Genomic DNA, 66948 nt, shown 5'->3' on the forward strand with positions numbered 1-66948 from the left:
GGGACCTTGCAGAGCTGGACGTGGGGACAGGAAACAGATAAAATTCGTCTTGGAAAAATGCAAGCTCTTACATCTGGGATGGGGAGGCGCAGCTGGAAGGGCCGCGCCAGAAGCTCGGTGGGGCAGCCTCTCTGACTTTTGGGTGGTCTCGGGGGGCAGGGAGGACAGGTGGCTGGGGGCTTAGGCATCTGGGCCTCCCAAGCCAGGGGTTTTGGACGTAGAGGGCCAAGGTCTCTGCTTCCCAGCTGGCTGGACAGTGACCTGGTGGCGCAGGCAGGAGAGGGGAGGAGAGGAGCATGCGCCCGTGGCCGTGCCTGCTGGGGCCGGGCAGTGGGGGCCACCACGTCCCTTCATGGAACCTCCCTGTGCCTGTGGAAGGCACCGTGTTCCACCTTTTTGCAAGTTGCCCATTGTTTTCAGTGCTCGGGTGTGACGGGCCATTAAAAGCTGCCTCTGCCACCGCAGGACCGAACGCAGGAGCCCCGGCCAGAGACAGAGGGCGTTAGAAGAAAATGCCCGCAGGGCATGGGGGCTGCTCCCCATGGAGAAGTGGGACCCACCTGTGGGGAGGAAGGCCCTTGCCCATTACAGAGGCCCTGGGAATCCCCCGTCCCTGCAGGCAGGAGACATGGGGGGCACTGAGGGAGAGGTCACAAGGCTGGCATCCTGGGACCCCAGAGGGCAAGCTGGGAGCTGGTGTGGGGGGCTGAGCCTGGGCCCACCGCACGTGGAGTGAGGGAGGAGAGGCTACGACCGGGGCCACACCTCGCCTGTCCCACCGGTTGGTCTGGGCACGGCTACACTGCTGTAATAAATCCCAAAATGTAGCGCCTCAGAATGAGAGACACAGGAACAGGCAATAGTCCCTACACGTCAGCTTTCCCGACCTGGTCCGTGGGTTCAGCGCAATCCCAACCTTGGAAAAGGAATTGCTGGGTGTGATTTTGGGTTTCGCTGGGTATGGCTGCCAAACTGGTTTCCAAAAAGTCCTTCCTACAAATTGACAATTCCCTCACGCCTTCAACAAGTGTGATCGATTTTTAAAAACATTTGACAATGCAACAGGTGGAAAAGTCTCACTTGTATTTGCACTTCTGTAATGATCGGACAGGTCAGGCAACACGGCGTAAGTTCATGAGTCTTGTCTCTCGGTGAATTGCCCACTGGTGCGGCTGCCCATTTCCCCCCTAGATTGTTGCCTTTTCTTTATTTATCTGTGGAGAATTTAATAATTGCATGAATTAGACTTAATTTCAAAGTGTATACATCACAGCCACTTTTCCCTCTGGTTTGCTTCTTAATTGTAATATTTGAATACATTTGATTTTTTAAAGGATTTTATTTATTTATTTTTAGAGAGAGGGGAAGGGAGGGAGAACGAGAGAGAAACATCCACATGTGGTTGCCTCTCGTGCGCCCTCTACAGGGGCCCCGGCTTACAACTCCGGCCTGTGCCCTGACTGGGACTCGAACCGGCGACCCTTTGGGTCACAGTCCAGCGCTCAATCCACTGAGCCACCCCACCCAGGGCTACTTGAATACTCTTTAAATTTGCGTGTAGTCGTTTATCTATCTTTCTTCTCCTTCAGTGTTTTTGGCTTATTGTAATATTTAGACTGCAAAAACTCATCGCCTGCCCAGTACGTTCTCTGTTTCTTTTTCAGATGTGAAGGTTTGACTCATCTGGATTGTATTTTGGGGTCAAGGAGTGAGGGACGGGGCCGAGGGAACCAGCTTCTCCTTTTCCAGCTGGCGAGCCAGCTGTCCCAACGCCATTCAACTGAAAACCTTCCCCGGTGGGAAGCGGCCGCGGCACCAGACGCTCCAGGCTCCGGCGCCTGCCCCGCTGCGCGGTCCCGGGATCCCCGCTGCCAGGTCTCCGCGGCCCGCGGCCCGGCCCCGGGCCCTCCCGCCCAGCCGTTACGCCCGCCCAGCCCTGCTGAGGACCCGCCCCTGACCGCCCAGCTGGGACCCCTCGCGCGTTTTCTCGTGCCGGGGGGGGGGGGGGTTTGGGAGCCCACGCGGTTCACGTGAGAGTAATTTAAATAGAAGGCGCGTCCTCCTGTATATTTGCATAGAGGCGGGGCCTTGGCACCGAGAAACCTGGACGCCCAATCCCTTGGGACCTCCGATGGAGCCTTTATTTGCATGGGGCGGGCCTGCCTCCGGGCGTGAAGCCTCGGGCCACTTCCCCGTCCAGCGGCTTCCGCACACCTTCTTCCGCCTCCCTTCCGGCCCCTCCGCCTTCCTTCCTGGAGCACCGCCCGAGGCTTAGGCTCGATGCTTCCCAGACGGCGGCGGGGGCGGGTGGAGGACCCGGGGAGCAGCTCCTCCGCCGTGCGCTTCCCCGGCGTCGCCATCTACTTGGTGGAGCCGCGAATGGGCCGCAGCCGCCGGGCCTTCCTCACTCGCCTGGCGCGGTCCAAGGGCTTCCGCGTGCTGGACGCCTACAGGTGCGTTGTCGGGCGGCAGCTCGCGGCCGGGCGCAGCTGCGTGCCCGAGGCCGGGGCCGCCCGCCTCGCGCCTCGGTGGGACCGCGCCGCCGCGCCCGGCGGACCGGAGGACCCGGCTGCGTGGTGCGGTGGCCCGAACCCCGCGTGTCGACCCCCGGCCGCCGCCACCTCCGGCCTTTCGTTAACAGCTGGGGTGCTGCGCTCTGAAAACTCGCACGCAGCCACCCGGGTGGGTGCGGCGCCCGAGGCCCCTGCATCCCAAGTTAGCCCAGGGTCGTCATGGCCTCGTCCCCCGTCTCTCCTGTAAGGGGCGCTAGCAGTGAGGGCCAGGGAGCCTGTGGGACCCGGGACAGTGCAGGCAGAGGCCATGTCAGCGGCTCAGCGCTTCTGCCTTGGCGAGTCCATCTTGCCGTCCCTCTCCTGGGGACTGAGAGAGCGACTTGAGCGAGGCTCCAGGAGGACCCACAATTAGCAGAGACAATGCCAAGCGGAAGGCAGTTGGGTTCCCACAGGTTTGAAGTTGGGAATGCAAACCAGGGGTCAGCCCTCCTGCGGCTTTTCCTTCAGCCAGTCGCAGGGTGTGGGAGAGCCGCTCAGCAGAGGCCGGTGAGGCCGGTGGTGTGTGCTGGGCACTGTCCAGCCCTGTCGCTTTGGAGCCCACTTAATCTTTGCAGCCGCCCTGCAAGGGAGATGCGCCACCTCTGCCTCACAGGGGAGGAAGCCAGAGCATGGGGGCGGCTGCTGAGTGAGGTGCCCAGGGGAACGTGGCAAGCTGTGCTTCCAGCCCCAGCCGTCGGGCCGCCGCGCGAGAGGAAGACCCCTGGCCCTGGCCCTGAGGGCGCCCTGTCTCTGGGGAGGGAGACGGGCAGCACAGCCTCCGGCTGGGCTGTGCCAGGCGCTGGAGCCGAGGACCGCAGCTCTGCGGGTGCAGGAGGGCCGCCGCCAGAAGGGGCTGGCGGGTCTCCCCGAGACGGCGACGGCTGAGCAGCGCTCACCGGGCAGGGCGAAGCTTTGCAGGAGCGGCATGCGCCGGGAGGAGGGCAGGCCCGGGCCGGGGCTCTGGGCCTCACCCTCCCTCCTCCTGCCCAGCTCCGCAGTGACTCACGTGGTGATGGAGCAGACGTCCGCCGAGGAGGCCACCTGCTGGCAGGAGAGCCGGGCGACCCCTGTGCCAGGCTGCCCCCGCCCGGCGCTGCTGGACATCGTCTGGTTCACGGAGAGCATGGCAGCAGGGCAGCCGGTCCCCGTGGAGGGCCGGCACCGCCTGGAGGTGAGCTGGGCAGAGGAGCAGTGTGGGGCCACCGAGAAAGGCCCGGGGCAGGCGGCAGTCAGCTGGGACAGGTGGCAGGTGGCAGTGACCGACGAGGGGGGCAGCAAGGGCTCCGCCCCGACGGCCGGCCGGGCCGGCCCCCCCGGCTGCTGTCGCAGTCGCTGCAGACGTGGGGCCCGCGTGTTCTTAGCACCTCTAGGCCTGTCTCGGTCCCCAGGCGGACAACAGCGGCCCCTGGGTGAGGGCCCGAGGGCCCACAGGAGGCCTCCGCCTGCCTGGAGGGGGCCGGGCAGCTGAGCGGGGCCGGGCGTGCGCTCCCGGCTCCGCCTGTGGGCCGGGAGGCCTCAGTGCCCCTGTCTGACGTGGGAGAGCAGCAGGGCACGTGCAGCTCGTGCGCCGGCAGGAAAGGTGCCCCGTGAGGGTGGTGGCGTCACGACCGCCCCTCTGGCCTGAAGGGTCATCGTCAGCTTGCTCTGCAGGGCAGCGCCGCCTTTGGCCTGGGCCTCTGGTGGTGCTGTCCCCTCAGAGTCGGCTCCTACTGTTCTGTGTGCCCGAGAGCCCAGGAGACGCGAGGCTTCGGGGGCAGCCAGGTCCGCACCTCAAAGCGGCCTCTTCATTGCCCGCCCCCAGGAAGCTGTGCCCAGGGAGGGCCCGCCCAGCCCAGTGAGGATGCCACCCTACGCCTGCCAGCGCCCCACGCCCCTCACACACCACAACGCCAGCCTCTCGGTGAGCCACGGGCCAGGCCTGCTCCTGCGAGCACTCCCCACCTGCCCTGACCCCGCCTTGGGCACAGGTGGGCCGGAGCAAGAGGGGCAGGCGAGGCTCCCCGCCGCCCTGCCCTCACGACGGGCGTTTCCCTGCAGGAGGCTCTGGAGGTGCTGGCGGAGGCAGCGGGGTTCGAAGGGAGGGAGGGCCGCCTCCTCGCCTTCCGCAGGGCGGCCGCAGTGCTCAAGGCGTTGCCCTGCCGGGTCTCAGCCCTGCGCCAGCTGCAGGGCCTGCCCCACTTTGGAGAACATTCCCGCAGGGTTGTCCAGGTAGGCGCCCCCGCCCCGAGCGAAGCAGGCTGGTTGACCCGCGTCGGTGTCCAGGAGCCGGGGCCTGGTGGCCGCAGGTGGCTCTGTGGGTCAGCCCAGCTGAGGAGGGGCCGCAGGCTCCCAGGCGGGGGCAAGCCACCCTGCCCCAGACCCCGCACCTAAATCAGAGCCACACCACCTGCCCGAGGGTGGCCGAGAGGACCCTGGCTGCAGGCGGGGAGCTGGCACGGCCGGCCTCTGCCCGGCTGCCCGGCTCGTGGCGGACGGGCCGAGTATGGGCGCCCGTGTTGTGTGGGGAGGGCCTGGGGAAAGCTGGGCTTTTTGTGCACATCACTGGGACAGGACATTGTGACAAAAGACTTTCGAACTCAGTTATGTGTTTAAAGGAAGTTGCGTTGAATTCCTCACCTGTTCTGAAAAGGAATTGTTTACATATACTGGGACTTCTCTGAGAGACTCCGTGGGGCACAGTCTCCGTCTGCAAGTCCCTCGGAGCGCCCTGCCGAGGGCAGGGTGCCGGTCCTGGGCCCCCTCCCTGCTCCGCTCTGTGGTCAGGCTGGGCTTGGCTTTGTCTCGGCCACAGGAGCTGCTGGAGCATGGAGCGTGTGAGGAGGTGGAGAAAGTCCGGCTCTCAGAGCGGTACCGGAGCATGAAGGTACGCACAGGGCGGACCCCAGCGGGGCTCACAGCCCCTCGCTGCTGCCTGGAAGGAACCGCTGGGGTCAGGCGGTCTCTGAGGAAGTGGCAGCTGACATCTGATGTGTATGAGGCAGCCTAGCAGACCACAAGGAAAACTTGCGTTGGGCGCAGGAATGTTCTGGGTTTCTCAGCACTGCCCGCCCTCGTTGGGCTGATGATGGGCCGTCTGCAGTGAGTCTGCCACCGCCTCCGCCAGCCTAAGCAGAGCACCTGACGAAACGTGCCCGGCCCCTGCCCTCTTGACCTCGTGCTCTGGTTTCCCTGGGTCGTGCCCCCTGCGTCCACGGCGCACCTTTCCTTGGCCCTGCACCTCGGTCCGATGCAGGGTTGCCGGTGCCCCAGCGCCCTGTCCTGCCGCTCTGACGCCCCACTTCTGGGGCTGGGGGTCGTCAGACGGGCGGCCCGTGGAGCAGTGGGGCTTCCCTGGCGGCTCTGCCAGACGCTGGGGACGGGGTTAGTTCAAGGAGGGGAGGAGCCATGTGGGAAGAATGGAGGGGCTCAGGCAGGCGGAGAATGGGGTGTAGGGGCGACCCAGGAGCTGGAGAGTGGGGCAGCGCGGACAGCGGGCAGAGCCGTCTGCCGCCTCCTCGTGGGCACCCCCGGGCCTGCAGGGAACCGCGTTAACAATTAGTTATTTCTGTAAAGAATGTGACTGGGTTATTCTTGGCATTTTTCTGGGAGGATTCGGTTGGTGCCAGTGACCCAGCTCGTGCTGGTGGCTAAGGGGGTGGAGGAGGGGGGGGGCTGCGGGGAGCTTGGCTCGGGCACCCCCTCTGCTGCCCGCTGCCTCCACCGGTCCTGCGTGGCCCCCAAATGTGCTCCTGCCGCACGTTACCGCCTCTGCTGCTGCGTGGGCCCAACCTCGCGTTTCAGTTCCGGAGACTCCGGGAAGGGGCTGGCCTGACGGAAGAGACGGGCCGGGGCCGGGGCCGGGGAGACCCGTGGGGGACGGGCAGCCGCCCCGTGAGAGGTCGGCGGCAGGAGGGCCAGCCCCGGCCTGGGTGTTTGCGGACGGCGACGGGGCAGGCACGCGTGCCATGGGGGCCGCGCAGGCCTGCGTGCCCTGCAGCCCGTCGAGGTTGCGTTTGTGAAGGAAAGGGAATGCGGTAACGAGCGCCTGCTGGCGGTGACAGTGACGCCGCGCGTGTGCTTGGGGAGCCCTCGTCCGGGGGCCAGGGCCGGGGCCGGGGCCTGACCAGGCTGTGCCCACCCTCCCAGCAGCTCTTCACCCAGGTCTTTGGGGTCGGAGTAAGGACTGCTGACCGCTGGTACCAGGAAGGGCTGCGGACACTGGACGACGTCCGGGAGCAGGTGCAGAGACTGACCGAGCAGCAGAAAGCAGGTGACCCTCCGAGGGGGCCGCACCCCGGGCCTCCCTGAAGCCCTCGTGCCCACGCGCTGCCCACACCTCGCGCTGAGGCTGCCTGGGGGCCCGGAGCAGAGTGCCGGTGGAAGGCTGGCGTCTTCCGAGGGCTCCGCCGGGGTCCTCACCAGCCGCAGTCAGGGTCCGCTGCAGCCCTGTCTCCGTGGACGGTGGTGGTCGCAGTCGCTCATGTGACATTCAGGGCTTCCTGGCTAGACTCGGACTGGACCAGGCCTGGCCTCTTCCTCCTGAGCAGCCTGGGCCCTGGGCGACATTCCCGGTGACGGGCGCGAGGGCGCGAGTGCCTCCGGGGCCAGCAGGTCACAGGCCTTGAGCAGAGTTCACGTGAGGGGTCGCGGAGCCCTGCTGGGTGAGCCCCGAGGCCCAGCCCCCACCACCTCTTCGAGCAGCTTCTCGGGCTGGAGGAGGGGCAGCCTTCTGCAGGGCCCGGGAGACTCGCCTGGTTGGTTGACAGGAAGTGAGACCTGCAGAGCTCTGTCCAGTGGAGCGTCACGGGGTGACGCCGGCTGGTCCCATGACAAGGCACAGCGGAAATGGCCAGCAGTGCTCCCTGCGGCTGCCATGTGCTATGACCCCGCCCTGGGCCCCTCCTGCCGTGGGTGGAGGGGGCAGCGATTCCTGTCGGGAGGTCACGCGCTTGGGCCGAAGGGGTGCTTGTTCCCGAGCGGTGGAGCCGCTGTCAGCTCCCGGCCCCACGTTGCCACTGGGGAGACGGGGCACTAGAAGGGTTTGCACCTCTGTGTCAACGTCAGCACCCAGTAGTCTAAGGGCTTATGGGGGGCGGGGGGAGCCAGCTGGAGGGCCCAGGGGACCTCTGTTTCTGCTTTGAGCTGCACATGAATCTACAGTTGTCTCTGAATGAGAGATTGATGTTTAAAAGGGAGGAGGGGAGAGTGGAGAGCAAGAAGGGGCGGGCAGGCGGTCAGGAGGTCCGTGCTGCCTGCAGGACTCCAGCACCACCGGGACCTGGGCACGCCGGTCCAGCGGCCCGAGGCGGAGGCCCTGCAGCAGGCGGTGGAGGCGGCCGTGGGGCTGGCCCTTCCTGGGGCCACCGTCACACTGGCTGGTGGCTTCCGGAGGTAAGGGGCCTGCAGTGCGCTCTGGCTCGGCTCTGGGGTGGGCCGCTGGGGTGGGCCGTCCCACACGGGGGTCTGGGCCGGCCTGAAGGTCAGACCCGCCCCTCAGGGGGAAGTTGCAGGGCCACGACGTGGACTTGCTCATCACCCACCCCCAGGAGGGCCAGGAGGCGGGGCTGCTGCCCAGAGTGATGCGCTGCCTGAAGGAGCAGGTGAGGGCTTCCCGCTGCCCCTCCGGACGGTGCCGCCAGGCCCGCTTTCCCAGGGCTCGGACAGCGCCGGTCACCGCCCCCGCCCCTGTCCGCCAGGGCCTTGTCCTGTACCACCAGCACCAGCGCCCCCACAGCGGAGACCCTGCCCGCTGGACCCGACGGAGTCACACCATGGACACCTACGAGCGGAGCTTCTGCATTTTCCGCCTGCCCAGACCCCCAGGGGCTGCCGGGAAGGCTGTGCGCGTGGACCTGGTGGTCGTGCCCATCAGCCAGTTCCCCTTTGCTCTGCTCGGCTGGACCGGCTCCAAGGTGGGCAGCGAGCTGCTGGGGCTGCCCCGGGGCCAGGCTGCAGCCCTGCTGACGTCTCGCTTCCCCCCAGCACTTTGAGCGGGAGCTTCGCCAGTTCAGCCGGAAGGAGAGGGGGCTGTGGCTGAACAGCCATGGGCTGTTTGACCCCGAGCAGGTGTGTGGCCAGGGCAGGCGGTGGGGGTGCCTGGAACCCGGACTGGCCCTGAGGTGCACCCACCCTGGGCAGGCTCTCCCCGCCTTTCTCAGGGGAGCCTCCCTGGTGGGCGGTCCCGGACGCCAAGGCCTACCCTCCCATTACAGAAGACGTTTTTCTGTGTGGACGCAGAGGAAGACATCTTCAGGCACCTGGGCCTTGCATACCTTCCCCCGGAGCAGAGAAACGCGTGACCCCTGTTGGCCGTGTGTCAGCCAGCCAGACCCACAGATGCCCTTGGCCGCCGACCATCCGCGGGCCAAAGGAGCTGCCGCAGCCCTCGCCCCCCCGGGCGCAGCCCCCCGTGCACCCCCACTCCCTCATGCACACCCACCACAACACACTGAAGCGAGGACACGGAGCAAACCAGGCCGCTTCTGGAAACGCTGCTCTGCAGGGCTGGGGTGCCGGCCCCGCCCGCTGCTCGTGAGCTGGGGCGCCATGGCCGTGGGGCCCAGGCCACAGGCTCCTCCCCTGGGTGGTGGGGACACGCAGGGGCCTTCCCCGTGGGGGCGCAGATGGTGAGTGCTTTGCAGAGCTGGGGGGTGGAGACTGAGTTCACGCCCCGGGTGTGCAGGGTGGGTGCCGCAGGGTGAGCTGGGCACGTGGGCGGGGGAGGGGCGGAGGACTTCGGGTGCAGACCCCCTACCTCCTGCCTGGCTCAGCCACCCCCAGCCAGGCTTCCTGGCTCTACCTTCGCTCCTGTAAGGTCTGTTCAAAGCAGGCCCAGGTCCCTTGGCGGCGGCCTTGCTCACAGCCCTCCAGCGGTCCCCCTGGCTTGAGTGAACCTGAGCCCGCCAGGGCCGGCCGGGGCAGGGGCTGCTCTGAGTCTGCAGAGCGGCTGGGGGTGCGGCCCGTGGGGTGCATCGCGGGTGCCTTTCCGCTCAGATCGCCTGCAGTTTCAGTGATGGCTTACAGCTCTCCGAATGTAAGGGTTGCATCTTTGTTAAATTTATTCCTAATTATTTTATTCTTTTGATGTTATTTAAGGGGGATTTTGTTAATTTTATCTTCTGATTGCTCACTGATAGTGTGTAGGCATAAAGCTGGTTTTTGTATAGTAGAACCTCGCTGTACTTTTTATTAAACTGAACCATCTCTTGGTGGGTCCCCTGTGGTTTTCTGTGTATAAGGCTGTGCCCGGATGGGCAGCAGTGTGGGGGGGCGGCATGTCAGAGCTTCCTGCGCTCAGGCCCAAGTCCTGAGGTGGTGGCTGACCCCTTGCTGGCCTCCTGGCCGGGGGAGGGGCGGTCACAGGGGCAGTGGGATGGGAGGGCGCAGCTGCCGGCCACTGGCTCCCGAAGGGCTCATCCTGTGGGTGGAGCTGGGGCTCGGGCCTGCCGCACAGGGGACCCAGGGAGGGGTCAGCCTCCTGAGGAAGCACCCCTAGTATGTAGCCCTCGCTCTCAGGCGAGCAGAGCCACAGGGGGAACCACACAGGCACACGCACATGCAGGCGTGCAGTGCTCACACGCATCCCTTGGCTCCAGGTGCTTCCTTGCTGACATGCAGGCTTGTCCCAGCTGTGCTGGGTGCCTGGGCGGATGCCAGAGGGACCTCCTGCCTGTGCCAGTGTGGCAGGCGCCCTGGGCGGGGGGGACAGGGCTGGAGCCCCCCTGCCCCCGCCAGCACCCACCTCGGGCTCGGCGGGGCCAGGACCTCCGCCCCTCGTGCCCAGCCTTGCCTGGCCACCCCCAGCCGGGGCTCTGGACTGGGGACTGGTGGCTATGAGGCTATTTTAAGCCTGGTTCGCAGCACCCCTTCCCCCAAAGTTCTGCTACTGGCCACCTGCCGCCGCCTGTCGGGCCTGGAATGCCACTGGCAGTTGGCCAGGGTGGGGGCAGGGGGGCAGACTGTTATAAAACGGGTGGCACGGGGCAGGCAGCTGCCCTCGTCCGGAGCCCGCCACGGCCCCCTGCCGCAGCCATGTCCACCCACCGCCTCGTGATGGTCCGGCACGGCGAGAGCACCTGGAACCAGGAGAACCGCTTCTGCGGCTGGTTCGATGCCGAGCTGAGTGAGAAGGGGGCCCAGGAGGCCCAGAGGGGGGCCCAGGCCATCAAGGAGGCCAAGATGGAGTTCGACATCTGCTACACGTCAGTGCTGAAGAGGGCCATCCGCACCCTCTGGACCATCCTGGACGGCACGGACCAGATGTGGCTGCCCGTGGTGCGCACCTGGCGGCTCAACGAGCGGCACTACGGGGGCCTGACGGGCCTCAACAAGGCGGAGACGGCCGCCAAGCACGGCGAGGAGCAGGTGAAGATCTGGAGGCGCTCCTTCGACATCCCGCCGCCCCCCATGGACGAGAAGCACCCCTACTACAGTGTCATCAGCAAGGTGGGCTGCTGGGGGCCAGAGGGAAGGCTGGGGGCAGGGGCCTCGGGGAGCTGCCTGGGGTGTGACCTGAGGCCGGGCGCCCACAGGAGCGTCGGTACGCGGGCCTGAAGCCCGGGGAGCTGCCCACCTGCGAGAGCCTCAAGGACACCATCGCCCGGGCCCTGCCCTTCTGGAATGAGCAGATCGCGCCCCAGATCAAGGCTGGCAAGAGAGTGCTCATTGCAGCCCACGGCAACAGCCTGCGGGGCATCGTCAAGCACCTGGAAGGTGAGGCCCCCCGCCCCCAGGACTGGGGGTGGAGGTGGGTGGGGCACCGGGAGCCACGGGCCTGTCCAGCCCCTCCTTCCAGCAAGTGCCCACGGCCTGGCGCAGGCGGCAGCGCCTAGGGTGGATTTTCACACAGTTGAACTGGGAGGGCTGGACAAGCCGTCTGAGACGGAGCTTTGCAGAACTGGGGTTCCACCTCTGCACACGTGCTGGGACACTCTGCAGCTTCCTCCGGGAGCCTGGGGTGGAACGCCTGCCCCTCCGACCCTGGGCCCCAGCTCTGCACAGGGCCTACAGCGCCGCTGGGAGGGGCCCTTGCCCAAGCTCACCCACCCCGAAAGCGGGGCGCCTGGCTCCCAGTCCTACTGTGCTGTGTCCCCGGGTGTCCCATCACTTGCTGGGCCTCAACCACCCTGTGCCAACTCCTGGTACCAGTTGGCTGCTGGACACAGGGCCCAGGGCAGAGCCCTGCCGCCAGCCCAGCCCCACCACCTCCAGGCGGAGGAGGACCACTCAGGACGCGGGGCACGGGGCGGCCTGGAGAGCCGGGTCCAGGGCTGGGCTCCTGCAGGGGCTCCCCATGAAGCACCCGGAGGCAGGACCTGGGCCCTCAGGGTTTTCAGGTGCCAGGGGAGCCCGTCCGCCCAAGCGGCCTTCATGCTTGTTGGGGTCGGGGAGAGCAAAGGCAGGGGTAGCTTCCCAGATGCAGGCAGGCAGGCGCCCAAGGCCCTGCCCGCCCACCCCGGGTGCCAAGTCCACGTGGGCACCTCCCAGCAGGCGCTGAGCCCAGCGGGCGGGTAGACCGCGTCCCGCACCCTCTTCCTGGGGTTCCTGCAGCCCACACGCCTCTCGGCACACGGGAAACATGACCGGGGCCTCCCAGTGCCCAGGGAACTCACCTCCTTGCTTGGTGGGGGGTGGGGTTGGGGGAAAATACCAAAGGGTAAGCTATTCCAGGCCGGCAGGAGGCCGGTGGGTCGTTTCCTCAGAAACCACGGTGCTTTCCACCCTGGCCTGGGGCCCTGCTGCTGTCCTCCACTCACCCGTTGAAGAGCACCCCCCGCCCCTCTGCCCAGGGCGCCCCAGCTCAGCACTCTGGAGACCGAGCCCAACACCCTTGGTCAGGCCAGAGTGCACGTTGGGCACAGACCCACGGCGCCGCCCCAGGTCACAGCAGCCCTGGGCTCGGCGCGGCTATTTCTGTAGCCCGCCGCCTCAGCTCTGCCCTGACCTTCTCCAGGCACATTCTCGGCCTGGCTGCTGGGTGGGGGGCTGTGCCTGGCCAAGCAGCCGCGGCTCGTAAAGGTCACGGAGCCTGCTAAATGCAAGAGCAGCTGCTGCCTGGTGGAGGCCTGGGAGGGGCTCAGGCCCTGTGGTCCCTCCGGTCCAGGGCTGTCCGACCAGGCCATCATGGAGCTGAACCTGCCCACGGGGATCCCCATTGTGTACGAGCTGGACCAGGCACTGAAGCCCACCAAGCCCATGCGGTTCCTGGGCGACGAGGAGACTGTGCGCAAGGCCATGGAGGCTGTGGCCGCCCAGGGCAAGGCCAAGTGACACGTGGGCTCTGGCAATAAAGGCACCTACTCCCTCGGAGTCCAGTGTGGCCTGCATGCCCGGCGCTCAGAGGCCCAGAGCCTGGCCGTCGGGTGACTCCTAACACATCCCTCTGGTGACCCCCAAAGCTGAAGACCCACTTGGTAACGTTGCTCTAGAATCAGGTGCCAGGGGTTGCCTGGGTTGGGTCCGTGACCCAGCTGTCCCCACAGCAACCAAGCACAGCCCGGGGCTGTCCCTACAGGGGAGGTGGCACCCTGAGCTCTGCCTCCACACACAGCCAAGACCACAGCTGGCCCCAAAGCCAGGGGCACCGGGCTCACGGGGGTCTCCAAGGCTGGTGTCGGGGGGCAGCCATCATCTTCATGGAAGAGAAACCAGGGACGTGAGGCCTGCCTTAGCTTGGCCTGACCAAGGGTCACAGTGGATGGGCCACCTGCCACCAGGCAGGGAGGGGCGCTGGGCTTGACCCCCTCTTGGGCCTCCATCCCAGGCTGCTTCTACCCAGCAGTTCCCCCTGATGTCCACTGGGTGCCAGGCACTGCTGTGCTGTCGCCTGCGGCACAGGCCCCCGAGGGAGCAAGGCGGGCCCCTGGCCCCTCCCAGAGAACCAGGCGCAGGAGGCTCATCTCACACACACCTGAATCTTTATGCCTCTCCCAGGTGACTGCAGACTCGCATTCGCGCAGGCACGCGCACCCTGCCCCGGGAGGGGCGTCTCCCACGGGGTCTGCCAGGGCATGCCAGGGCGGGCTAGGGCGGGCCAGAGCCAGGGCCTGCGCGGGGCAATTCCGGCCCCAAGCGCGGCGGTAGGCTGGGACCCAGGGAAGACAGCGGGTGAGGGCTCCCACACACCCAGCGGGGGTCTCGGGCGACCACGTCCCGCCGCCCACAGCACATAGCCCACGCAGGGTGACAGAGAAGCCGGAGCACCGAGCAGGACCTAGAAAGACCAGCTCCTGCAGCCCAAGCGGCCGTGACCAGCCTCTGCTCATGAACTGCCGAGCCCACGGTCCCCAGGTCCCAGTGGCAGCTGCGAGGAACAGGAAAAAGGCAGACGCCCTTGCCTGCGGGGGCTGCTGGAAGCGTGTGGGGACCCCGGTGACTGCTGCCCGAGGCCCATTCCTGGAAGAGTGCTGGGTGCAGCTGCCACACCGCCTCCTCCAGCCACGAGGCCCCGGGGGTGGAGGGGAACGCAGGCCTTCACTCAATGAGTTCCACGTAGTTGGCAGGAAACATGCCAAAGTGGCCATCCGGCCCGTAACCGCGCCACCAGCCTTCATCGATCACCTCGATGCCCGTGATGAGGTTCTCGGGGTCAAAGGAGATCTCGGTCTCATCAGCTGCAAGGAGGGTGAGCCCAGACGCTGCATTGGGGGCCCAGGCACCAGCCCAGCCTGTCCCCCAGCACACCTTCCCGCAGGGCCTGGCTCTGGGCTCGTGTTCCAGCAAAGGCCAGAGGCAGCACGTCCCTCAGCGCATCGGCCTGCTCCCTGAGGCCACCGCCTAGAGCCGCCTCTGTGGCCACACCTTCAGGGTCTACCCTAGGCTGGCAACTGGGAGTCACACTGTGGACAGCATGCAGCTGCCTGGGGCCGCGGAGAGGCCCGGCTGCGTGGAGCGCCCACCCTGCTCCTCCCGTCTCCTGACACCCCCTGGGGCTGTCTGTCCCCACTCCCGGAGTCCAAGGACCGGCTGCCATCTTGGGCCCTGCGGCTGGGGGCACATTACCTGCCTGGTAGTCATACAGGGCCCGGGCACAGAGCCCCTTCCCGCTCAGCCCCGGGTAGTGGTCCACGTGCACGGGGCCAGCATCTTGCTGCTGCGCCTGCCACGACAGGAAAGAAGTCAGGGTTCCCTTGGCCCTGCCCACGACCAGGGCGCACGCCAGGCTCGTGAGGAGGGCCCAGCATGTGTGAGTGGGGGAGCCCATGGCGCCCCCACCCAGCCCCTCCCACACGGCGGTGCTCGCCACACGTTTTAGCGCACAGCAGCCCCAGACGCCCTGAGAGCCTCAGCCAGGGAGCCCCACGGGTGCAGCCCCAGAGGCTGCCTCAGGGCACAGGCCGCTGCAGCCCTGCGTCCGCTGCAGGGAACCCACCGGTGGGGGCTCCTCGTAGAGGGCCTCCTGCTCCGGGGGCTCCTCGTAGAGGGTCTCCTGCTCCGGGGGCTCCTCGTACACGGCTTCCTCTTCTTCCTGTGCTGGTACGGCAGGGGCGCTGGGTGCCGGCTCCTCACAGAGACCTGCACAGGAGCACGCGGTTGGCCCTGGCCCTGGGGAGCGGGGAGGACACCCCCTCTCCCCACCCCGGCCCCCATGGGGCAGCCGAGAGCCTTGCCTGCCCGGGGCCTCACGGCGGCCTGGGTGGACTCCCTGCCGAGGGGGCTCTCAGGCTGGGCGAGCTGCTTCTGCAGGAAGGGGCTCCTCAGTTTGCCTGCAAACCGACAGTGAACAGGACGTCACACAGCGGGAGGCTAAGGCGTAAGACCATGCAGCCCCTGCCCGGAGGGCGGGCTTGTCCCAGGATGGTGGCCGGTGGCCGTACACAGGGAGTGATGGGGATACTGCACACGCCATCGTGCGCCAGGCAGCCCCTGGGGTGGGGGTGTGTGCAGCGTCGGGGAGCTGGCCTGCAGGACTAGTCCTGTGTCCTTTTGGTGCTCGAGGTGACTGATGCAGGCCCCTGGGACCCAGCTGACGGCCCACAGTGTGAGTTGGACCAGGGGTTTGCGAGGCTGGGGCTGGACGGTCTCTGGCCCCTCGTGCCCGGTCTCTGCGGGCAGGGGCAAGGACGGGACATCAGGGTCTCCTCCTGAAAGCTGGCCTCGGGAGCACAGGTTCTCCTTGCTTACTTGTCCCTGTCACCTTCTGGCACATCTATCACTCGCCCGCGGCCTAGCCCCGCCTCGTGGCTCCTGGCGGGGCCCAGAGGGAGTCTCACCTGGCTGGGGGCTGGAGACAGCTGTGGTGGACAGGGCTCTCTCCTTCTGCTTGAAAATCTCCCGTGGGTGAGCTGATTGCTGACCAGGCTCCTGGGGGTCACGCAGGGGGTCACGCAGGGGGGAGCGGGAACCCAGGAGCCTGCGGCCTGCCTGTCCCCCAGCGGCAGGGGCTCACAGGCCCCCCTAGACCTGGCTGAAGGCCACGCCAGGAGCTTCTACCCTCCGTGCCCCTCTGCACGGCCACCTGGGATGCACCCACGTGAGCCTCAGGTTCCCACCCACCCCCGCCAGCTGCAGGACCCTAGGCACCCCCTCAGCCCACAGCAGCTCGCCTGGGCGCCTCCACACCACGCAAGACAAGCCCTCTGGGCTGGAGCACCCCAGTCTCACCTGCTCCTCTCTGCCCCTTGAAACCACTTCCGGCTGCTCACACTTCCTGCTGGGAGGGCAGAGGGCAGAGCTGAGCCTCTGCCTGGGACCCTGACTCCCAAGGGCGGCCTCCCCTCCCCTCCGGGCTGTACCTCTGGCCTTGCTCCCGGTAGCGCTGCTCCCGGAGGGCGGCCTCCCGCAGCTCCCGCTCCCGCAGCTCCCGCTCCAGCCGCTGCCGCTCCTGCTCCGCCCGGCGCTTCTCCGCGGCCCTGCGCTCCTCCTCCTCCTCCTGTGGGGAGTGTGCCCAGCCCCCGCTCAGTGCGGCCTCCTCTCTTCACCCCCCAACCCGGGCGCCCATCTGTGCACCGGCATGAGAACACGACCGAGGAAACATGCACACCAGGAAACATGAGGAAAGAGAGCGACCGAGACATGCACGCCACGCCCGGTGCACGCCGCACGCTCCCCAAACGCCCACGGCCATGGTCACGCCGGCAGCACTCACCTCGGCTTTGGCCCAGAAGCTGTCTTTGCCAACCCGTTTGATCTCAGACACGGCATTGGTCTTCTGGTACACAGAGCCCTGCGGGGACAGGGGATGCAGCACAGGGCTGTCGGCAGAAGCACGAGGCCAGGCAGAAACTGCTCGGACAGTGCCTGGCAGATGCAGCATCCCTCAGCCCCAGGCGCTGCTGAGCAGGGACATGCAACCACACAACACAGGTTGCACCAGGCCCTGTGGGTGAAGCCAGGGGAGGCCTGAGGCCGACCTCTGGCCAGGGGCCACGCCTACAAGAGAGGTCTACCAGCTGCACAGCAGACTACCAGGCAGCGCCCGCCACATCCCCGCAGACCCCTGCTTTGTGTCGGGGGACCCGGCTCTCCAGCTGGCACCAGGCATCTGCCCACGCCATGGAGAGGTCTGCCCTGTCTGCCACCTGAAGTTCCTCCACGGTGGCCGCCATCCAGGGCCACGCGGGACACGCTGGTGCCGGGGCCTCGAGGGTGACTGTGCTGTCCTCGCAGGGACCACACACAGCTGGCACCGCAGGCTCCAGAGGTCAGGGCTGGCGCCACTCCTCGTGCCCGCGGCACCTGCCTCACTGGGGCGACTGGTCAGAAGCAGATCGCGGCCTGCACCTCGACCCGGCTCAGGGGCTTGAGCCAGGCTGGGGAGCCAGCCCATGAAGGCGGGCGGGCACAGCCAGTCTGGGCCCTGGGAAGTGCCCCTGGCCTCCGGGCCAGCAGCACTCACCACAGGGGCCTGGGGGCCCGTGTCCTGGAAGCGGCCGCTCTCTCTGTGGAATGTGTAGTTTGCACCCGAGGCCCTGGCCACCTTCTCCATGATGCACTCCGGTTCCACATCCTCCTCGGCCCTCGCGTTGATGGTCACGTGGGCGCCCTGCAGCAAGGGCAGAGCGTCACGGGGCGCTGCAACGCCAGAGGGACAGGCCACACACCTGTCTCCAGAGGCTCAGGAGGCCCCGCGGGGAAGTGGGCAAACGCTCCTGCCTGTGCCAGCTCGTGCCTGGGGCCCTCGCGGCCCATGGCGTGTTCTGTGGCTCTGCGTTTCACCGACAGCTCAGGCACTAGACAGTGTCCTTCTAATCAGTGACAACTAAGCCCGACAGACGCCTGGAATGAGCACGTTTTCTACAGTGAGCTGGTTTGCCGAGCCAGGCCTGTGACTGCATGCGCCGTCCCTCAACACCCAGCCGGCACCCGACATGTGAAGACAACCTTGGAAATCACACGAAGTCCCCTTTATGACTGACATGCAGAAGCAGATAGAAAGGGACGCATCAGAGGGGACCTGCTGGGTGGGGCACAGCAATCTCCCGCCTTCTGCAAACCCCGACGCTGCTGAGCATGGGCAGCGCTTCCAGGAGCAGCCCCCACACGGGGCCCCTCGCGGCCCTTCGTTCTGCCTCCCCCGAGGCCACGCCCAGGCCCTTCTGCACACAAGCTGAGCAAGGGTGGCGCAGCCTCAGCCACACCCGGGGCCCAGACAGAGCACGAGGCGCGGGGCACACTCCCGACTCCACTCGTGCGCCCCAGGCACCGGCCCAGGAGCTGCAGCCGCAGCCTCACCTTCAGGAAGCTGGCCATGGTGCTGACGTGGTTGGCGCACACGCCCTTCCTCGCGTCATTCACGCCCTCGCCCGTCTGCAACACAGCACGCCCAGTGTGACCCGCCGCCCATTCCTCCAAGCCACAGCCCTCCCAGGGATGCAGAGTTTCCCTGGATCCCCAAAAGGAGAAAACAGCCACCGCAAAACCCACGACCAGGTGGCCCCACCGCTAAGTCGGGGAGGTTGTGGGGGTGCCTGAGAATCCCCTCGTCCCCAGTCCTGCCCGGTCCTCGCTGCCAAGCCTCCCAGACTTCTCCCGACCCAACGCTCCCTCAGGATGGCCTCCCTGAAGGGGATAAGGACATGCAGGTCCAGTGGCTATTGGTCCTTCATTCTGCGGGAGCAATTCTGGCCTCGGAGGGTGACCTCAGAGCTGCCAAGACCCCAGGTGCCCTCAGGCCACAGAGAACTAACCCCCTAGCTGGGAGCTGTCCTCAAGCCTCTCAGGCAGAGGAGCGCCTGGTCCTGCTGGATGAGCCCCCGGGGCCCCCAGTGCACGTACCCAGTTGACGAGGACAAACTTGGGCAGGCCGGAGTTGGGGTCCTTCACCCTGCAGAACGCGTACATCACCTTCCCGCTGTTGAGCTCCTCCACCATCTCCTCCAGGCCGCCCTCTGCAGCAGCCACAGGGGCGTCAGCGGCGCCGGGCATGGAGGGCGCCCAAGCCGCCGCCCGCATCAGGAGGGGGCCCCGGGCCAGCCCCAACCGTCAACGGGGCCTGCACTCAGGACAAGCAACTGGTGGCTTTTACTCACTCGTCTAAATGCCACTTTTGTAAAATGAAAATGTCATTTCCGCCACCAGACTTTGAAAAGGGAGGCCTTCCTACAATAATGTTTCCATTACCCAGGCCCCACAAAGGGCCCCCGCCCACCTGTCTGCTCAGACTGTGGGCCACCCAGAGCGCCGTGAGCAGGTGGGAACGTCTGGACTGGCTCGGCTGCGACTCTTGGAGGGAGGGGCTGCCAGGCCGCTCCCCTGACCCCCACACACGAGGTTTGCTGCCCTTGTCAGCCTTGCAGACCTTCCCCAATGGAGGGGAGCGCGGCTGCTGAACTCTGTGCAATGCCGCCACGGTGGCAGCCCTTCTAGGGGCAGGACCAGCAGGGACGGCGCTGGCAGGGGGCTCTCTACCAAGTCACCAGGACCGCGCACGTGCGCTGAGCCGTCGCCGGGTGACCAAGTTGTGCCCGGCTCAGGTCAGGTGGGCGGGCCTGGGGCACAGCGCGTCGGGGTACCCCGGGTGCCGCAGCTCACACCCCGCCACGTCGACCCCGACCAGCTGACCCATGTTCCCTGCAGAGGCCTCCCGTCGCCCTGCATTCCAGCAGCCGCTTCCAGGGCGCCTCTGCCGCTGGCCCACCAGCGAGCGCAGTGCGGGACAGCAGGAAGCGGGGGTCTGCCTGCCCCTCCCCACCGCCAGCCCTGTGAGTTCGGAGCAGCCTGTTCACACCCTGCACCTCAGGCCGAGAACACCGAGGACTCACTTTCACTTAGAGACACCTGACCCCCTCATTCTGCCTGGCCTGTGTCCCGAGAACACCTCATCGCTGACGCTGGCCTGAGCCCCCAGCCTCCTGCTGTGACAGTGGAACTGCCACCGGAGCTGGAGCCCTGGCAGCCGCACTCTGTCCCCCACTTCATGCACCGCGCTCTCCCGGAGCCCATTCAACTCTTCGCCTGGCCATACTCACCCCCAGTGCCGGCCACGCGGATGTCATTGCTGTTGCCTTCGTAGGTGAAAAGAGCCCTGGAGACAAGACAGGTGGGTCATGTAGCCAGTGCAGTGGGCGCCATCGGCCCGCACCCCGGGGAACTCAGCACGGCAGCCGCACTGTGGGCCACCACGGGCCCCTTGTGACCCGCGGGACTGCCAAGGCACGGCCTTCCCGGCTCTGAAGCTGACGTATGCCGGCCTGACGGGCCACAGGGCTTGTGAGGGGCAACCTCAGAGGACAAGACACACATCTCCTTTGAGGAAAGCTGAGCTGTCAAGTTTTACAGCAACATTTTACACTCTCACGTCTGAAACATGCCTACCTACCAGGCATGTGCATTTGGAAAGACAGACACCTGCACACCCCTGTACCTGCAACACCCCAGGGAGAAGCAGGAAGGAGGAACCGCGCCCGGCACCCAGGGCCCACAGGGCGGGCGGAGCAGGTCGCCTGGGCTGGGGCTCCCCCAGCGAGCATGCACTTCCCCAGGTTGTGCGCAGCACCAGAAACCTAGGGGGGCCGCAACGCAGCACGACCTCAGTGCCTCCGGGGTGGACGCCCGGTGTGGCAGGGTCCAGACCAACCAGGGCCTTGCCTCTCCACAGGCGGCCCTGGGCCACACCGCTCTTCCTGTAAGACTGAATATTCTTAACAACCCTGGAAAAGATTTGGGCTTAAAAACTAGTGCCCCAGAGGTGTTTAGGAAATAGGGTGAATTTTATTAGGGGTGGGCATAGCTAGGGAAGGTCCCTTGACATGAGCAAGAGTTACTTTGGAGCATAGGCCTGCTGAGCTGGCCAGCCCGGGCCCCAGGGTAAATAGGCTGACAGGAACCTAATCAGCTTCCGCTCAGCTTCCCAGTGGCCTTGCTGACACCGCTGGGCAGAGCTGCCTGTGCCCTAGAAAGCTAGAAGAAACGAGACCTGACCCTGGCCCAGGGGACTTGGTTGACAGGGAGGACAGGCTGCCAGGAAAGAACAAGCTTCCCAGGAGAAGAGAGACAATGTGGAAGGCGAGAAACAGAAAAAGGAGGCCGGGAGGCAGGACCTTCAGGAGAACCTTCTGGAAGTGGTGGCTTCCGAGGAGGGAAGCCGCCAGCACCGGCTCAGCAAGGGTTCAGCCCAGGAAGTGCTGGCCGCCCTGGTCTAGCCCGTCGCCTCCCCCTGCTGGTCAGAGTCCTGGCCGCCCTCTGCTGCAGGAAAGAAGCCATTCCCCCTGATGCGCAGATGACAGGGACACCAGCGAGGACGAGAGGCTGCTCAGCCCGGCTCTCCAAGGAGGGACCCCGCAGCGTGGCTGGGCAGCTCAGCTGGTTGGAGCGTCATCCCCACACGTCAGTTGTGGGTTTGGTCCCCAGTCGGTTTCTCTGTCTCCCCTCCCTTCCCCGCTCTCTGAAATCAATAAGCATGTCCTTTGGTGTGGATAAAAAAGAATCAATCAATGAATACATAAATAAGTAGAACAACAAAATAATGTTTCTTTCTTTCTCTAAGGAAAAGTAAAGAAAAAGAGAAGGGATCCAGCAGCTCCCGAGAGCCGAGCTCCATTCCAGCCACCCACCCTCTGACCTCTCGCCTCACCCCGGGCCGTTTGGGGGTGTCCCCGGCAGAGGCTCATCGCCACATCCCACCAGTCCCAGCCTCCTTTCAAGCGGACGGAAAAAAATGACGCTCTGGTCCAGGCACGACACCTGTGGGCGCTGAGCACCTTACATGCTGGCCACTCCTTCCAAACACACATGCAAAGAGCTGCTGCCGGCTGGTGACGGGGACGCAGCCTCAAGCCAGCCCTGCCCGCAGGACACACACACCGACACGGTGCGCTGGGGGGAGGGGCTGCAGGAGCTGGACCCAGGCTGCGACCCGGGGAGATGGGCCCGGGAGAGCCCAGAGGAGGACCCGAGGCGCGAGCTGGTGTGGCCGCTCCCCCTGCCCGGCTCCAGGGCCCCATCCGGGGTCGCCCACGCTGCACCCACCACGCCGGAGACCACCTCTTCTTGCTCTGATACCACCTGTCCTGTCACCCTCAGTCCGCCCTTTGCCTGAGCACCTATCACACACCACGGTCCGGCACTGGGGACCGAGGCAGGGCCCACCCCCGCTCCTTCTGGAAAAGAGAGAAAGGTGACGCAAAACCAACAGGGTGTCTGCATGGGCCTGGAGGAGGCGGGAGAGTGTGACTGCAGCCCACGAGCGAGACCGTGCGGAAGGCCCCTGCGAGGCGCCGAGACTCCGCTGTGGGGGGCCCTGGGACGGGGAGCAGGGGCGCCCCAGGCAGAGCAAGCGTCTGAGGAGGAAGCAGCCTGCAAGTTTGAGGAAGAGAGAAAGGGCTCCGGTGAGGTGAACGCGGGCAGGGCGACCACAGGAGCGGAGGCGAGAGTGGGCTGTCACGGCCTGTCAGCCAGGCGAGGAGTCTGGCCTGTAATTACAGAGCAATGAGAAGTCGCTGCAAACAAGTAGGAAAGTGACATTAGTGAGTGGGGGCCTGCCACACAGTATCTGTTGACACTGAGGCAGAGGTCAGGGGTTCATGCTGCCGAGTGGCACAGCCCTCAGTGCCACTGGGGCCTGGCGAGGGCGGCCGCTGCAATGGGCGCAGACTGGGTGGGAGGAAGAGGCGGCTCGTCACCCTCGTGAGGGCAGAGAGGCGATGCAGTGGTAGCAGGCGGCTCTGGTCAGGAGCCCGGGGAAAGGCTGAAACATGCGAGGCCTGAACTACATTGTCCCCCGACCAGGGACAGTCCCCGAGCAGACTGCAGACAGAGAGGCCTGGAAGGAAGGCCCATTAGGATTCCCAGGAATCTTCTAGGTTAAGGCAAAAAGGGCTACCCCAGAGCACACGCAAAGGAGCAAAACCCTAACCGGGAAGACTGCAGAGGGGCACCGATTCCTCCCGGCTCCAGTCTGGGGGCCTCGCGTGGGCGTGGAAATGGGGCCCTGTGTGCAGAGGTGCTGTCACAGGGTTTGGAATAGCAGCTGAGGGGCCACCTGGGAGGAGCAGAGGGGAGGGGTGGGGGCACCATCCAGATGCTCCCAGAGGAATAACAGTGCCTGCCACGCGGTGAACTTCCTGAGAGCGAAAGAGGAAACTCGGCTGGTTACCAGGCACCTCTCCCTGATTAGAAGAGATGCGTTCGGAACACTGCCTGGCTGTCCTGCAGAGCCAGCCCCAGGGCGCGCGGGCGCCCGCAGCAGGACCGGAGCGCGCAGACCGGTGCTGCTGTTGGGAAGCTCTTCCCCACAAGGCCCGAGCTGAGGGCAGGGGAAGGCCCCCACTGCCTTGGTGTCACGACAGTACACGGGATGAAAGCCACTCGCTGGGCACCGGGGAACGCAGAGCTGAGGAAGCAGCAGCGTCTGACAAGTGGAGACCGGTCCCAGCAGCACAGCCACACCCGCGGGCCCTGCTCCCCGAAGCCGGTCGCCTCAGTCCGCCCTCCTGCGCGCTTCTTAAAACCGGGAGTGCTCGAAACTAGTCAGCGAAAACGACTGAAGCGCACCGGGCAGGGACAGAGCATTTCCTCGCACAGCCACCGGCGCCTGCGGCACAGAAAGCCGACCCTGCCCGCGGACGAGGACTCCAGGACCGTGAAGCCCCATCATCCTCCGGAGGAGCCCTAACCGCGGCCGCTTAGCAGAGGGCGCGCCCGGCGGCAGACGGAAGACGGTAGCCCGCGCCGTGAGGCACTCATCCCCGAGGCTCCCGCCCAGGAAGGGGGTCCTGGACACACACGGACAACCTCTCGGTCTGACGCCTCCCGGCAGGGCCCCCGCGGCCACCCGGCCCACAGGCGGCTCTCAGAGGAGCGTCCCGGGACACGGCTTCTGCAACACGTCGGGCGTGGCTTCCGCTTTCTCGGGGAGGCTGCGAGATCCCGGGCAGGAAAGCAGAACCTGGCGAAGCCCCCGAGCGCAGCCGGGCACGGAGTCCACCACGCAGGCCCGCCCACCGAGGGATGGCGCGGGCTTGGGGGCTCACGAGCGGCGGGGCAAGCGGTGACAGGGTGGGGGCGGCACCTCCCCAGGCGCGGTGCAGGTGTGGGGCACACAGGTGAGTCCCGGCCCGCCCGTGGCCGCGCCCCCAGGCTCCCCTGCCCGGCCCGGCCGGGTCGCAGCCCGCCTCGCCGCCCACCAGTCGGTCGGGGACTTCTCGGTGACCACGCTCAGGTACGCCTCCTGCAGCGCCGGTCCGTTCCGGCTCAGGTTCACAGCCATCGCCCGGCCTGGTCCCCGCTCCGCCGCCGACTCTGCCGCTGCTTCCGGGCCAGCCCCGCCCCCGCCGGCCGGAAGCGGAAGGGAGTGGGCGGGGCCGAAACGCCCGGGTCTCTGGTGGGCGGGGCGCAGCGGGAGTCGGAGACTCTCTTCCGGGACGCGGTAAAGGAACAGGCTGGGCCGCAGTCGTCGGCCGCTGCTGCTCGGGGCGCGTGCGCGTCCTCTTCTGACTCGGGTCGCTGTTACCACTCCTGCTGCGTAATCTGGGGTCCCGACAGTCTCCGCGCGCGGAGTCCCCGGGCCTCTGCGTGGACCCTCAGCAGAGCTCGTCCCGGCCGCTCCCAGCCCCTTGCCGGCCCTGGGCACCCCCGCCTGTTGCCCGGGAATTCAGTCTCAGGCTGAGGAGCCAGCCATTCAGACCGAAGCGACCCGTGAGGAAGGACAGCTATTTATTCAAAGTCCTCGTTAGCACAAGTGTCAATTATCAGGAAAATCATTTTCTCAAAACCGCCAGGATCGCGTCTCTCGGTTTCAGCCACACGAGGCCCCATCACCACAGAGTTAGAGAAATGGAACCATTGCTTCTCCGTCCCAAACAGGAAACTTGTTTTATGCGGCATAAGTGGAATCCAGAAAACAAACACCTCACAACTTGAGAGTTTAACCAAAAAAACCACCTTCTTAATGGAGGCCCTGTCCCACTCGAACGGAGAGTCACCGCGGAAGGAGGTGGGCGGGCTGGAGTCCCCACCCCGGGCTGGGCTGCAGGCCCCAGTCTAGGGGTGGCGTGGCTGCAGGGTCTCGCGTCTGCGTCCGAGGCTGGACCGGTGCGCACGGGCCGCCCGCCCCTCAGGAGGAGGAGGGCCCTTCCCGGCCATCTAACCGGCCGCAAGGCCTCAGAGGGGGCGCCTTTGCCGCCCCTGGAGCTCTGCGCCGCCAAGGGTCTCTGGCTCCTAGGTCTTGCCTGAAGCCTCAGTCCAGCTTCCTGCTGCCGCACGGCCAGCGGCAACCGCACAAGGCAACGGAAGGTACAAGCAGTAGGGGTTGTGAAGTTTCACCACAACTTTGAGGACGTGTTAACCCAAAGATGTCAACAGATCCGTCAGGACCTCCTGTTCCGGGGTGAAGTCCTCCGTGCTGAGCATCTGTTACCAGGTGCAGAAATGGCCAACTTCCCACCCAAGGATGGCTTCTTACACCCCTCGCCCCTGCCTAAACAGGGTGGGGCGTGGGGGTTTCGGAGAGGGGGCAGGAGGAGACATTTTAAGGAAAATTAAGAAGCCGCTATCTGGTTTGATAGGTTTTGCAGCTTCTTTATAGCTTTGTGATTTTACTAATAACATCTGTCAACAGGGGAAGCCTGGGTAGGGATGGGGAGGCCAGCAGACCGGCCAGGAAGAACAGGGCAGGAGGCAAGGGAGCACTCCTGCCACCATGGGGTGCTGCCTACCATGTCCTCCACTCCTCAGACCGTCAGCCTCCGTGACTAGCTCTGACCCAGGCCCAGCCCTTAGGCAGCACTGCTCGACGAAGTGCATGTCCCGGTGACAGGAGGCACAGGAAGGAGGGGCTGGCGGGGCAGGAGAGACAAAGGGCCCATGCTGATCTTGAGGCTTCTTTGCCCCACCTCTGGCCAGGCCTGTCCTGCAAGCACCTCTCTGTCACCTAAGGAGACTGCCTCCTGAATTTCAGAGACAGAAACCTGCTTCTCCTTGAGCACCTGCAGTGAGGTGGTATGGACGTATTCTCAGCTCTAAGCTGCCAGGCCTGGGACATTGGCATCCTGGCGTTTTATCCCTGCTCAGGAGATTGAGACCCTTAGCCATATTCTTGGAACTCTGGGGTCTTCCTAGAGTATAACAAAGGATCAAGCTCTCAGTACTTTACAGTAAACTCAGGTGCTTCTGGCCACAGTTAATGGTCATTTGTTCACAGTGGATCAGCTGCTTAAGACCATGCCTCTCCCTGATGTCTCTGGTCCAGAGAAAAAAGCCACATCACCCCACAGCTCGCTTTCTGGATCTTCTGTCCAGTTGCCTGCCTGGGACTCGCCTTGGAAACATGACGTCTGCACAGGCAGGTTACACGGGGGCTCCCACACCACAGTGCATCCTGAAGTAAGGTTTTCAACCTAAGAAGCCTGTTCTTCAGGCTGACAAGCAGGTGGGTTTCTCAGGGGGAGACAGTGGGGATTTTCCAGGGTCAGGTTTGTCTGAAGGGTCTGGCAGGTACAGAGTCCAACTCAGGCTGGTAAAGGGCCATGACAATTGACACGGGATCCCAAAGGGCTGATGTCACTTTCCTACCATATGTCTCCAACAGAGAGAACAAGCATGGGAGACTTTTGACTGGACTCAGGCAATTCTTCAGCTCCTGGGAGTCATAAGCTACTACACTGGAAGGGCACCCGCAGCCTCCACACCAGCCTGGGATGGGATTTTCTCTCTAAGCCTCTGATTGTCTCTGAAATGGGACCCTGCTCCACCTCCCTGCTTTGTGATACTTGGCTGCAAGGTGCATTGTGACCACTGTCTGAGAGCCCACTCAGGGGACATGCTGATGGCCTTCTCCCTGTCTAGGAAGGTTGAACATTTTGTTTAATCAGAAACAAAGGGGTGGCAAAGAGGCAAAAATTAAAAAGGCAGCCATCCCCATGGGGACAGGCAGGGAACAGGGCCCATGGGACCCCAAAAGCAGCCTATGGTATCAGGGTCTTATATGGGGACCCCCATAAAGGAAATGAAGACCTGGCTCAGACTGCGGCCTGGGAGGCCCCAGCAGTGAAGCTGTGGACAACTCAGAGCTCCTGGAGCAGGTGGACCTCTTGTGACATCATTCCTTGATCCGCCTGCCAAGGCCCCGTCAGGCCATTTGGGGGTGGAATTTCATGCTGCATCCCCTGGTCCTACTCACCCGAGTGTTCCAGCCACGGCTGCCCTGAGATGGGATCCCTTAGGAAAGACCAGATCAGATTTGACTTTAGAGGGTTGAAGCCCCTCAACTGCCCTCCCTCTTGGGAGGTTTAATCAGAAGAATCCACCTGCCTTTCTGGCGAACCTAATCTCAAAGCTCCAGACCCTAAAGATAACCCTTAAAATGTGCTGCCTCAGAAACCCAAGAGGCGGCCAGTCACTCACTCAATAGGCTGTTCTACTTCAAGGTTCCAAACAACCTGTTAAAAGATTCCATGTCTTCTGCCTGGAGGAAAAAAAAAAAGTAGGCTTAAATGCCAGTTGTTGTTTAGGGTGATGAGTGAATCACATTTTTATTTACATTTCCAAGTCTCTCCCTGCCCCTGTGCTCTGGTCTGTGGTAGCTCCCACTGGGCTTAGTGCAGGCTCCGAGAGGGGTGGTGGGTGCTGAAAAACCTCTTCATGTGGAAAAGCAAACCCCAATCTCTGCAGGTCTGGCTTCTGAAAAGACAGTCACCTCTCCCGGGGTGTTCTGTGCTGTGTCAACATTCTCTGTGCTGTTGCTGCCCGGTGCGGGGTCGGGGTGGGGAGAGGGTGCCAGCACCACAGAGGGACACTATCCCAGTGACAGTGCTCCTGACTCCCAGGATGAGTGGAGACCTCCTGGGACAAGGTCTGCAGCAGACAGGGCCCCTCTGCCTGGGACACCCAGGCTGGTGCTGAGACACAGAGGTGAGGGCCAGGCGGGGGCTCGGGTGGTGCCATGGTGAGGGGTGCCGCCTAAGGATGGGCAGGGGAGGTGCACAGCACACTGTCCCTCGGTGAGACCAGCAGTGAGAGGGGCACAGGGACCGATTCCAGTGTGGCCAGGGAGGCTGCAGGTCATAACAGCGATGACTAACTTGGCTTCAAAGATGTGATGTCAAAGCCACGATGGCTGAGAGTGGCACCAATGCGCTGTGGCGGGAGAAAGTGCGGCCAGCGTTTGTTCGTACAAGAGGGTACTCTGGGAGTGGCTTGGCCAGGAGCTCAGTTTCATGGAAGGACCTCTTTGCCATGAAGCCTCCAAGGCCCTTACATAGCATATTTCTGTGTCCACTCTCTTGCTAGTTTGTTGTACCTGGAAGAAAAAAGTTACCTCATTCAAAACGGTCACTTCCTTGGCATGCAGAGTGGAGAACAGGTCTAATTCAGGGGACGGCTGCTGCCCTTGGTAAACATGGACGACTAATGAGCGGGCGACATAAAGAAGCCTGGTGTGGGGATGTGTCACTGGTGAGCGTAAACCCCTAACCTGGTGAGTCCTGGTAGTTCTCCACAACCGTCTGCTATAGAAAGCTCAGTAATGTGCCAAACCTCCTCTCTTCCTCTCTCCTGTCCTAGGACGTGGACATGGAGGATCAGGAGGGCATCCACGGAGGTCAGTTGGGAGCAGCCCAGGCTCCCCAGCACACAGGCTTGGGAGCCTCGTGCCCCAGAGCGGCCTGGTGCCATGGAGGGCTGCGGAAGCTTGCACCGGTGAGGGCTGGTGCTGTGAGGCTGTGAGACAGATATGCAGCCACAGAGGGCAATGAAGAAACCGCTTTTGGTATGTCTAAAGCATCTCATGACAAGTGGTAAAATAAATACAGTTTATAATCCAGTGAATTAAAAAGTACTTTATCATTCTGGAAAACTCAATGAGGGAAATAATGACATCTATAAAGCTTTCAAGATTAATGTAAGTTGGAAAAAACCACTCTCCATTCTAATCTCTTCAGACAGAAGAGAATTAATAAACTAAAAGACTCACTGGGAATGTTCCTTAGAAGAACCAGCAGTTACCATTCCCTGCCCCATCCTGTCTCATCCATGGAGACCCAGCACAGCTCACAGGCCGGGGCTCTGATGCCAGGGCCCTGCTAGGCCAGGCCCTTTCTCCCACAATGTCAGCGCTTCACCCTCCAAGCCATCCCCCTAGGCTCCCGCATGTGTGACTGTGCCTGGCCCAATGGCTCTACCATTCTGGGTCTGGTCATCAGTGTTTAAACAGAGAATTGAGGAGGCAAGGATAAACAATGGGGTACAGATAGTCTCTTCAATAAGTGGTGTTGGTAAAACTAGGCATATATATGCAAAGAAATGAAACTAGACCAATTTCTTACACCATATACAAAACAAACTCAAAATAGATTAAAGACTTAAATGTTAGACCTGAAACCATAAATTCCTAGAAGAAAACATAGACAGTAAACTCTTTGACATGGCTCTTAGGAAAATATTTTTGGATATATCTCCTTGAGCAAGGGAAACAAAAGAAAAAATAAACTGGGACTACATCAAACTAAAAAGTTTTTGCAGGGTGAAGGAAACCATCAACAAAACAAAAAGACAACCTACCAAATGGGAGTAGATATTCGCCAAGGCTACATTCTATAAGAAACTCATGTAACTTAACACCAAAAAAACACAGTCTAATTTAAAAATGAGCAGAGGAACTGAATAGACATGTCTCCAAAGAGGACGCACAGATGGCCAAAAGACATATGAAGAAATACTCAATACCACTAATCATCAGAGAAATGCAAATTAAAACCACAATGAGATACCACCTCACACCTGTCTGAATGCTTGTCATCAATAAAGGAACAAAAAAAAAAAAAAGTGTTGATGAGGATGTGGAGAAAAGGGAACCCTTGTGCACTGCTGGTGGAAATGCAGACTGGTGCAACCGCTGTGGGAAACTATGAAGTTCCCTCAAAAAATTAAACATAGAGCTGTCACATGATCCAGGAATTCTACTTCTGGGTATTTATCCCAGTAAAACAAAAACACTAATTTGAAAAGATATACCTGAGCACCCCTATGCCCATTGCAGCATTATTTACAATAGCCAAGATATGGAAGCAGGCCAAGTGCCCATCGACAGATGAGTGGATAAAGAAGGTGTGGTATATATACAATGGAATACCACTTGACCATAAAAAATAGTGAAATCTTGCCACTTGAGACAACATGGATGGAAATGGTGGATATTGTGCTAAGCGATATAAGTCAGAGAAAGACAAATATTGTGTAATCTTACTTATATTTGGAATCTAAAAAAAACAGATGAATAAACAAAAAAAATAAACAGGGGCCTGTCAGTAAAACAGCAACACACTGCTGGCAGCTGAGCCTCAATCAGGAAACTGACCATGGCTGTGTTCCTGCCTCGCCGGGTCTTGGCCCAGCCCTGGTGTCTCTGAGAAAATACTCTGGCTTACCCTGTAAACTTTAGAATTTAACCCAGAGTTTTCTTGTTAGATTCTTCTGAGTCCATTCTTGGCTGACCACTGACTTTGCTGACCTCAAGGGCAGGCTTGGCAATAATATTTTAGGGTTCGGTATCAGCAGCTGATGAGCTGCCAAGGAGGGTGAACAGCTTTTATCTCCTCTCTTCCCCGAGGCAAAGGGTATGTTCACGAGAGAGCCAGGTGTCTGAGCCCAGAGACACCTGCTCCATGGCCCTGGTACAGGCAGGAGGAAGTCTGCCACAGGCTGGTTGGCCAAGAGGCACCAGCTTAGGGTGGGTACCCCTGAGGCGCAAAGGAGCCCAAGGAGGGTGCGTACTTCTCTCTGTTGGCCTTGTAGGTGTGGGCAATCTCTGGCATCAGAGGGTCGTCGGGGTTGGGCTCGCTGAGCAGGGCGCAGATGGACAAGAGCACTGGGAAGAGAAACAAAGCGTGGTCAGCCACGAGGCTGCCAGGCGCCCGGGTCTGGTGAGACCCCATCCTAAGCTAGTGACAGAGTGAGCGCCTTCCCTGCCACATCCTGTCTTGAATTGTTCTGTTTGATGTCCCGATAGTCATGAAAGTATTCACTTTGCTCATCTATGGGCTGAACGGCAGTTTTGTGCCTCCTGCTCTAGGGAACCTGCGATCAACACACACCTCTGAGGTCTGGTCACAGGGGCTTGTTAGTCAGTCAGGAAATGGGGCCTCCGGACAGTCAGGCACGCGGGGTGGGCTCCTGCTGGACTCGCCCTGCACGCTCCCACTGCCTGTCCTGCCGGTGGCCGGCCCCACCTGTCCCCGCACTGGCCGTTGGGAGCTCTGCTCTGTCCGCTCTGCTTCTCACCCACCTCTGCTTATTTCTCGGGCTCTGGGCCCCCCTTTCCCTCGGACATACTTCTTCACCACCTTACCCATCCCACGGACACGATATTCATGCTGGTGCATCCAGGTTGAGCCCTTTCTTTCGGAAGTACCTGCATCTCTGAAGCCCTGTTGAGACTGGTGTCTTTAGCTGCATGCCCAGAGGCGTTCAGCACACTGCTTAGGGGGGATCGTTCTTCAAGACTGAGGCCCTGGGGTCGGGGAGGGGCCTGCCTCTCCTTCCTTCTGAGGCCTAACTCAGAATCCGGGTGGGACAGATGAACAAGTAAGGGAACTCAGAAGGCAGTGCAGTATTTGCCTTTCTTATTTCTAGAGAAACATGTTCATAAAACCGGTATTCTCTTCTCGCGCCCAAGCGACAGTCTGGCTGGAGCCCCCCTGCAGACATGGTCAGGGCGGGAGCGAGGTCCCCTATGCCCTCTCCCAGGAGCCGCAGGAAGCTGCCTGCTCGCTCGGAGCCTGTTTCCTCAGGCACGCGGGGCAGACACACTGCTGTGAGAGGCGCAGGTGCGGGGCAGGGCCTGCGAGGTGCGTTGGAGTCTGGCACAGGCGGCTACCTTCGGACACTGTCAGCGACGGAGACCACACGGACTGCAGGATGTCGAGGCAGATGCTGCCGTTGCTGTTGATGTTGGGGTGGTAAATTTTGGTCGTGAAAGTAACCTGCAGAGATGAGAGGCCTCAAGTCAGTCGGACCACAGAGACATTCTAGACCTTAAATCTAGACAGCGTCAGTCTGAAAAATGAACCAAGGAAGGCAGAAGTGGCTGCAGCTGGGCTATTCCTGGCTCTGCACAGTCCTGGGTGCGCTGGGCCCCCGCCCTGAATGCTAACAGGACACAGGCGGGGGCAGGCCCCCAACCCATTCTCATTCCAAACATGGGGGACTGACCCCACCTCCCCGGGAGCAGTGGCTCTGAGGAGCAGCCAGAGGGCAGGGGCGGCCCTGGAGGTCTCTCCTGAGGAATGGGGCTCAGGCTGGATGCCTGTTACATTATTAGCGACAATATTTGGCAGGGCCAAAACAAGTTATGACAACATAGTTTTTCAAGAACTTAGCCCAGGATATGCAGGGAAGGAAGGCTCTGTGCATGTGAGGTTTATCGTCTGTTACGAAATAATTTTCCAAGGAAGGGCCAAACTTGCAAAGCCTCTCAGGCAGTATCTGCCTTCTTCAGTATCTCTGGTAAAGAAGTTCACGCAACCTTGCCAGATTCCCTGGCAAGGAAAACAGTCAGAGAATTCGTGGGAAAACATCAACCTATTTTATCTTCTTTTCCTGTGGAAGGAGATTTTAAAAAGACAGAAACACTTCCTTCCATTGTCAAGGGTCACTCACATTTCATGTCACGTGTCTCTTAGTTAAAGTAATCCCAGCTCACAACTCTACATCCTCACCCCAGTACCAGCCACTCTCTTCACTGCCTTTGGGCAACCGGGATCCTGAAAACACCAACAGACAGACAGGCCTCCAGCCTGCTTAACAAAGATCCTCAACTGCTCGCTTGCTGATGAGACAGAGAAGGTAGAATATTACAACTTTATAAGACTCTGCAGGGAAAGGGCAGGGGTGCGTTAGAGACCAAGAAACTTGCGTTTTCAACCAAACCCCTGGAAGAGCAGGTGCACTCAAATCTGGCAGGGTTATTTTAGCATCTGTCCCCCTGCCCAGCACACCCTTCCTCCCTGCTGAAAGCTGGCAAGGTCTCTAAAATCTTGACCACATTTAACTGTGATTTAAAATACCGAGGCTCCTGGTGACCTCTGGTGGCAATGCCAGGGCAGAGCTGTGGCTGGGGAGCCCTGAGGGTTTTTTCCCTCAGCTCAGACACGAGGTGCACACAGAGCCAAGGGTGTGACTCACACTGAGCCATCAAGGCCACCCTCTGGGCATGAACCCTGAGCTGTGGCGCCCTGACACGGACTCAGGACTTCAACCTAAGTCTTGCCAAAATGCATAATCCTAGTCCAATCCTGAGAACACATCACAAACTCAAAATGAGGGACATTTGGCAACATAACTGGTGAATACTCCTCACAAGCAGCAAAGTCATAAAAGCCCAGGGGAAACTGAGGCAGACGGTGATGGTGAAGGAGACAAGGGAGGCGGGACAGACCTCTGTGCAAACAGGGAAAATGTGACTAGTATTGTCAGGCTGGCCCAGAGCTTTGTGGCCAACACTGACTCCTGGACCGGACAACTGTGCCCGCGCAATGAAGAGGCTGACGTCAGGGAGAGCTAGGTGAAGGATGTATGGAAACTGCTGTTTTTGCGATTTTCTTTAAGTCTAAAATTAATTTTTAAAAAAGTTTTAAAAATATAGGCTGACACATCCCGTACTTCTTGGGTTACCTGGTTTATGCTAGACACAGACAGCTATCAAAGACAGTTTCATGCTTATCCCAAAGAATTAAACCTGATCCTTAATTTTGATATTTTGCCAGTAAGTCTTCTGATAAGGGATTATTGAGAGCAAGTCAAACAGTTTGAAAAGAAATGTTAGTCTCCATCCTGCAATGACCAAGGACTCATTGCAGAACATTTTTGCAGGTATGAATGCTTAGATCTGATCCATGAACAATGCATTTTAGACTGGTTTAGAATTACCGGTAGCTTATTTTAAAGCAGAGGGAAAACAACTGAGCATGTTTTCTGTCTTTAGAATAGTTTGTGGAACTATGGTATAAAGATGTTTTCATTTGTTATTTTAAATATTGTACAGAACTATTATTAATGCTTTTTTTTGTAAAACCTTAAAAATTGTTCCGAATATTAAGAGTAAGTATATCAAGCAACAGTGTCTTTGGTGTAGTAGAGGTTGCTCTTTGTGCATCTGTATTCATTTTCGTTTTAAATATAAAATTTTGCTTTTGTTACAATTAATTTAAAATTAAATTAATTCAGTGCTAACCTATTGTATGTAAAAGAATACGCTTTGTTGGAAATAATGCCTTTCTTAGATTGTGGTTGTAGTTATCCCTGTTCCAGTTCTTAAAGTTCTTTTCTTAAAGACTTTATTTACTTAGAGATATGGGAAAGGAGGGAGAGAAACCTCGATGTGCAAGAAATACAGCAATTGGTCGTCTCTCTGCACCCCCAACGGGGGACCTGGCCCACAACTCAGGCATGTGCCCTGACTGGGAATTGAACCAGCGACCCTTTGGTTTGCAGGCCAGTGCTCAATCCACTAAGCCACACGAGTCAGGGCTGAAGCAGTTCATTTTTAACAAGTAAAAGCTTGTAAGCAAAAAAACAAAAAACAAATAACAAAACAAAACAAAAAAAGGCTGACACAGAGAGAGGACTCCTGGGCAAGATGGTAAAGCAGGTAAATGCTGTGCGTACCTCCTCCCATGACCACATCAAAATTTTAACTAAATTATAGAACAATGAGCCTTGAGAGCCACCAGAAGACTAGCTGGACAGAACTCCTACAACTAAGGACATAAAGAACAAACTACACAGATTGAAAGGAGCAACAGATGCAAAACGGGCTGGTCCACACCCAGGTGTGGCAGACGGGAATCGGGCCCCTCCTGAGGAGGGAGGGCCCCCAGCCTGGAGCACCTGTGCCAGGAAGAAGAGTCCCCACAGCAGCAGCTGTGAGACTCGGCAGAGGCTCCGTCCAGGGGAGGCAGAGGGAGGGCTGCTTTGGCCCAGGAGTCCCTGTCAAGGGCCCGAGCACAGACCGCTCAGTCACGAACACTGGCCCTGAGCTCCAGAGCGGGGGCAGCAGCTCTGGCTGCCGGGCGAGGGCCGCAGGGGCGGCTCTCTCTGGGACCGAAGTGCCGGCAGAACCCGCCGTTCCTTTGTTCAGCCCTCCCCTGCACAGCTGGCAGGTGCGCCCGGCACCAGACCTGAGTCTCTACCAATCCAGCCGACCCCGCTCTCACCCCTCCCTGGCGGTTCCCTGAGACCCCGCTCCGGCCAGTGCATGTGATCCGCCCACACCTCTTTCAGAGGCTGATCCGCACACACAGCCGGACTGGCCTGTGAAGCGCATGGAAACCGCAGACTGAAGACATACAGAGACACACACGAAATCAAGAAAAAGGAATACAAACACAACACTGCAGGAGGTCAACATACAAGAGAAGAGAGCAAGAAAATAAGGAACAGAAAAAACCCCCCTGCACAATCAATCAGAAAACAAGCAAAATGGCCAGAACCGTCGACCCTGGCAGGGTGGCTCAGCTGGTTAGAACGCTGTCCCTCACACCGCAGTTGCAGGTTTCATCCCTGCCAAGGCACATACGAGGGCCAACCTATGAATGCATACGTGAGTGGAACGACAAATCCATGTTCCTCTCTCACTTCCTCTCTCTCGCTCTCAAATCCATAAGTTTTCAAAAATTTTAAAATGACCATAAGTACATACCTATCAATAATTACTTTAAATGTGAATAAAGGCCCAAATCAAAAGCAAAATGGACATATATAAAATAGACTAGTAAACAGACATAAAAAGAATGAAATCCATTTGTGAGAACGTGGATGGATCTAGGGGCTTTTTAAATATAATTTTAAAAAATATTTTATTTATTTACTTTCCAAGTGAGGGAAGGGAGGGAGAGAGACACCAGTGTGAGACAGGGGTGTCCACTGGTTGGCTCTCACATGCACCCCGACTGGGGACCTAACCTGCAACCCAGGCCTGCATCCTGACCGGCAACTGAGCCTACAAGTCTTTTGCTTTGCAGGGTGATGCCCACCCCACTGACTGACACCCGTCAGGGCTCGGGATCGGGGCCGGGGGGGTGGAATTTGCTAAGAAATAAGTCAGGAAAAGAAAGTCAAATACCTATGATTTCACTTATAGGTGGAATTTAAAAAACAAAATAACCAGCAAACCAAAAACAGGCTCATAAGACACAGAGATCACACTGAAGGTTGCCAGATGGGAGGCTGCTGGGGTCTGGGTGGAGAGGACTGGGAAGCTCAGGCTGGTGGTTACGGAATAGCCATGGGGTTGTGAAGTCCAGCGTAGGGAACGTGGTCAGTGATGTTGTAGTAACTAAATACGGTGCCCGGTGGATACTAGATACATCAGGGGGATCCCTTCGCAAATTATATAAACGCTCTGTAAGTTATATAAACGTCTAATCGCTCTGCTGTACACATGAAACTAATATAGTATTGAATGTAACTGTAATTGGAAAAATATGTAAAAGAATTGGCTGATGCATCAGTTTCCTCATTCACAACGAGAATTGATATTTTTATTTAAAAATAAAAAAAATATAGGTACATGGTGGGGCAAAAGTAGGTTTACAGTTTTGAGTATGCAAAACCCACATTTAATCATGTATTATTATTTATTAAGTATTGTATTATTTTCCCTGTGAGCTGTAAACCTACGTTTGCCCCGCCTTGTATTGGTGCAGACAAAACCTGGAGCAGCGTACACCGGGCAGTTGCCTGTGGTCTTCTCTACCGGTAGGTTTACAGGAGACAGATTTCCATCCGCACACTAGTTCCCCAGTGTCCTAATTTTAAAGTAATCAACTCACCAGTTTTGCAATCAGGAACATAAACAATGTAAAGCGATGCGAACCCACGCACACCAGCGCCCGCCGCTGTCCCGCTGGCTCCACCATGGAGCGTCCCGAGTCGGCCTCGTCGCCTCAGCCCAGGGCACCCCTGTCACCGGCACCCTGCTCAGCCTCCACCGCGGAGCCTGAGTTCTTGGGCCCCCCCGGCCTCCTCCCACGCTGCGGCCCCCGGCATGCTCAGGGCGACCCCCGCCGCACGCACTGCCGCCCTGTGCTTCTCCTCGGCTCGGACCGCCCAGGCGGGACTGCTCCCTGACAAGGCAGGGCTCCTCTGGGCTGGCGTGGGGCGGGCAGCAGCCCTCCTGGGCCAGGGAGGTGAGCAGGCCCCTCCCTTCTCCCTCCTGTTGGTGGCACTGTCCTCCCTCGGAGACTCCTCTGCTGGGATGGAGAGAGTATGAAGGGAGGCGACTTGCCAGGGTCCTACTGACGTCCCAGGGTCCTGTGTGCTGTAGGGTACGAGCGACATTCCTGGGTTCCACCCACTGGAAACCAGTAGCAACTCCCCTGTGGCACCCGCCCCAGTTTCACAACGCCGAGTACCCCAGGGCATTGTCCGATGTCCCTGGGGCCCGGGCTGAGAACCCCTGTCCTAGGCGGACAGGGATGCAGAGGAAGGGACTCAGCTACAGCCGTGAAGGGCGCTGTCCCACCACGGCCTCAAGGGGAGGCCCCCGTCGCAGGGACTGACTGGAGTCCAGGGCATACCGTTCGGGGGCCTGTGCCCGTGCACCGGGGTGAGGGCCCTCAGGAGAGGTCCGCCTGCAGCTTCTGCGCCGGTGACTTCAAAGGCCCCTTTATCATACCCCCACCGTCCTCACCTTAGGCGGTTTGAATGGATAATCTGTGGGAAAGTGGATGTTCAGGAAGAAAATGCCTCCTTGGTAAGGACTGTCGTGCTGGAAGGACGAGACACAGAAGGCGGATTAGTGCGCACAGAAGTGCCCAGGGAGGAAGCGAACGGTGGCGCTCAGCAGCGGCTACCTACCGGGCCTGTGACCGCGGCCTGCCAGCGGAACCCTGCAAGACAAGAGAGGGCGGATGCCAGAGCCTCTCCACACGGCGTCTGCCTCTCCCCAGGAACCGCTCCTGACACAGCTGCAGCCCCGGGGCCTCCGGGTGCGCCAGGACTCCCAGCCTCCCGGCAGGTCTGCGCCCACAGTTCACCGTGTATCGCTGGGACGCCCGCAGGCTAGCACTGGCGGAGGGAAAAGCTCACAGACACATGCAGAAGGAGCCGGAATGCAGAGCTTTCGCTGTCCCCTCCTCTGCAGCCAGGGCATCAACATGTGTCAGTGTGCAGGGTACGGTCGCTTGGGAGGCTCCTCAGCGGGCGTGGCTGGAAAGGGGACCTGCCGTGCGGCTGACCTGGCTGTGCTCCTCTCCAGGGAACCCTGCCTTACGGCTCTGACGGCGTGGGGGCAGCCCAAGCTCTCGGACCTGCCCTGGGGTCCTGCCGCCTGTTCAAGTGCCCCGCAGACCCTCCCTTGGCAGCAGGAGAGGAAATCACCACGGCATGAGGCGGGTAAGTGCAGAGACCAACGGGGAGGCTTTCCAGACGCCTAGAGCTGCTCGAAGGCGGTCAAGGCCGCCCAGGACCTCCCGCAGCACTTGGAGAGAATCGTGGGGAAGAGCACACCTTTGCCTGCAAGTAGGCTGCCTGAGCTGACCGGACTATCACTTCTTTTACTTTCGATGATGATGATGATTATTATTTGCCAACTCATGCTAATTTTTAGCTGTGGTTGGCAGGTAGACGTACCTTTCCCTAAAAATACTTAGAATAGAATCCTTTATTAAATGGTTTTGATGATTAACGTATTAAAGACTGGGAGCCCATATTAGAAACTGCGGAGAAGTAGACAATAAAGGTGGTTCCTTCTGGTGAATAGGTTAGGAGCCTGTGGTCCCATTCAAGTCCTGAGGGCTGTCGGGGGCTAAGCAGGGCCTCGGGGTGTGGTCAGACGAGAAGGCCCCAAAAGAGAGGAAGAGAGAGGAAACTGCGAGGGCTGCGGGGAAGGGGCCGTTTGCCCACAGGGAGGCATGAACTAGCCCCGAAGGTGAGCTGTGTCCAAGGCTGCACGCAGCTCACCCTCAGAGGTCCTGAGTGGGGGTCGGGGGTTGGGGGGGTGGCCTGGATGCCCTGCGGGAAGGACCGCCTCTGCCCTGGGCTGCCGGAAGGGGAGCGCGTGCAGTGCAGACAGGCTGAGGTGCCGCTGGGAAGCTGGGCTGAAGCAGGATCAGCCCCACCCTAGTTTGGCATTGTCGTGACAGGTGATGGGAGAAACATGCTACGAAGACCTGCTATGACACTCGGGACGACAGCATGGATCGGGGACAGCAGCGTCAGGAAACAGAAGCACCACGGCCCCCTCGTTCATCAGCCGCCCCCCGCGCCCCATCCCCCCACCCCAGGGTCCGAGCCGCGGCCCCAGCAGGTGCCTGTGGCGCCCCCTCCCCTTCTCCTCCAGCTCTGCGAAACCGCCCCGTTTCACTGTGGCCGCACACGCAACACGGTGGGGACCAGAGTCACGGGGGTGGGAGGCAGTGGTGACCGCACAGAGGCATGGACCTCCTTGACCAAGCTGTGTGGGGGCCGATGGTTAAGACGGTAAACTTTGTTACGTGCATTTCAACACAACAAAAAGTAAAAAATAGGAAAATGTTCTCTTGGCCACTTTCAGGGAACCCAGGCTGTCCAGCCACCGCCCTGACAGGCCTTTCAGGACTCTGAGCAGCAACTCTGCACATTTCTACCTCCTCAGCCCCGTGAACCGCACTCCACCTTCTGTCTCCACGCTCTGGCCTCGTGTGGCTATTTCACACGACTGCAACCACACGTTAGTCCTTTTGACTCATACGAGTAGCATGTTTTCAAGCCTCACCCATCTGCAGTATGCGTCGGAAGTCCCTCCCTTCCTATGGCTACATGGTGCGCTGCTGAGTGCCGATAGCGCATTTGCTCACTCGCCCATCTGGGGGTGGGCACTTAGGCCTTCGGGGGACTGGGAATGAGGGCGCAGTGCATATTGGCACATGAGGTCTGTGTGAGTCCCTGTTTTTAAGTCTTTGGTGTCTGTGGAGGCCACCGCCCCTCTTTGACACCATCTCACAATTGAGATGAGGGAGAGCGAAGGTGAGATGGGAGCAGAATACACCCGTGGGGAGCCCACATGCGGGGCAGCGTGGCCTCGGCCAGTCAGCTGTAAAGGGGGGCGGGGGGCGGGCCCGTGCCCCACTGGGGAGGAGCGGAGGTGGGAGAGAAGCACCCGCACTGCCCTGCCCTTGGCAGCGGTGAGGGTCATGCGTTCTGCAGCAGCAGGTCCTCTACAACCAGCCCCATGACCATTTTTACACCAACACCACAAGTTTTTGTTGGTCGGAGGCACTTTGTAGAAGCCAACGTGCTTCGGGACGGGGTGGCTTTCTAGGGACCCAGTGGAAGGAAGTGGTGATTTCAGGCACTGTCTTGATCAGCCAGAGTATGAACTCAATGGGTCTAATGAAAAAGCAATTCACAAGCAAATGAGGGGAAAACAACAGATTTTCTTCAAAACACTGCAGGGCTAATAAAGTCGGGGGTCTGGGTTGAAAGCTCCTGTGATCCGGAGCCTGAAACATACTCACAGTCGTCTCCCACAGGTCCTGCGGAGCACTGGGCAGGCGGGTCCCTCTGCAAGTCAGTGAGTTCCTAGGACACGAGAAGTGGGCCCGAGTCGGCGTGTGCTGGGGTGCTGCTCTGCACTCCGCACCTCGTGGCCAGAAGCCACTCTCGGGGGGAGGGGCCCCTAGGCCTCAGGAGGGTGTTGGCTCCACGAATGCACCTGAGTGACCTGAAGGTCTGCTCTGGCGGTGAAGTCACCTGACAAGTATGTGTTACCATTTCTATCCTGTAAGTCAGGAAACCGAAATGTCAAGAGGTTAAGCTGCTTACCCCAGGTTGCAACGCGGAGAGGGCAGAACAGAGAGGCCTGCCTCCCCTGCAGCCGGTCCTCTGACCCACTAGGGGGCAGCGGCCGGGGCTGCAGCTCTGAGCTCCCAAATGAATGGCGGAAGCACTTACCCCCAAGGGAGTGCTCAGTTAAGGACAGAGCCCCTGGGCTTCCATCCTTCTCCCCTCCCACCAGAACTGCCGCTGGGTATGTGGCAAGGCCCAGGTCTCTGAGTGGGGGACTGAGGACATGCAAGTCGATCTGACACAGCCACCCCACGTACCCGCATCCAAAAAGGAACCCCCCAACTAGTTGCCTCTGTGAGATGCCGCTCCGGCCCCGACGCCCAGGTCGCCCTGGGCCAGCACGCGCCTCGGAGGCCAGGCCTTCGGGCAGGAGCTCTTGAACTCTCGTTCGCACGTACTGGCATGTTCCCTAACATTCTCCATCCTCCCAGGCTCCAGACAGATCTGGGTAAACTTCGTGGGGTTTCCGGAGAGGTTCTAAAGCACTGGAAGGAGGCACAGACCGTGGTCCATCAGGATGCAGGGCGACTCCTCAGGGGACGCAAACCCCAGGGTCTGGAGAACATGCACAGACTTGAAACCTGCCTGGTGACACCCCTTCTGCCTGAGCAGCCTGAAAATGAGCTCATCTACAGAGACCCTCGCGATCCCACCTGCGTCTCAGGGCATGCTGACCCTCCCGGTCCCCTCCCCCCACGGCCCCGCTCTCTGGGCTACCCCACAAATATTGGCCATGCAGGAGTGTTTACACCACAGAAGCCAGCAAGCAATACAAATCTGGGCTACGTTTTATTGGAGGGTTGGTTTGTAAACACCCACGCGTTCTCAGTATCTAATGTGTCCAAGTGGGTTGCCCTTGGTAGGCACATAGTAAGTAGCACTAGTGGTTGTCACAATAGAAATGAACTTGGGCAACAGCTAAGGTCACACGAGGGGACCAGAAGACACGCTTAGAGACGCAGTGCGGCTACAGAAAGCTCCGTGACGGTTCCTTTACTGCTCACGTCTGCCCTGTGCCCTCACCCCCCACCACCACGTACAATGCGGAGACCGGGGCTGTCAGGACAAACCCTGGCGAGGCTACGTGCAGAGCAGGACCCCGCTCACCCGGTTCCCCCGCCCCTCCGCGCGTTTGCCTGGGTCGTCTGATCTCTGGATCGCGTGTCCCTCTTTAGGGGTGTGGTGAATGGCTACTAAGACAAGACTTCCTGAAAGACTACGAGTCTCGATAGACGCCAACCAACACCGAGGAGTTTCAAATGCTAATTGGGATTTTAAGGCAGAACATTGTGATTTGAAAAATACAAGCGCAAACGTTCCTGAGCTTCCCTTACAGGAAACAGGTACCAAAGCGCAAGGGAACGCAGGTCGCAGGTGCGGCGCCAGCGCGCTGCCCCGCTCCTCTGGCCTCGCCCCGCGTTTTGCAAGGACCACGTGACGATGGCCCCCGGCCTGCCCGGCAGGACGCAAGCACCACGTGATGCTGGGCCCTCGCAACCCGCGCGCCGAACGCTGTTTAAAATTTATTTATTTATATACAAATACATATATAGCGGGGGGAGGAGTAGGGAGAGCGAAACATCAATTTGCAGTCCCACTTATCCGTGTATTCATTGGTTACTTCTGCATGTGCCCTGACCGGGAAGCGCCCGCAACCCTGGCGCTCTAACCGTCTGAACCACCCGGCCGGGGGGCCAGCCCCGCCCCCTTAAGGCTGCGCCAGCGGCGGTTCGGCCTCCCTCCGTGGCGTCTCCGCCAACGGTCGCTGAACGGCCGTGACCACCCTGCCCGCGAACTACGCTTCAGACTCGCAAGGAGCCTGAGGACCAGAGGGCTCCTGACCTTCTGGATCCGCTTCAGCGCCATCCTTTCCCCGCTACCGGGGACTGGGCGGCCAGCTCAGGGCTGCCAGAGGCTACCCGCTGCCGCCTCCGCCGCCGCCACCGCGGCGCACCGTTGCCAAAAGGAACGGCCGCCCGCGCGCGGGCGCCGCGGGGCCCTGTGGGCCGTCCTCCGCGTGGGGGCGCCGCAGGGCCCTGTGGGCCGGCGTCCGCGTGGGGGCGCCGTGAGGCGCTGTGGCCCTGCAGGCCGCGGGAGGCGGCGGGGAGCAACAGCGATCGTCAAGCGCCGGCGGGGCGGCGGCCGTGCTCTCGGTGCCCCCTTCCGGGCGCCCTCCCCGGCTGTCACGTAGTGGCTCTCAGCCCTGACTTGACCTTGAGTGTGTAAGTATTCACAGCCTTTTAAGTGCTAGGTGTCAAATGTATCCCAGCCGTTTCCACAGAAACACAGCGAACACCGCCAGGGACGCGGCGGGCGTGGAGACGCGCGTTTCCAGTCCTGTGCGACGGTTTTGGTGTGGCCTTCAGCCGACCGTGTCTGAGCTTAGGCCTCTGTCCCTTTCCCCATTTCCTGAGACCTGCAGGCATCTAGGACGGAGCTTTCCAAACTGGGTTAGGAACAGTTAGTGTGCCCCGAAATAAGTTGAATGGGTTGCAACGAACCCTAAAAAAAATAAAACAGCCCTGGCTGGTGGGGCTCAGCGGACTGCGCGCCGCCTGCCAATCGGAGGGTCCGCGGTTTGAAGCCCAATTGGGGCCCAGGCCTGGGGTGCGCCCGGCTCACCAGCAGGGGGCGCGCGAGAGGCAGTCACGCGTGGATGTTTCCCTCCCTCTCCCTCCCTTCCCCTCTGTCTATAAATAAATAATTTAAAAAAAATAAATAAAATATAATACAAAATATCAGTGGGCCTCACGTTGTAAAGATTGTGGGTTCCACTGTGTGTGTGTATGGACAGTGATCCTCCAAACAGACACTGGTGAGGCTGGCACAGGGCGCGGTATAATTGCTCCAGGACGGAAGTGCAATCCGAGGCTGCCTCTGGTCAAACAGGACACACGGTCACCGACGTGTCGGCCCTCAGTGCACAGACATGCCCGTGGTCCCCTGGCCGAGGCCCTGCCTCCCCTTCGCTCATTCCCCCAGTCTCTCTTACACAGCACTTCAGGCCTCTCTCAAATTCCATCCGGTCACGATGCAGCCTTGCCTAAAACCGCAAGGATGCCCCGAAAGGGTCACCTCCACGGTCACCCAAGGCCCTTCAGCTTTCAGTATCGTCCTGCCAGGCTTCCTGGCAACGTTTCCATCGCTGCCCGCACTGCATTCCTTCAGTCCTGGCCGCCCGCTGTCGGGAAAGCCCCGCTTCCCTCCCCTCGAAACGGAGCCGTCGCCCCGCTCGCAAGCGCAGTTCAAGAGCCGCGCCCTCTCCGGGGGCTCGGGCAGAGCTCCTCCGCCTGTTGCTCTGCCGTCCCCGTCTGTCTCTGACCGGCCAGACCCGCTTTGTTTGTACAGCGGTGCCCCCGGAGAACAACGGATCCTGACTTTCTGTGTGTTTACGTATTTCTGAAGGAGATTAACCTCCGTGAGAATGATGGTTATCTCTGGATGGCGACCTTACTAATGATGTTAACTTCCAACATTCACTGAGAATTTGCATCACTTGTTTAATACAGAGAAAGGAAAAGAAACAACTTGGTGTGGAATAGCAAATAAAAATTTCATTTCTATTTTCTGTTAGTAGTTTAGTGCATGGTTATTTGAACTTTTTGTACATAGTTTTTTATTTTGAAATAATTTTATTTAAAAATATTTTTAATTGATTTTTTAAGAGAGAGAAGGAGAGAAACAGATTTGCTCCACTTTTTTACGCATTCTTTGGTTGCTTCTTAAAATTTTTTTAATGTAGTAATTATAGAGAGAGAGGAAGTCGGGGGGAGGGAGAGGAAAAAAGACACCATTGATCTTTTGCTCCAACCGCCCTTGCAATCATGGGCTGCTCCCTGCCGTGCCCCTGCTGGGAACGGAAGCCACAGGTCAGGTACATCCCGGTGACGCTCTAAACAACGGGGCTACCCAGCCAGGGCTGTTGGTTGCTTCTTGTATGTGCCCTGATCAGGGATCCAACCTGCAACCTGGGCGATCGGAATGACGCTCTAACCAACTGAGCTACCTGACCAGGGCCTGAAGTAATTTTAGATGTACCGAAGTGTTGCAAACATAAAAAATATTATAAAGTTGATAAATTGGACTTCATAAAAATTTAAAATTTTTGTGCTTTAAACAGCATCATCAAGGAAGCAAAAAGACACCCCATAGAACGGGAGCAACTATTTGCAAATCATATATCGGTAAGGGTTCAGTGTCCAGAATACTTAAAGGAACTTTTAGAACTCAAAAAATAAAATAAAAGACCAAAAAAAACCCTCCAAAAAAACCAACTTGGCAAAGGATCTGAATAGAAATTACCTCAAAGGAAATATAGAAAATACTGATTAGGCACATCAAACAGCAACGGTCAACTTTGTTATCCATTAGGGAAATGCAAAGCCAAGCCACAGTTAGGTACCACTTCCCGTCCTCCCCCATGGCCGTAATCAGAAGGACAACAATTACAGCTTTGCTGAAGACGCAGAGATGGCGGAGCCCTCGCACTCTCACTGGGGGACTGTGGAGTGGTGCGGCTACTTCGGAAAAGTTTGGCAGTTCCTTAAAAAGTGAAATACAGAATTATATGACCTAGCAATTCCATTCTTAGGTATATACCCAAGAGAAATTAAAACATTTCCACACAGAAACACAGGTGTTTATAAGCTGCATTTTTCATTCTGGTCAAAAAGGTCAAAACAACCCAAAAGTTGACTGGATAAACAAGAATGTAATATATCAACAATGGACTATTTTTGGCTATAGGAGGGAGGTACTGCTACAACATGGATAAGTTAGATCGCTGGGGTTGTCATAATAAAGTAACTGTGTGGCTTAACAGAAATTTATAGTGTCACAGTTTTGGAGGCTAGAAGTCTGGAATCAAGGTATCAACGGGGTTGGTTCCTTCCGAGGGCTGTGAGGGAGCACCTTGCAAGCCTTTCTTCCAGCTTCTGGGCCTCAGTCGTTCCTTGGCTTGTAGACAGTGCTCTTCCTGTGTCTTGAGGTCACTGTACATCGGTCTCTGTGTCCAGACTTCCCCTTTTTATAAGAACTCAATTTTGTTGGGTTAGCTGCAACCCCTCCTGCCGCAAAGCCCTCATCTTACCTTCTACCTGCAAAGACCCAATTTTCAAATAAATTCACATTCACAGACACTGGGCATTAAGATTTCCAAATCTTTTTTTTTTGGGGGGGGGACACAATTCAATATGTAACAGTGGATGAAACTTGAAAACATTATGTGAAGGCCAAGAATTGTATGAGTGCATTTATATGAAATATTCAGAATAAGCAACTCCATAAAGACAGAAAGTAGTTTACTGGTTGCCTAGGGCTGAGGGAGTGGGGGAATAGGCAATGGTTGCTAATGGAAAATTATATGTCTGTAAAGCTCTTTAAAAGAAGAACAACACACAGAGTTCTTGTATACTTTTTACTCAGTTTCCGCTCACATTAGGATATTATAGAACTGTAATAGAATTATCCAGAAAATTAACATCTATACAATACTATGAACTACTTACAGACTTTATTCAAATTTCACTAGTTTATTAATGTCCCTTTTCTGGTGCAGAATCCGAGATAGGACCCCATGTTGCATTTGTTCATCCTGCCACTTTGGCCTCCTGCAATTTTAGACATTTTTTTTAGTATTTCTTTGTCTTTTGACACTTTTGAAGAGTATTGGAAAGTTATTTTGTAGTGTGTCATCTGGGTTTTCTGACTGAGGAAATCGAAATCTCACATTTGCAGGAGACTAACAGCAGAGATGTGCCTCTTGGTGTATCAGACACATCGGAGGGTGCCTGACATGGGCAAGTATGGCTGGTTAAGTGGGATCACTTTGTTGATATTTGTCAGGTTTCTCCACTGTGAAGTTAAAAAATTCTCATTCTAAGTAAGTAGCTTGTGGGGAGAAACTTTGAAACTTGTATTAATAAATATTTTTATCATACTTTCATCTGTTAATTTTAGATGCCACTCTTTCCTACAGCAATGATTAATGTGGTGTTTATCAGATGGTAATTTCCTATTTCTAGTTTACTTTCTACACTTATTAAATAGCATTTTACTGAAAGGGAGAGTTGTCCTTTCTCCCCTGTTTATTTATTCGCTCACTTATTTATGTTGTTTATATAAGTGTGGGCCCTTAGGATTTATTCCGTTTCATTCCGCCTGTGTTGCTCCAGTTGTCTCAGATTTGGTCCCTGAGAGCTGCGGCAGAGCGCCTCCAGGACGGCCCCACACCGGGGCAACGGCCGCCGGCCCCCAGCCGTCCCCAGCTCCTACTGTTTAGGCCCTTGTGTGGTTCCCTCTCCTTGAGCGTGGGCTCGGTACAGTGGCGCCTCTGATGACTAGGGAGGCGATCAGATGCCACCGCTCAGAGGAGGGCGCAGAGAAGACCGGCTTCCGCCTCCGGCAGCCTCTCCTCCTCTCTCCTTCCCCTGATGGAAGCGGCTGCCAGGCTGCGGGCTGTCCTCTGGAGGTCCCCTGCGCCGCAGAATGGGGTGAGGCCTCTTGGAACCAGCTGTGAAAATTGAGGCCTTCGGCCCAAGACCCTCAGAACCAAATCTTCTCGACACCATTTGAGCAAGCTTCGTTGTTCATGCATCGAGCTGATCCTGGCTGACGGTTTGACTACAGTCCCCTGAAAAACCTTGAGCCAAAGGAACGTGGTTAGTTTGCCATGACTTCCATAAAAAATGCCACAGACTGGAGGCCTCAGCAACGGAGCTTGTTTCCTCGCAGCTCTGGTCGTCAGAAGTCCAAGATCAAGGTTTCGTCCAACATGGTTTCTGGCAAGGGCTCTCTTCCCGCTGCACACGCAGCCTCTGTCCTGCTGTTCTCTGCGTGGTCTTCCCTGGGTGCCTGTCCACAGGGAGGGGTGGGGGCGGAGTGCCAGCTCTCTGGTGTCCCTCATAAGGACACTAGTCCTATTGGATCAGGGGCCCAGCTCTGTGGCCTCAGTCAGGCTTAATTATTTCTTAGAGGCCCTCTCGCCAAATACAGCCACACTAGAGGCTAGGGCTTCAACATATGAATTCTGGGGGAGGGAAACATCCAGTATCCAACAATGATGAAGGACTCGAAGGCTTCCTACCTGAGATCAGCAAGGAGGCAGGTTTGCTCTCGCTGTTACCCCACATTGTACTGGAGGTTCCAGCCATTTCTGTAAGGCAGGGGAAAGAATGGAAAGGCAGATAGAGGGGAAAGAAGCAAAAGTGTCTTTATTGATATGCTCATCCACACACAAAACTTGAGGGAGATTACATAAAGCTTCTAGAACTATTCACGGTTCAGTGGCAGATGCAGGACCATAGACATCAATTGTATTTCTATGTGACAGCAACACACAATCAGAAATTTTTAAAAAAAATTTAATGCCATTTACAGAACTGAAAAATATGAAATGCTCATGAATATGTGAGAAAAATATGTGTCAGACCTCTACACTGAAAATTAGAAAACAGTGCTTAGAGAAATTAAAGAATATCAAATAAATGGAGATACACTGTATTTCTGCATATCAATCAATGTTGTTACAGTATCAGTTCTTCCTAAATCAGTCTGTATATTCAATGCAATCTAAATCGACATCCAGCCCAGGCTGTTTTGGTAGATATTGACAAGCTGATTCTAACATCTATAGGGATTCACAAAGGACTCAGAATGGGCAAACCAACTTTCATGAAAAACAAAGTTGAAGGACTCAAACTATATGAAGACAAGTTACATTATAAAACCACACAGTCAGCCGAGGCTGGCGTGGCTCAGCAGACGGAGCGCTGGCCTGCGAGTGGGAAGGCCGCCGCCTTGGTTCCGGTCCGGGCACAGCCCCAGCTGCGGGCGTGCGGGCGGCAACTAACGGATGTATCGCCTGCACATCAGTGTTTCTTTCCCTCTCTCTCCCTCCCTTCCCCTCTCTCTAAAAATAGAGAAAAATTAAACAAAATTAAACAAAATAAGGAGGCTGTGAAAGGTGGAGCAGATGGCCGACTGGCACGGACCTCGGGACCTGAGAATGACAGGACAGTGAGCTCTCCTTCTAGGTAATAATCCGGGGCAGGCAGCGGCCTGGAAAACCACCAAGGCAGCGGGGAGGGCAGAGAACAAAGCCCCAACAAAAGCCCCGTGTCTTCCACTAAAGGCCCAGAAAAGGGGCAAGGACAGAAAATTCGTAGACGACAATCGCTTTACTCTGGCCAAACACCATGAAACAAAATGGGGCTCCATCCCCATGAGAAGACGTTTGGCGGGGAACCTAGACTCCCATGACAGCCACGCTGCAAGGAAGCAACCCTCCGGCACTGCTGGGGCTGGGGCGACGTCAGAAAGGCCCAGGGGAGCTGGGCTCGCCACGCCCATCCAAGCGATAATGAGACCTCTCCTCCCTCACAGTGTTCATGAAAGGCACCGGGGAGCAGTTACAAGGCCTTCCTACCCCTCTGTGTTCGGGTTCTCCGGAGAAACTCGAGGGCAGGGGGAAGAGGGAGAGACACAGAGTATAAGATATGGGTTCACAGGATCACGGAGTCTGAGCAATCCTGTGATCCGCTGTCTACACTCTGGTGTAGTTTGAAGGTCTGACAGCTGGAGAAGTGGGGGTGTGGACCCCAGCCCACGTTGGAGGCCCGAGAACCAGAAGCACTGAGGGCAGGAGAAGACTGGCGTCTTAGCTCAAGCATTCATGCGAAGACCCAGTTTAACCTTCCTCCGCATTTTTGTTCTATTCACGTCCTCCACAGATTGAGTGATAGCCGGGTTGACACATAAAATTAATCATCACACCCTCCAAGACAAAGTGGCGGACTTCCTCTCCCAACGTGGCAGTGATGAGGTGAGGCCTCCTTCCTGTGCTGCTGGGATGTCAGCGGAGGCCTATAAAACATTTAAATAAGATCCAGCATCTCGTAATACCCACAATGTCCAGAGTACAACTGAGAATTACTTATAACAAAGACTCTCTCAACCTGCGTAAGATAAGACGATCATCAGATGCAAAACCAGGAATGACACAGATTGGAATTATCTGAAAAAGACTTTAAAGCAGGCATTATAAAAATGCGGTAGTGCTCTCGCTGGTGTGGCTCAGCAGATCGAATGTCGGCCTGTGAACCAAAGGGTTGCGGGTTCAATTCCCAATCAAGGCACCTGCCGGGGTTGCAGGCCAGGTGCCCTGTGGTGGGGGGCATGTGAGATGCAACCACACATTGACGTTTCTCTCCCTCTCTTTCTCCCTCCTTTCGCTCTGTTGAAAAATAAATAAAATCTTTAAATAAAAATACTGCAGAAAACAATTGTGAAAATGATTGAAACAAGAAACTAAAAGGTCTTGGCAAAGAAATACAAAATACAAAGAGGCAGCAAATGGACATTTTGAACTGAAAAATTAAGGAAATAAATTCACTAGATGGACTCAGCCACAAAGTTGAGATTATAGAGGAACAGGTCAGTGAAAATAAAGATAAAACAATAGAAATTAACCAATGGGGAGAACAGCAGAGAGGAAATGGAATAAAAAAAGATAGAGCCTCAACCACGTGTGATAGCCTAACAAATAACTGAACATGCATCTCACCCCAGTCCCAGAGGAGAAAGAGGTGGTAAAATAATGGCTGAAAAGTACCCAAATTTGTCAAAGAACATATAGCAACAGATTCCAGAAGCTGAGATACAGCACAGTCAGAATTCTGAAAACTAAGTGCAGACATTTTGAAAGCAGAAAGAAGTAAGTAAGAAACAATTTGAAGTACGACAGATTTCTCCGAAACGGAGGAGGCCGGAAAGAAGGGGCATGGCCTAGTCAAGTGCTGAGAAGAGGGAACTGAAACTCAGAATTTTGTATCCAGGGAAAATATTTTTCTGAAATAAAGTGGAAATCAAGTCATTCTCAGATGAAGAAAAAGAGTATTTGTCAACAGCAAATCTACCCTTAGAAAAAAAGGCTAAAGGAGGTTCTCGAGTTGAAAAGAAAATGATAAAAGAAGGGGTCCTGAAACATGAAGAAAGGAAGTGGAATAATGGCAAGAGTAAAAATATTAGTTAATATAGTGGATGTTTTCCCCTCTTGAGTTTTCTAAATTATATTTGATGGTTGAAGCAAAAATTGTACATTGTCTATGGCTCTTAAAGCACGCAGGGGAAATACTTAGGACTATTGCATTATAAATGACGTAGGGTAAGGAACCTAGAGGTTATAGGATTTCTACACCTCACTCAAACTGGTAAAATGTCAATACCAGAGGTCTATGAAAAGTTATGTGTGCATAATATAATACTTAGAATGACCACTAAATATCTACACAGAGACACATTCAAAAGCACTATTGATAAAATAAAATGGAACTCTAAAAAACAATAAAGTAACCCAAAGGCAGGCAGAAAAAGAAAACAGAAAAATGAAGAACAAAGGAATGAAGCAGAAAACAAAAGAAACAAAAACTCCACTAGTCCTAGCTTATCAATAATTACATTAAATATAAATGTCTCACTATACCAATTAAAAAGAGGATTAGAGTGGATTAAAAAATAGTATCCTTCTATAAGCTCCCCACAAGAAACTTAGTTCAAAAGTAATGATATAGGTAGGTTGGATGGAAAAAGATGGAAAAAGATATGCAATGCAAGCATAAAAGAAAGCAGCAGTAATTATTAATACGTCAGACAAAGTAGACACCAGAGCAAAAAGAATTACCAGCAACAGAGCGGGACGTTTCATAGCGACAAAACGGTGACACACTCAAGACGTAGCCACCCTGAGTGCGCGCTCCCGCCAGCGGAGCCGCACAGCGCGTAAAGCAAAGACGGTGGAGCTGAGAGGGGAAACCGACAGATCCGTGTTTGTGATCGGAGGCTTCACACTCCTCTGTCAACGACCGAATCACTCAGGACATCAGCAAGGGGACATAAAAACCAACGGTACCGCCCGTCAGGAGGCGCTCATACACACGTGTGTGCGCGCGCGCGCGCACAAATACCTGACCCTTCACTCAGCAGCAGAAGAGACATTCTTTTCAAAGTCCCATGGACAGTTTACCAGGATAGACTATTTACCACAATAGGAGCATAAAACAAACTTCAATGTATTTTAAATAATTGAAATAATACTGTGTGTATTTTCACCATAATGGAACCGAACTAGAAATTAATAACAGAAACATAACAGGAAAATCTCCAATAACTTGGAAACTAAATAAATTACAAAATAATCTGTGTGTGAAAGAGGTAGTCTTAAGGGAAATAAAAATAACACATTGAACTGAATAAAAATGAGAGAAAGTCTCAGGAAAACAAGCTCTTGCCTTAAGATTCCAATAACAAAGAGCAGAGGTTCAGAAGGTAGGACATTATAAGAGGGGAAATCAATGAAATTCAAAAGAAAAAATAGAGAAAATAAACAGATGGTTTTTTTTAAAAGATAAGTAATATTGACAAATCTAAGAACAACAAAGAAAATAGAGATGACACAAATTATCAATGTCAGGAATGAAATGATACATCAGTATAGATCCTGTAGACATCAAAATTATAATAAGGAAATACATAAATTTTAAAACTTATGAAATGGACTAATTCTTCAAACCTCACTAAATATGAAATAGATAATTTGTATAGTTCTATAAATATTAAATTAGTGCAATTTTAATTAAAAAAAAATCTCCTGCCCTATTTGGTATGGCTCAGTGGGTTGAATGCCAGTCTGTGAACCAATCTCAGGTCGCCGGTTCGATTCCCAGTCAGGGCACAGGCCTAGGTTGCAGGCCAGAAGGGGGTGCGCAGGAGGCAACCACACATGGATGTTTTTCTCCCTCTCTTTCTCCTTCCTTTCCCCTCTCTCTGAAAATAAGTAAATCTTTAAAAAAAAATGAAAAGAATCAAATTTACACATTATCTTCCAGAAAACAGAAAAGAGGAGACTTCTGAACTCATTTTTTTGAGACCAGTATTACCCTGATACTAGAACCATACAAAGACCATCCAAAAAAAGGAGGGGGGGAGGGGGAGGGGGAGAAGAAGAGAAACTGCAAATTAGTGTCTTGTATGAATGCAGATGCAAAAATCCTCCATGAAACAGTAAGGGCATTTCAGCAATATTTAAAAAGAGCCATGGGGTTCTGGGAAGAGGACAGAGCAGGAAGCACCAGGAACTTGTCTTCTTGCCTAGGCAATTGTACTGGCAGCATCTGCTTGGTAGGGGTGCGTTGGAACTCTGGAGTCTATTCAAATATTTGCAACTTTGAATAGACTGGACCCACTGTCTTAGGAAATTTTTAAGTATGCCATACATTATTGCTAACTATATGCCCTATGTTGTCCAGTAAGTCTTCAGAACTTACTCATTTTGCATAACTGAAACTTTGCACCCTGGACCAGCCAACACCTTTCCATTTTTCCCTCCTCCCACCTCCTGGTAACCACTATTCTGTGCTCTGCTTCCGAATTTTACTATTTTAGATCCCCATAAAAATGGGATCATGCAGTATTTGACCTTCTGTGTCTGACTTATTTTACTAAAGCATAATACCCTCCAGGTACACCCATGTTGTTGCTGGTGGCAGGGTTTGCTTCTTTTGAAAGACCATTGTATTTACCTATCGCAGATTCTTTATTCATTCATCCATTAACAGACATATATGTTGGCTGCATATCTTGATTATTGTGAATAATGCTGCAATAAATATGGGAGTGCAGCTATCTCTCTGATCCTGCCTTCACCACTTTTGTATTTATACCGTACATATCCAGAAATGGGATTGCTGGGCCATCGGGTGCTTCTATGTTTAGCTTTTTGAGGAGTCTCCATAGCTTCTTCCCACAGTGGCTGCACCAGTTTACACCCCGACCAACGCTGCACAAGGCCCCCCATTTCTCAGCATCCTCACCAACACTGGTCATTTTTTTTTATTTGATAATAGCCATTCTGACAGATGTGAGGTGACATCTCATTGTGGTTTTCATTTGCATTTTCCCAATGATTACTTATGTTAAACACCTTTTTATATACTTGTTGGCCATTTTTATGTCTTGTTTTTAGAAATGTCTATTCAGGTCCTCTGTGCATTTTAAAAATCAGATTGGGCTTTTTAAACGTTTTCGAGTGCTCTTTAATTTTTTGGAAGAGAAGGATCGGTGTCACTTCTTCTTTAAATGTTCGGTAGAATTACCCGTGAAGCCATCTGACCACACTTTTCTTTTTTTATGGCAAATTTGTTCTTGATTCAATGTCTTTACTTGTTATAAGCCTGTTCAGATTTTCCATTTCTTCATTATTCAATTATGGTCGATTGTGTGTTTCCAGGAAGTATTTTTCTCAGGTTATCCAGAGTTGTTGCCGCATAACCGTTCATAGTAATCTTTTCCGGTTCTTTTTATTTCTGTAAATCTGTAGTAGTGTCTCCACTTTCATTTCCGACTTTAGTAATTTGAGTCCTCTCTCCTTTTTTCTTAATGAGTTTTAGCAAAAAGTTTGTTAATTTTGTTGCTATTTTAAAACTTTATTTTAATTGATTTTTCTCTACTTTTTTCTAGTCCCTATTTTTCTTTTCTCTAATGTTTAAGACTTCCTTTCTTTTGCTCACTTTGAGTTCGGTTTTCTTTTCTTTTTTTCCTGAGGCATAGATTAAGTTACTGATTTGAGATCTTCTAACAAGATTTAAAATTAAGTTTATTTGGGCAACGTTAGCTAGCAGCATTCCACGCGGGCCAGGCGCACAGCGCCGTGACGCGCCCCCAGCTGTGCGCTCCGCGGCGCGCTCGCCGCCGGCGGCCGGCTCCGCCTCTCCCCGCCGTTCCCGCAGCCTTCGCCCACTTCATCCTCTGGTAACCACCAGGGTGTTGCCGGTGCTTCTAAGTTTATTTGTTGCTTTTTAAAAACATCCCACACGTGAGTGAAATCATTGGCTCTTGTCCTTCCTTATCTCACTCATCTTAACACTCCCACGGCGCGCCCGGGCGGCCCCCCACGGCCACGCCTCCGGCCCCTGGGGGCCGAGCCGAGGCCCCTGGAGCCGGGTCGCGCGTCTCCTGCGGAGGCCGTGTCCGGGCCGCTGGGAAGGACGGCGCAAGGAGCGCGGGGGCGCAGGTGCCCACGCGAAGAAGTGTTTTCAGACGTTCTGGGTAGATCGGCGGAGGAGGGATGGCCGGGGCGGACGGTGGCGCTGGCCTTCGTTTTTCTGAGGCGCCCCAACACCGGTTTTCCGAGAGGCTGCCCCCGTTTTCATTCCCACCAGCAGTGTAAGGGGGGTCCCTTTTGTTCACTTCCTCTCCAACACTTGTTATTTCTTGTCTTATTGGTAATAGCCATTTTAACAAGTGTGAGGCGGTATCTCATTGTGGTTTTAATTTGCATTTCTCTTATGGTTCGTGAGGTTGAACATCTTTTCAGATGTCTGCTCGCCGTCTGTGTGTTTTGGGAAAAGTGTCTGTTCAGGTCCTTCACCCATTTTTCATTGGATTGTTTGGTTTTGCTGCTGTTGTTTTGTGTAAGTGTTTTTTCTTCCTTATGCTTTTTCTTTTTAAAATAAATATATTTTTATTTATTTATTAGAGAAGGGGAGGGAGAATGAGAGGGAGAGAAACATCCGCGTGCGGTTGCCTCTTGAGCCTCCCTCCTGGGGACCAGGCCCGCAGCCCAGGCCGGTGCCCTCCCGGGATTGAACCGGGGACCCTTGGATTCGCCGGCGGGCGCTCCGTCTGCTGAGCCGCACCGGCCGGGGCAAAAGTATATTCTATTGATTATGCTGTTACAGTTGTCCCAATTTTTTCCCCTGTTCCCTCTCTACCCAGTACCCCCATTCCCTCCAGCAATTCCTCCCTTAGTTCGTGTCCATGGGTTGCGCATTAATAAGTTCTTTGCTTTCTCCATTTCCTACACTGTTCTTAACATCCCCTTGTCTATTTTGTACCAACGAATTCCTGCTTCTTACTCCCTGCACCTTTCCCCCACTTTCCCCCTTCCCCCTCCCAACTGATAACCCTCCAAATGATCTCCAAATCGATCATTCTGCTCCTGTTCTGCTTGTCAGCTTAGTTTGTTATTTGGATTCAGTGATTGATAGCTGTGAATTTATTGCCATTTTAATGTTCATTGTTTTGATATCCTTTTTCTTATATAGTTCCCTTTAGCATTTCATATAATAAGGCTTGGTGATGATCACCTCCTTTAGCGTTACTTTGTCTGGGAAGCACTTTATCTGCCCTTCGATTCTAAGTGAGAGCTTTGCTGGATCTAGGTTGTAGTTCCTTGCTTTTCATGACTTTGAATATTTCTTGACAATCCCTTTGGGCCTGCAAAGTTTCTTTTGAGAAGTCAGCTGGCAGTCCTTTGGGAACTCCTTTGTAGGTAACTCTCTGTTTTTCTCTTGCTGTTTTTAAGATTCTCTCTTTGTCTTTAACCTCTGGGATATGAATTATGATGTGTCCTGGTGTGGCCCTCTTTGGGCCCATCTTGTTTGGGACTCCCTGTGCTTCCTGGACTTGTATGTCTATTTCCTTCCTCAAATTACAGAAGTTTTCTTTCATTATTTTTTCAAATAAATTTTTCAATTTCTTCCTCTTCCTCTTCTCCTTCTGGCATCCCTATGATTTGGATGTTGGTACATTTGAAGATGTCCCAGAGGTTCCTTATTCTATCCACATTTTTTAAAATTCTTTTTTCTTCCTGCTGTTCTTATTGAATGCTTTTTCCTTCCTTATGTTCCAAATCATTGATTAGATTCTTGGCTTCATCCCCTCCACTGTTGGTTCCCTGTAGATTCTTCTTTATTCCACTTAATGCAACTTCATCTCTGCCTGGGGCTTTTTCATGGCGTTGAAGCACCCAGTGAGTCCCTGGAGCTCTCTGATCACCAGTGTTTCGAACTGTGCATCTCCATTACCTTTAGTTCTCTTCCTGGAGATTTGTTCTGTCCTTTAATTTGGGTTCTATTCCTTTGCCTTCTCATTTTGGCAGCTTCCTGGTGTTTGTTTCTTTGTATTAGGTAGAGCTGCTTTGACTTCTTGTCTTAGCGCGCCTGTCTGGATGAATGTGGCTTCTTTAAGTCCTTGGTTGTGGGACTTGCACACAGCTCGATTTTCTGACAATTCTGGGTGATATTTGTTTTGTAGTCTAGTTGTATTTTTTGCTGTAGTTGTATGCAGAGATGAGGAGTGTTTACCTATGCCTTCATCTCGAGTGCAAGTCTCCTGTATGAGGTCTTTATATGTTTTGAATATTAGTCCATTATTGGAGGCGTTTTTTTGCAAATGTTTTCTCCCATTTGGTTGGTTGTCTTATTGTTTTGTTGATGGTTTCTTTTGCTGTGCTGTAGTACAGCTTTTTAGTTTGATGTATTCCAATTCATTTTAAGTTCAGTACCTATGCTTTCTTCTATGTATTTAATTGTTTCAGTCTTATATTCAAATCTTTCACTCATTTTGAGTTATTTTTTGTGTATGATGTGAGATACTCTAGTTGCATTCTTTTACATGTGGCTTTCCAGTTTTATGAACACCATGTATTGAAGAGGCTTTCCTTTCTCTGTTGTATGTTTTTGGTTTCTTTGTTGAAAATTAGTTGCCCATATATATGTGCGTTTATTTCTGGGCTCTTAATTCTGTATCATTGGTGTATATGTCTGTTTTTCTCCTAATACCATATTGTTTTGATTATTGTAACTTTGTAGTATCTTTTATAGCATAGATATTAATATTTGCAGGTACAAAATTCTCTCAGTATTGACTTTGCTTCAATTTTGGTGTATAGATTTTATTTTTATTTTTGTAAAAGTATTTCTAATTTCCTTTGTGATTTATTCTTTAATCTGTCAGTTTAAAAGCGTGTTGTTTAATTTCCACGTATTTGTGTTTTTTCCAGTTTTCCTTCTATTTTCACTGTCTAGTTTCATCTGTCATGATCAGAAAAGATACTTTATATTATTTAAATTATTGTTTTAAAATTAAGACTGCTTTGCGGTCTAATCTATGGTCTAGTCTGAGGGATTTTGCTTGTCCACTTGAGAAGCATGTGTTTTTTGCTGTTGCTGAGCGTTCTAAGTCTGTTGGGTGCAACTGAGTTGTAGTGTGGTTCAAGGTCTCTGTTTCCCCACTGATCTTGTGTCTGGTTTTCCACTCTATGGTTAAGAGTGGCTATTTACATATCCAGGTATCCCAGTAGAACTGTTTACTTCTCTCTTCAACTCTATGAATATTTGCTTCATATATTTTGGGACTCTTTTTTTGGTGTATATATTTATAATTCTTATGTCTTGTTGAATTGACTTTTTTTTCAATATATATTGTTTTTCTTTATCTCTTGTAACAGTTTTTGACCTAAAGTTTAGTTTGTTATATTATTATAGCTTTCTTTTGGTTAATATGAAATTAACCAAATTGGAATATCCTTTTCTTTTTCTTTTCTTTTTTTTTTTACTTTCAACCTTTTTCTTTCTTTAGATCTAAAGCGAGTCTCTTCAGAGACTGTAGACTGTATATACTTGGATCACTTAAAAAATCTATCTTGTCAATTTCTGCCTTTTGATGGAATGATTTAACCCTTTTACAGTTAACTGATGAGAAGAACTTGCTGCCATTTTGCAGTTCTGTTAAATGTCCCTCCTGCTGCAACCAGAACCAAAGTCGCCTCCCCCCAAACAAAGACCAAGCCCTCCCTCCGCGGGACCGGGAGGCCACAGCCCTGGCCGAGCGGAGGAAGGTCTCGTGTTCACGCCCTTAGCACATAACTGGTCAAGCTCTTCCAATCAGGACTGGTCCCCCCCACGCTTCCCCAACCGGCTCCCCGCCCCGCGCCCGCCCGCACGCCCCGCGGCCCGGAGCTGGAGCGATCGGACCCCGCAGGAGGCAGCCGCCCCGCGCCGGGCCCTGACTTCCGCCCTGGGGAGGGGTCGGGGCTGCAGCTCCCGGAAGGCGCCACAAAACCGTCCTGCCGTTTGAACGGTGGCCTTTTCTTGCTTGAGTGTTTGCTCGGTTGCTGTGAAACTTAGACTATTTTTCAAAGCCCCTACAGGTAGCTTTAAGTTTCGGTGGAGAAATGAGAGCTTGGAACTTCCTCGTCTGCCATTTTGCGGATTACCGGTTTTCAACGCAAGAAATTGGCAACGATAAACAAAGACGTGGAGTTTACGGAGGGCTGGGGGAGCTAACGCTGCCCTCCGGGTTGGCGACTTTGCCGGGGGAGCCGTGCACGCGCTGTGGGCCTCTGTGCAGGTGGCTGTGGGCGCGCACACCCGCGTCTGCGTGCAAGGGGGGTGGGGGGGGTGTATGTGTGTGTCTGCGCGCAGATGTCCGTATCTGATGTCATCTGACCCAGAATCTCGGCTCCTAGACACTCGGCGTGGGGCAGGGTCGTGGCACGCACGGGACGCTCCGGCTCCGAGGACACTCGCCGTCCCCCGCGGTCACGGCCAGGAAGTGCTAGCGGCGCTGTCTGCGTCCCGCGCGGGGGCTGGCGGAGCGGACGCTGGCTCGCCGCGCGGCGCGATGCTGCACATCCACGAACACTCACGCTTTAGTTTCAGAGAACTTATATTACTATTTTAAACGGTATCTTAAAACCAACAACATTTATTTAAAGAAATTATGCGACCTCTCTCACTCCAGTGGTTGCCCGCTCCCCAGAACTCTTCCCAGCCCCGGTCCTCTGGGGTTTGTGCCTCCCCGCTCGCCCCCCGCCTCGGCCCCACCCCGCGCCCCTGCCCCGCCCCGCCGCCCGCAGCGCCCGGCGGGCAGCCGGTGGCCGGCGAGGCCCCTCCCCGAGCCCGCGGCGGAGGAAGCGGAGGCGGCGGCGGCGGCGGCGGCGGCGCGGAGACCTCGCCGCGCTCATGGCGTCGCCCGGGTGAGTGCGGCGCTCAGGCGCCGGCCGGGCCTCGGCGGGGCCTCGGCGGGGCCGCGGAGGGAGGGGGCGCGGGGCAGGGGCGCGCTCCCTCCCGGCCTTCCGCCCGCCAGGCCCCGCGGCCCCCTCTGGCCGACCTTGGGCGGATGCGCCGCGGGGCCGGGCCGCGTCGGGCCGGGCCGGGCGGGGGAGGGGTGCGGAGGAGAGCGCGCCCCCGGGGCGGGTCTGCCGGTGGTCCGCTCGCGCCGCCGCGGGGAGGCGGCCCGGACGCCCGAGGGGCAGGGGCGAGGGCAGGGAGACGCGCGCGCCCGGCAGCCCTGGGCCCCCTGGGCCCCCGCGGCCGCGGGCCTGCTGGGGCGGCTGCCCCGCTCTGACCTCACTCCCTAATGTCGTCTCGGCGTTAAACGTTCCTTCTAGGAAACGATGGTGCCAGGCGGAGATTGCAATTTTTTAAATCTCCTACTTGCAAAATAAAACCTCATTAATTCATTACGATTACTTTTTATTTTGGTAATTTAGTCATGGAAGCTGGGAATGACAGTCCAACTCCTTCCTTCACTTCACAGAGGAAAATTAGGCTCAAGGTCACTGCTGTAGTGGGTAAAATTCGCCGTTTGCTGGGGTCCCCCTCGCAGAGGGTTTAGACCTGCGGGTGGGTGTGATGGGACCCGGGCTGCCCATGTCCCCACTTCACAGCGGGCCTTCACGCTGCGGGGCCTGCCCTGGAGGTGGCGGTGGTGAGGCCGGGGCCGCCCCCCCCCCCCCCCCCCCCGCCCCCCGCACGGGGGAGCCGACTCCAGCTGTCGTGACCTTTCTGCTCGCCGCCTGTCTGTCTCCGCTTGGGGAGCAGTGGTCGGACCTGCCCAGTACTTTGAGCTCATAAATGGAGTAAACAAGGGCCCCTCCCTCAGAAGGTCCCGCTGATTCACGCGGGCCAAGGTCCCTCTGCATCCGGCCAGAGGGCAAGGCCCCAGGTAGGGGGCTGAGCCACTGTGTGTTGGGGAAGCCCAGAGGCCTTTGTAAAGGTGATGGTGGGTTTGGCGTCCAGCCTCACCACCTGGTAGACCTGGGTCAGAAGTGGACTCAGTGCTGGGCTGGGGTGCCCTCCTGTGTGTGAGGCAGCAGGCCCCAAACGGCGTCCCTGCCGAGGGTGGCCCTGGCACAGACCCGATACCCGTAGTTCCAGCTGTTTGTGAAGAAGGCTGTGCGGCTGAAGTTGGCTCCCATCTGCAATTTTCTGAGAGGTACCCACTGCAAAGATGAGGTCACAAAATCTTTAGTGTACCTGATGTCATTCCACAGAGAGAACTCTGCACTTGTGCTGTGCACAGACTTGGGGACAGCCCACGCCTCCAGACCTGGCTTTCTGAGACCTCCGGCCCCTGTGGTCAGCCCACCAGCAGACACTGTGCCGCTGCGGGTGCTGCGGGAACTGGGCTGGATTCCGGGCAGGGATGGACGGGTGCAGAGGGGCCTCTAAATCCTGCTTCCAGGGAGGGTGTTGTCAAGCCCTGTTCAAAGTGCCTTTGCATGGATTGGGTTAGTGAATCTTCACAGCAGGCCTGTCAGGAGGTCCTGATTTTGCCTCCCTTATGCAGGTAGGGAAACTGAGGCCCCGCTAAGAGTGTAAATTAAGATTGGATGTAAAACGACCCTATTAAGGAGGGTTGGTTTAAATTTGGTTAGTGAAGCACACATGAAAATGCTGGACCCTGTGTTTTGTTCTGACAGCAGAGCACACTCAGCATCTCTCAGGTGCGCTCTGCATGAAGCTGAAGTGCTGTGTTCTCGCTGTTCATCGCAGGAAGCAGCTGTGTTGGCGGAGCGGTTGTCCCTTTGGGTATGGTTTTACAAAAGATGGCTGAAAAGGAAGAAGTGCCTATTTCCTTTAAAGAAGGATTTGAGTCCGAGGTGGTGCTTTCCAAGACCCACCTGCCTATGTGGTGGTTCTGTTGTAGGTTCTCTATATCGTAGCTTTTTTTTAATCCTCACCCAAGGATATGTTTTTATTGATTTTTTTTAAGAGGGAGCGGGGGAGAGAGAAACGTGGATGCACCCAGTCCTGGGATGGAACCCACAAATTAGGTGTGTGCCCGGACTGGGAATGGAATCTGCAGCCCTTTGGTGCACAGGACCTGCTCCACCCAACTCAGCCTCCTGGCCAGGACTCTACACTGTAGCTTTTTATAAAATCGGTAGTTGCCTTATTTTTAAAAAGAAGCAATGCATGCACCCGGTACACATTTCAAAAGGTGCAGAAGGGAGCGAAATGAAAACGCAGGGCCCTTGCACCCTGCCCCTGCGGGATCTGCCCGTGTCCTGTCTTGAGCCCACAGAGCGTTTTGGCGGCGGCCTTGGCCCTTCCTCGTGGATGCCTGGCTCTTCCAACGCTGAGAGAGGGAGCCTTGTGTCGTTTGTGTCACGACTACTTTTCATCCATCTGTCATTTGCGTTTGGACTTTATGCTACTCTGAGATTTTTAAAAATATGTTTATTTATTTTTAGAGAGGGGAAGGGAGAGTGAAAGTGAGGGAGAGGAACGTTGATGTGCACGAGAAATATTGATTGGTTTCCTCTCTCACGCCCCCCTTTGGGGTCACGGGCCGGCGCTCAGTCCACCGCGCTGCACCAGTCAGGGAAGATTTTTTAAAGTATTTAATATTTTCTTTCAGTGCATTTTTTTGTTTCATTTTCTAATTTGACTCTCAGACCCATTTGGTACTCATTTTGGTGAAAGGAGTGTTGGGGATTGCCTTTATTTTCCCAGGTGGCTGTAGCTGAATAAGCACCAGGCCCTCAGCCGGGCTGGGCCTGTCTCTGGGCCCCCCGCTCCGGGGCTCGCTTGGCGGACCTGCGCTGCGGCCCAGGCCTGGTGCGGCCGGGCCTGCGCGCTACTGTCCGGCAGGTTTTGTCCTCTCTCACTACTGTTCTTTTTCAAAGTTTTCCTGATTATTGTTGTACAGATCTTTTCCCATAGAATCAGCTTATCTGTTTTTCAACCTAAATTCACTTATTGATTACTTGAGGGAGAATTGTCTTTAAAAATTATATTAAGCCTTCTTTTCCCCAAACAGCCTGCCTTTTCAATTGTTCAAGTCTTATATCCTTTAGCGTTCAGTCTTTTCATATAGATGTTGCAGTTATAACACATATTCCTAAATTTCCCCTTGTTGATGCTCGAAGTGGGGGTTTCCCTTCCGTGTTTCTGAAGTGCCGCGCGTGTGCAGGAGGGCGGCTCGGCGTCCCCAGCCCTGTTCTCGTTGCTTGCAGCTGCTTTCCAGCTGATCTTGGGTTTTCCAGGTCTTCCTTTCTGTGGAAACACAGCAGGGCAATATGGATGGAACGCCCGTCTTCAGGGAAGGAGCGGCGGTGGCCTGTCTGGTTCCCGGTGGAGGGTCGGCTTCCCTGGGCCCAGCGGCCCCGTCCAGCCCTGCGCCCACGCCGGTGCCGACCTGCTCCTGGCCCTCCAGCCCTGTCCACCCAGACGCTTCCCGCCTCCGGCAGGGGCAGCCCGGCTGCGCCCGGAGAGCAGGCAGGGCCTGCGCGCTGTCTTTCTCACAGGCCCTGGCTGGACTGTGGAAACCCTTCGCAGGCACGTCCAGCCCCCGGCCCCCGGTGGTCCCCCTGGGTGCTGCCCCCAGCCTGACCCTCATCACCCCTTGTCCGTCATCAGCCTGGGACAGGCGTGTTGCCTGGGCCCCAGAGCACCCTCCAGACCCGAGCCCGTCGCGTCTCCTGGCCTAGGAGCGCCCCCCCTCCGCCGCCTTCCCCCGCTGCCCCCTGCGCCCCTGCCCAGCCGGGCGCGGCCGTCTGTCCCCGGAGCCCTGCACGGCACACCCTCCGGTGTGTCCTCTGTTTGAACTTGTTCCGGTTTGTGGGTCGGCGGTTTCCCCCACCTGGTTGAACATCGGCCACGAGCAGGGATGTTAGGTTCCTTCACTGGTGCCTCCCAAACTTTGACGAAGGGCCCTGCCGCAGGTGAGCACGTGGGCCGACCCAGGAGCGCGCGGACCGCCTTCCGGCCCGTGTGCCGTGTCCGCACGCCTCTCCGGCTCCCAACATGGACGGGCATGCAGGCCCATGAGGGCCGCCGGCTTCTCTTGCTCCCGTGTGGGATGACCGCTCACAGTCTCTCTGCAGCCTCGCTCTAGTGCGAATTCCTGGAGAAGCAGGCCTTTCCCTGTTGTTCGGTGAGCTCCGGTGGAAGGCTGGGTGCTCGGACCCTGGTTCTCGCCTCCTGTTGCGGCAGTGTTGCCCCAGGCTCCGCTGAAGGGCGTCGTTAGCAGCCGGGAGATTTTGCCCGATGGAAGGTGCCCTTTCTCAGCGCTGACTCAGCGGCTGAGAAGACGCAGGCCCTCGGTCAGGGTCCCTGTGCTGCGGGGACTCATCGCCAGGCCATGCCGTGCGCGTCCGTTCCTGTGCCCTGATACCAGACATCTGTCCCCACGTGCCGTTCGGTGGAACCTTCTCATGTGCATCTTCTCAGTACCCACTTCTGCAGGATGCCTTCCAAACTTTTCAGAGGTGGGATGACCCCTAGGTTTGGACGTTGTGGGTTGAATTGTGCTCCCCTCCCCCCAAACATCCTCACCCCTAGGACCTGAGAATGTGACCTTTTTTTGGAAGCAGGCCCTTTGCAGGTGTGATTAGTTAAGATGAGGCCGCCCTGGGTAAGATAGGGCCGAATCCAGGGACTGGTGTCCTTAGAAGAAGCAGAGAAGAAGCAGAGGCTCGAGAGGACAACCCACGCAAGGACCGGTCCAGCGGGTCCATGGTCAAGAGCCATGTGCGCTGTGCTAGTTTGCCAGGTGCTGGGACAGCACCACAGACCAGGGGCTTAAAGCAAAGGCATTTCTTCCCTCCCAGTTCTGGACGCCCAGAGTTCAAAACTGAGGTGTCCGCGGCTGGTTTCTTCCTGGAAGCTCAGAGGGCATCTGCTGGTGCCTGTCACCGAGTGCCCAGGGTCCTTGGATTGTAGATGCCTGACTGCAGCCCTGGCTTCCGTGGCCGCATGTCTGTCTGCCCGTGTATCCAGATGTTCCTCTTCCAAGGATACCAGCCATTGCATTGGGCCACCCGATCGCAGTGACCTCATCTTTATTTAATTAATTTTAAGGTCCCACCCATGGCACTAGGGTTAGGACTTGAACATATGTTTTGGGAGGATTTGAAAGTGTTTATACTAACAAAGTGAGGCTTTGTGGGCAGAGTAACTGGCGTTGGGTTCTGTTTTGTTTCGGGGCCCAGATGTGGAGCCGGCGTGAGAAGTGGCAGGTCTTGAAAACCGTTAACATCAACCACCAAAAGTTGAGTCAGAACCTTTATCACTCAAAGCAGTTAACAGCAGGGGGCGACCGCACTGCAGGGAGCAGCGGCACGTGTGTCTGCCTGGGAGTCCTCCTGCTGGATGGTTTTCTGGGCCGTCTTGTCACTGGCACCATCGTGAAGGAGCCAGGTTTGTTACTAGGAATCAGCCCAGGGCATGAGGTTTGGGTGCTGATCTGGTCACGGAGGGGCACTGTCCCCGCTGTGCCCAGCTCCGCGTGGTGGCCGGCATCTTCACCTTCATAGGTGGGGGTCTCCCGAGTCAGACTCGCAGGCGAAAGTGGAAAAGCTCCTCGGGTGGTTCCTGAGAGACAGCCCGCGAGGCAGAGGGCTGCCGCCCCCTGCGGATGCGCAGGAGGCCCGGTGCGCGAACCAGGGGGTCCGTCCGCTGACTTAGAGAGATCTGCTGGGCCCACTGGACCCTCAGGGCGGTGGTCGGCTTGCCCCTCACCCTGGAGGGAAGTCGGTGCCGGACGGAGAGCCGGCATGGAAGGGGAGCCGCGGCGCCCCTGCTGAGGCCACCAGCGCAGGGAGCTCGGAGGCCAGGGGCCCGCGCCCGAGCGGGGCCCTCCCTGGGGCTGAGGGCCCGGGGCCGAGACTGATGGGGCCCCCAATGGGGAAGCAAAGCGGGTGCGTAGAACGAGGCCTACCTGTATGTTGTCGGTTAAAGACACGGCCCATGGCAACGTGCCCAGGCTACAAGGGGAAGAGAGTTGGCTGACGTGTGGGGTGTCTTTCCAAAGAGCAAAGGCCTTTCTTTGCATGTTTCTGTGTTTTATATTTGTTGTATGCTTGGAATCAGAAAAAGACATCACTGATAGGAGTGATCTTCAGGCAGAGCTCGGCTGAAAGCCGCGTAGCCCGCGTCTGGGGCTGGCGGCGTGGCGCTGGCTTCCTGCCTCCGCCTGGCGGGCCCCAGACTGATCCGAGGAGGCTCCGCACGGCTCAAGGCTCTGTGCTTGGGAAACGGCCGGACTTTGACTTGGCAGATGGGCTTCTTTATGTGATTTTTATCATGACTGGCTCTAACTGTAAGTTACCAAAAACCTCTCTGAGCATAAAAAGTCATGAGCCAGAAGGGAACCTGAAGATTCACGTTTGAGGTGGGGCTGCGAGCCTGCAGGTCTGCGCTGCTGGAGCCTCAGTTCTGCCCGCAGCATGGCTTGGGGTGCAGTCAGCTCAGGCTGCCGGGACCTACCAGGTAGCACGGCCGGGGGACTTCACCACAGACGGTTGCGCCTCGCGGTTCTGGGCACTGGAAGTCCCAGGTCACGGAGCAGGTCGGTTCGGCTTCTCCTGCGGCCTTGCCTGGGAGTCCAGGTGCCGCCTTCTTGCCTCTGTGGTCCTTCTTGAGACTGTGGACAGAGAACCAACCCCAGGGGTCTCTTCCAGTGACCCCACACCACCAGTCCCACCAGATCAGGGTCCCACTCTTATGGCTTCCTTTGGCCCTAATGACCCTCCTGAAGACCCCATTCTCCAAACAGCCACAGTGGGGTCGTGGCTCCCACCTGGGGACCTGAGGGGCACAGCTCGGGCCGGGCGGCATGGGAAGCAGAGCTGTCTGTCCGTTGGATGCAGGTGAGGCTTCTCTCATTGACAAGAGGGATGTGCAGCATCTTATGTACATGTTTATGGAGCAGCGCGCAAACCGAGGCTGACCCTGTGACAGTGCCGCTCAGGCGCCCGGCTCTCTGTGCAGGACAGAAACGGGTGACGCTTCAGCGCGTCGCGGCAGTCCGCTGGGGCGTGTCCTGTGCTGGGCTCTGCACCCCTGTCCTCCGTCCCTCCGGGAACCGTCTTAACCTGTCCTGTCGTTTTCTTTCATTAATGTTGCTTTTTCTTATTACAAAAGCGCTATGTGTTCTTTGCGTGCGAGTGAAGAGAACGCCACGTGAACCCCGTTTCATCGGCAGTGGGTTCAGGCGAGGTCGGAGTTCCCAGTGCCCTGCGGGAAAGTGGCTGAGCAGCCCCCAGGGTCCCAGGTGGTCCCCTGATGGCGGGACCCCAGGGAGGCCCGGAGGAGCCGGGCAGGTCCCGGGAGGGAGGACGGGGCGAATGCAGAGTGTTCGTCCTGCTGGG

The 66948-nt window shown here is 56.7% G+C and overlaps 5 protein-coding genes across 9 annotated transcripts in view; 3 read left to right on the top strand and 2 right to left on the bottom strand.

Annotated features, from left to right (window-relative positions):
• Positions 1-2280: 2280 nt before the first annotated feature.
• POLM (DNA polymerase mu) lies at positions 2281-8900 on the top strand. 2 transcript variants are annotated; one of them, XM_054571415.1, is made up of 11 exons: positions 2281-2453; positions 3543-3723; positions 4354-4452; positions 4590-4760; positions 5344-5415; positions 6681-6801; positions 7790-7922; positions 8029-8131; positions 8228-8443; positions 8514-8597; positions 8744-8900. In XM_054571415.1, the coding sequence occupies exons 1-11, from the start codon at positions 2281-2283 to the stop codon at positions 8828-8830; spliced, it is 1440 nt and encodes a 479-aa protein (XP_054427390.1). In that variant the 3' UTR covers positions 8831-8900. The 2 variants fall into 2 exon arrangements, with proteins under 2 accessions (XP_054427390.1, XP_054427391.1); XM_054571416.1 differs by lacking the exon at positions 8029-8131 and having other exon boundaries at positions 7798-7922.
• Positions 8901-10546: 1646 nt separating this feature from the next.
• PGAM2 (phosphoglycerate mutase 2) lies at positions 10547-12839 on the top strand. Its single transcript, XM_054571419.1, has 3 exons — positions 10547-10976; positions 11063-11243; positions 12634-12839. The coding sequence occupies exons 1-3, from the start codon at positions 10563-10565 to the stop codon at positions 12798-12800; spliced, it is 762 nt and encodes a 253-aa protein (XP_054427394.1). The 5' UTR covers positions 10547-10562; the 3' UTR covers positions 12801-12839.
• A 747-nt stretch (positions 12840-13586) lies between these two features.
• On the bottom strand, positions 13587-24226 carry DBNL (drebrin like). 2 transcript variants are annotated; one of them, XM_054571418.1, is made up of 13 exons: positions 24095-24226; positions 19940-19995; positions 18747-18859; positions 18204-18278; positions 17368-17514; positions 16618-16695; positions 16265-16401; positions 16134-16179; positions 15743-15833; positions 15140-15235; positions 14902-15044; positions 14532-14628; positions 13587-14143 (listed from the first exon to the last, which is right to left on the bottom strand). In XM_054571418.1, exons 1-13 carry the CDS (start codon positions 24175-24177, stop codon positions 14004-14006), a joined length of 1302 nt encoding a protein of 433 aa, XP_054427393.1. In that variant the 5' UTR covers positions 24178-24226; the 3' UTR covers positions 13587-14003. The 2 variants fall into 2 exon arrangements, with proteins under 2 accessions (XP_054427393.1, XP_054427392.1); XM_054571417.1 differs by having other exon boundaries at positions 16134-16182.
• Positions 24227-27413: 3187 nt separating this feature from the next.
• Positions 27414-42727, bottom strand: UBE2D4 (ubiquitin conjugating enzyme E2 D4 (putative)). Its single transcript, XM_054571420.1, has 7 exons — positions 42573-42727; positions 40400-40463; positions 37761-37792; positions 37594-37671; positions 31780-31885; positions 30678-30771; positions 27414-28206 (listed from the first exon to the last, which is right to left on the bottom strand). The coding sequence occupies exons 1-7, from the start codon at positions 42594-42596 to the stop codon at positions 28161-28163; spliced, it is 444 nt and encodes a 147-aa protein (XP_054427395.1). The 5' UTR covers positions 42597-42727; the 3' UTR covers positions 27414-28160.
• Positions 42728-59469: 16742 nt separating this feature from the next.
• Positions 59470-66948, top strand: part of URGCP (upregulator of cell proliferation) — a 16181-nt gene continuing 8702 nt past the window's right edge. For all 3 annotated transcript variants that reach the window (XM_054571421.1, XM_054571425.1, XM_054571422.1), the window contains exon 1: positions 59470-59544. In XM_054571421.1, coding sequence (XP_054427396.1) covers positions 59531-59544 — 14 coding nt within the window. In that variant the 5' untranslated portion in view covers positions 59470-59530. The remainder of the gene's footprint in view (positions 59545-66948) is intronic.

The sequence above is a fragment of the Pteronotus mesoamericanus genome, unplaced genomic scaffold, assembly GCF_021234165.1.
Source record: "Pteronotus mesoamericanus isolate MK-2021 breed Mesoamerican mustached bat unplaced genomic scaffold, CSHL_Meso_final contig_220, whole genome shotgun sequence".
NCBI lineage: Eukaryota > Metazoa > Chordata > Mammalia > Chiroptera > Mormoopidae > Pteronotus > Pteronotus mesoamericanus.

What these genes read in the sequence shown, in the direction of transcription:
- POLM (XM_054571415.1), top strand. Translation starts at nt 2,281, where the DNA reads ATGCTTCCCAGACGGCGGCGGGGGCGGGTGGAGGACCCGGGGAGCAGC. An exon ending in CGCGTGCTGGACGCCTACAG is followed by an intron (nt 2,454 to 3,542) that starts GTGCGTTGTCGG and finishes CCTCCTGCCCAG; the next exon opens with CTCCGCAGTGACTCACGTGG. An exon ending in AGCGGTACCGGAGCATGAAG is followed by an intron (nt 5,416 to 6,680) that starts GTACGCACAGGG and finishes CCCTCCCAGCAG; the next exon opens with CTCTTCACCCAGGTCTTTGG.
- PGAM2 (XM_054571419.1), top strand. Translation starts at nt 10,563, where the DNA reads ATGTCCACCCACCGCCTCGTGATGGTCCGGCACGGCGAGAGCACCTGG. An exon ending in ACTACAGTGTCATCAGCAAG is followed by an intron (nt 10,977 to 11,062) that starts GTGGGCTGCTGG and finishes GGGCGCCCACAG; the next exon opens with GAGCGTCGGTACGCGGGCCT. An exon ending in CATCGTCAAGCACCTGGAAG is followed by an intron (nt 11,244 to 12,633) that starts GTGAGGCCCCCC and finishes CCTCCGGTCCAG; the next exon opens with GGCTGTCCGACCAGGCCATC.
- DBNL (XM_054571417.1), bottom strand. Translation starts at nt 24,177, where the DNA reads ATGGCTGTGAACCTGAGCCGGAACGGACCGGCGCTGCAGGAGGCGTAC. An exon ending in GCTTCTGGGCCAAAGCCGAG is followed by an intron (nt 16,402 to 16,617) that starts GTGAGTGCTGCC and finishes CACTCCCCACAG; the next exon opens with GAGGAGGAGGAGGAGCGCAG. An exon ending in CAAGGGGCAGAGAGGAGCAG is followed by an intron (nt 15,834 to 16,133) that starts GTGAGACTGGGG and finishes CGTGACCCCCAG; the next exon opens with GAGCCTGGTCAGCAATCAGC.
- UBE2D4 (XM_054571420.1), bottom strand. Translation starts at nt 42,596, where the DNA reads ATGGCGCTGAAGCGGATCCAGAAG. An exon ending in CGCTGAAGCGGATCCAGAAG is followed by an intron (nt 40,464 to 42,572) that starts GTCAGGAGCCCT and finishes CTCGTGTCCTAG; the next exon opens with GAACTCACTGACTTGCAGAG. An exon ending in TACAAGGCCAACAGAGAGAA is followed by an intron (nt 28,207 to 30,677) that starts GTACGCACCCTC and finishes TTTTTCTTCCAG; the next exon opens with GTACAACAAACTAGCAAGAG.